The 72,089-nt window shown below is 37.5% G+C and overlaps 1 protein-coding gene across 1 annotated transcript; it reads right to left on the bottom strand.

Annotated features, from left to right (window-relative positions):
• Positions 1-23,552: 23,552 nt before the first annotated feature.
• Positions 23,553-61,428, bottom strand: TRHR (thyrotropin releasing hormone receptor). Its single transcript, XM_002819352.4, has 3 exons — positions 61,130-61,428; positions 59,709-60,585; positions 23,553-26,073 (listed from the first exon to the last, which is right to left on the bottom strand). Exons 2-3 carry the CDS (start codon positions 60,495-60,497, stop codon positions 25,666-25,668), a joined length of 1,197 nt encoding a protein of 398 aa, XP_002819398.2. The 5' UTR covers positions 60,498-60,585; positions 61,130-61,428; the 3' UTR covers positions 23,553-25,665.
• Between the last annotated feature and the right edge of the window lie 10,661 nt (positions 61,429-72,089).

Raw genomic sequence — 72,089 nt, 5'->3', positions numbered from 1 at the left:
TCGAAATAAGTATTTTTTAAATTTAGTCAGAGAGAGGAATCAGGGTGAAACTAGAGAGCTATTGTATTAGTTCATTTCCATGCTGCTGATAAAGACATACCCAGGGCTATGCAATTTATAAAAGAAAGAGGTTTAATTGGACTTACAGTTCCATGTGGCTGGGGAAGCCTCATAGTCATGGTGGAAGGCAAGGAGTAGCAAGTCCCATCTTACATGGATGGCAGCAGGCAAAGAGAGAATGAGGAAGTTGCAAAAGCAGAAACCCCTGATAAAACCATCAGATCTTGTGACGCTTATTCACTACCATGAGAACAGTATGGGGGAAACTGCCTCCATGATTCGATTATCTCCCATCGGGTCCCTCCCACAACATGTGGGAATTATGGGAGTACAACTCAAGATGAGATTTGGGTGGGGACACAGAGCCAAACCATATCAGTTATCCTGGTTGGATATCCATGCTTGGAGTCCCTTTATTTGCCTGGGCAAAGGGAAGGAGCAGAGGGGCGGGACTCTTGGAGGAAGATAGCAAAATGATGCTAAGACAAACATGGCCTCCTTCCTAATTTTGCCTGTCACTAGCTCTGACCATGTGACACACATAGTGTAAAATACAAACATGCATCTCTGAACCATGGTAGACGGGATCAATACTTCTTCCACGTTCACTCTGTGGTTGTGGCACTCCTGGGCCAGGCCAAGAGTAAAAAACCCGTCTAATTTTAGATATGTACCATCTAAAGGAAATAAGTTATGTCTAATAAGTTTACTGGAAGCTCTTTATTCCTCTTCCTTCTGCAGAAGCAGATATTTATTTATTATATATATAATTTACCATCTTTATCATTTTTAAATGTACAATTCATTGGTAATAAATACATATATATACTCCCCCCTTCATCCTCCCTTCTTCCTTTTCCTAGCCTCTTGTAACTGCCAATATACACTCTGTCTTCATGAGATCCACTTTTTATAGCTCCTACATATGAGTAAGAACATGCAAGATTTTATCTTTTTTTCTATTTGGAAATATTTCACTAGCCATTGAACTAGAACCTTTAGGGCTTATTCATGACATACCACATGAATGGTTGAAAAATACTCTCAGATTTCTAGAAAAGGTACAAAGAGGGAGAGAATTGCCATGGAAAATGGAAAAGAAGGAAGGGTCAACATATGTACAAACTAATTGCAAAAAAGCAAAATGAAATGGATTCCAATGAAAATGGATTATTATAGATATCTGTGCTCTGGTTCTGGGCTAATATTTTTAGAAAAAGAAAAATAACTTTTTTTTTCTGATAATGAAGAGAACATATGTTAAAACTTGAAGAAATTAAGATATTATTTAAAGGGAATTTTATCTTGCCTTTTTCCATTAGAATGTCTGTGTAAAATGATTTACTAGGATCACTGGTCCTAAGGGTTCTGATTCTTTGTGTTTGGTTAGAAATTTCTCACATTCACATAAATATCACCTGAAAACTAAAGAATTAAACTTTTGTGCAATAAAAGATATCATAAAGGCTGGGTGTGGTGGCTCACGCCTGTAATCCCAGCACTTTGGGAGGCCGAGGCGGGCAGATCACCTGAAGTCAGGAGTTTGAGACCAGCCTGACCAACATGGAGAAACCCAGTCTCTACTAAAAATACAAAATTAGCCGGGTGTGGTGGCACATGCCTGTAATCTCAGCTACTAGGGAGGCTGAGGCAGGAGAATCGCTTGAACCTGGGAGGCAGAGGTTGTGGTGAGCCGAGATCACGCCATTGCACTCCAGCCTGGGCAACAAAAGCGAAACTCCATCTCAAAAAAAAAAAAAAAAAAAAAAAAGATATAAAAGCACGTTAAAAAACAAACTACCAAATAAAAGAAAATATGCTACAAATATACAAGGGATATTTAAAATATATAAAAAACTTCCATAAAGTTTTAAGAATACTCAAACAATTAAAAAAATGGACAAAGGTCATGAAAAAAAAACTTACAGAAAAATATACAAGTAGAGGAGAGGGAGAAATAAAGAAGCTGCAATTTAAAATAATGTGACTTTTGGCTGGGTGCAGTGGCTCACGCCTGTAATCCTGGCATCTTGGGAGGCTGAGGAGGGCAGATCACTTGAGGTGAGGAGTTTGAAAGCAGCCTGGCCAACATGGTGAAACCCAGTCTCTACTAAACATATTTTTAAAAGTTAGCCAGGTGTGATGGCAGGCACCGGTAATCCCAGCTACTCAGGAGGCTGAGGCACGAGAATTGCTTGAACCCGGGAGGCAGAGATTGTGGTGAGCTGAGATTGCACCATTGCACTCCAGCCTGGGCAACAAGAGGGAAACTCCATCTCAAAAAATAAATAAATAAATAAATAAATAAAGTAATGTGACTTTTGACCTTCCATTTAGAAAAATCTTGAAAGACTGATAATATCTAGCATGGGTGAAAGTATAGAGGAATGATTACTCTCATGTATTCTTGGTTAGGGGTACGAATAGATGTAGTGTTTTTGGAAGTCAATATAGCAATAAAATTAAAAATGCATATGCCGTTTGACTCAGCAATTTCTTTTTTAAGGTTTATATCCTATAGGATTGCTGGAAGAAATGCAAGAAACAAAAAACCCCAACAAACTTCATGATAATGCTTACTGAAGCATTGTTTGTGATAGTAAAATGCTAGGATAACCCATGTGTCATTGATAGACGGATATAAGTAAATCATGGTACATCCACACAATAGAATAATATGCAGTTGACCAATGTTCTTCAACCTGAATGATGTACGGACCTTCTCTAAGAGATTTTTAAAAATTATTTCCAAAGGAAGCATGAGGACTATCTTTAAGTACAGACATTAGATACTATAAGATTAACTTAAGAAAAATCAAGTTACAGATTTGCATGTTTAGTACAACATTCTTTAAGAAAACAAACTCAAGCTATATATCTGTTCTATTTCTCTCTCTGAATATATAGAAAAGGCTAAAAACTACATATCACACTGTTAATAGTAATTACCTTTTTTTACTCTACATGAGTCTGATTTTTAAAAATTTATTTCAATAATATTGTGTTCCTTACCTACTTCTTTAATTAATTAACCAATTTTTAAAATTAGAGATGGGATCTCACTGTGTTGCCAGGGCTGGTCTTGAACTCTTGGCCTCAAGCGATCCTCCTGCCTCAGCCTTTCAAAGTGCTGGGATTATAGGCATAAACTACCATGCCAGGCTGTTATGTAATTTTTAAAAATGAAAACATTTTAGAAAAACAAAAACCCTCTTATCATAGGATTTATTTTAATCTTTAAAAATTTACCTTGGGATGAAATGTGTGGGATTTAAGAAGTAGACCAAGCCATACTTAATCTAAATACATAAATGTAAAATGAATTTTTCATTAGTGATCTCTGAAACCAAGTACAACTCAAATCAATGTGCATAAGAAAGTCAAACATTCTTTGTTAGTTTTTTGAGGTGGTGTCATTCTAGCTTGCTCTAAAATATTTATTCATTCAGTAATTTATCTGCATTACATTTCATGTAGTACTGTGGACAGAAAATGTTCAGCATTTGTTATATTTGTATAGGAAAAATGCTCCATGAGATAGTTTAATAGTAGGAATCAAGGTACCTCAAAATTCAATACGGTTCAGGCCCCAGGAATAATCCAGAGTAGAGGATAGGAAGGGTTAAACTCCATGTGAGCCTTTGATTCTGACATCACAATTAAATTATACAAATTCCTAACGTGTCAGATTTTAGAGTTTGCAAAAACCTACATACACATTGTTCCTATTTGTGCTCCTCGCAGTCCTTTAAGATAAGGGGGCAGGAATTAATATCTCCATTTTATAACTGAAACTGAAAATTAGAGGACTTCAATGAATGAAAAATCTGAGTAGCTTATCCTACCAAGTGGCAGATTAGTTCATGATTTCTTATTAAGTGATAAGACTTGCCAAACACCAGGAATCTGGGGAAGACGTGTACTCAAAGAAGGATGCTTAGACCACTCTGAAAAAAAAAAAAAAAATCAGTTCAAACTGAGTGAGTAACAATTCACAGTAAGAATTAGGTTATATCAAAAATTCAGTCAATTTTTCAAGGCAGACAGAGTTAACACTAGTAGTAGTAGTGATGTTGTGGGCAGCTATCAACTTGTGAAAGGATCAAAGATTTGCCTGCCCAAGGAGATGTCTTCTTTCATAGTTTCTGAAAATTCCCTTGGAGTCACTTCTATTGTCATTGTCCCCAGGTGGATGTGACAAATGAATTAATGGCTTATTGGATGGTATGAAACCTTAATCACCTTTTCTCCTTTTTAAAATGGCATTTAAAACTTACAGAAACATTGCAAGAAGAGAACAGGAAATTACTGTACCCATTTGAGAGTATTTTGAAGACGTCATGCTCCTTTACCCCTAAATACTTCATCATGCATTTCCTAAGAACGTAAATTGTCTTAAATAACCACAGTACATTTGTCAAAATGAAAAAGTTTAACGTTGATACAGTACTATTGACTCCATATTCAAATTTTCTGAAGTGGCCTCAAACCGTCATACAGATTTTTTTTAACCATGTCTAGGATTCCGTCAAGTATTACCTTTACCTATTTTTGTCTTAATAATAAATCAACTATTCCAAAAATGTTCCAGCCTTTGTATCTGTTGAGTATTGGTGCAGAGTATCATAACACATAAATACAGACTAGTGTCCAAATCCCTCCTCACAGTAGATGAAAGGATGGCTGGGATTGGTCCCACCAAGGTACCCTCTTAGGTGCCAGTGTCACAGTTTGGAGAATCAGTATTTGCTAAATCTTAAGGCAAGGGTTCTACCTGCTGCAGCATGGTCAGCAATTATTTTGTGAAACAGTTAAGGTAGATTAACATCCATAATCTACAGTTGAAGAAAGACCTAGATATTAAGTGACAGAATAAAAATTCTAACCCATGTCTGTTGCGGGAAGTCAGGGACCCCAAATGAAGGGACCGGCTGAGGCCATGACAGGAGAACATGGATTGTGAAGATTTTATGGACATTTATTAGTTCCCCAAATTAATACTTTTGTAATTTCTTATGCTTTTCTTTACTGCAATCTCTAAACATAAGTTGTGAAGATTTCATGACACTTATCACTTCCCCAGTCAATACCCTTGTGATTTCCTATGCCTGTCTTTACTTTAATCTCTTAATCCTGTCAGCCGAGGAGGATGTATGTCACCTCAGGACCCTGTAATAATTGCATTAACTGCACAAATTGTACAGCATGTGTGTTTGAGCAATATGAAATCTGAGCACCTTGAAAAAAGACCAGGATAACAGCAATTGTTCAGGGAATAAGAGAGATAACCTTAAACTCTGACCGCTGGTGAGCCGGGCAGAACAGAGCCATATTTCTCTTCTTTCAAAAGCAAATGGGAGAAATATCGCTGAATTCTTTTTCTCAGCATGGAATGTCCCTGAGTTAGAGAATACACGCTTGGAGGTATCAGCTTATAAACAGTCCCCCTGGGCATGGCCTGTCTCTTATGGTTGAGGCTGCAGGGGTGAAATAGACCCCAGTCTCCCATAGCGCTCCCAGGCTTATTAGGAAGAGGAAATTCCCGCCTAATAAATTTTGGTCAGACGGGTTGATCTCAAAACGCTGTCTCCTTATAAGATGTTATCAATGACAAGGGTGCCCGAAACTTCATTAGCAATTTTAATTTCACCTCGGTCTTGTGGTCCTGTGATCTCACCTTGCCTCCACTTCCCTTGTGATATTCTATTACCCTGTTAAGTACTTGATGTCTGTCACCCACACCTATTTGCACACTCCCTCCCCTTTTGAAAATCCCTAATAAAAACTTGCTGGTTTTTGTGGCTTGGGGGGCATCATGGATCCTACCAATGTGTGATGTCTCCCCCGGATGCGCGGCTTTAAAATTTCTCTCTTTTGTACTCTGTCCCTTTATTTCTCAAGCCGGCCGATGCTTAGGAAAAATAGAAAAGAACCTACGTGATTATCGGGGCAGGTGCCCAATACATGTCTTTAGTATCTCAATCCAGTTGCTTACTGATTTCCACGTCACCTATCTATTCCTTTCCTAAAATTATCTTAACAAATTTTCTGCCCATTAACATTCTGTGAAATTGTTATACTTGTTTGAGTTTCATGCTTTTGTCCATGAAATTCCCTTTTCCTGAAAATACTTTCTTTTGGTTCTTTTCTCTTTCTCAAGATTTTACTCATGTTAAAAACCTTTCTTGAATGTTGCTTTCTCTGTAAAGGCTGTCCTGACATCTTCAGAAAGAATGTACCACTTAGTCTGCATGGCTCCAAAGCACTTTGCAGATCTCTATGTTAAAAAAAATTATTTCAGTGTTAACTAAATATATGTCAATTCACAATTGAGAATGGAATGGCCTTGTCCTAGTACAGTGCCTGGCATATCATAGGTGTTTAATAAATTATTACTTAATAAATGAGCTTTCATTATTTATACATTCACTGACTCCAGTTGGCATGGGTCTATGAACTGGAGAATGTGTAATCTAAACTAACCCTCAGAAGCTAATACTCTCAGGCAACTGACGTCTGAAAGATTTATAAACTCAATTAATTGCCTTAAATCACAAAGTCTTATAAAAAACTGGCCTTTAAAGTCCAACATGGCATGCTTTAATTAGATGACATCAATTTGACCATTTGGGAAATGAATTTTAGCTTGAACAATCATTTACAATCATTTAGACTTGGTTATATGCAGTCTATTGAATCATTCAGATTCAATTCCATTTTTAATGTTGGAGGCTGCTAACCTAGTGGGGATCCCAGATGGAAACCAAATCTGTGTACACATGGGGAGTTAAGTTCATGGGCATGCCGCTGTGACAGGGTAGAGTCACCAGCAATTGATTTTCATGAGGGAGAGGCCTAAATGCCTCATTGTAGGCAGCTCACACACAATGAAGGAAAAGTTAAAAGATGAAATCTTTGTGTGAGTGCACTGGGAGTATTTTGAATTTAGCAGGAGTGTAACTTTTGGCTCAACACTACTGACACTGATTCAGTAATCTGTAAACTCAATACAGCCATTTTTTTTTTGGTCTTACTACTTGCATACTGATGACAAATATTTTTATACTTTTAGAAAGTTGCTCTCCCAAGTTGCACCAAATATAACAGTGACTCTGCAATTTTCTAGATATGTAAGCTACTCCCAGGTAATTCTTAGACCACTACTGTTACTGATGTTGGAATGGGCTTCTGACTTTAGTTGGCTCAATCAGACTAATGTGAAAGACATATTCCATTCTTGAACAGTGATTCCTCTCTCTCTCCTCCTCTGGATATTAACAAGAGACCATGTTATTCCAGTGGCTGCTGGTTGCCATCTTATGAGCCAACCACTTCGAACAGCAGACAAGAGGAAGGAATAAAGAGCATCCAAATCAGTAAAGAGGAAGTCAGACTGTCACTGTTCGCCGATGATATGATCACATACCTTAAAAATGCTAAAAACTCATCCAAAAACTCCTAGATCTGACAAATGAATTCAGTAAAGTTTCAGGATACAAAATCAATATACACAAATCAGTAGCACTGCTATACACCAACAACGACCAAGATGAGAATCAAATCAAGAACTCAACCCTTTTTACATTAGCTGCAAAAATAAAATATTTAGAAATATACCTAGCCAAGGAGGTGGAAGACCTCTATAAGGAAAACTACAAAACACTGCTGAAGGAAACCATAGATGATACAAACAAATGGAAGCACATTGCATGCTCATGGATGGGTAGAATCAATATTGTAAAAATGATCATACTGCCAAAAGCAGTCTACAAATTCAATGCAATTCCCATCAAAATACCATTAACATTTTTCACAGAACTGTAAAAACAGGCCTAACATTCAAATGAAACCAAAGAAGAGCCCCCCAGAGCCAAAGCAAGACTAAGCAAAAAGAACAAATCTGGAGGCATCACATTACCCAACTTCAAACTATGCTATAAGGCTATAGTCACCAAAACAGCATGGTACTGACATGAAAATGGGCACATAGATCAATGGAACAGAATAGAGGACCCAGAACTAAATCCAAATAGTTACAGCCAATTGACCTTTGACAAAGCAAACAAAATCATGAAATGAGGAAAGGATACCCTATTCAACAAGTGGTGCTGGGATAATTGGCAAGCCACATGTAGAAGAATGAAACTGGATTCCCTTCTCTAGCCTTATACAAAAGTCAACTCAGGATGGGTCAAAGACTTAAATCTAAGACCTGAAACCATGAAAATTCTAGAAGATAACATTGGAAAAACCCTTCTAGACAATGGCTTAGGCAAAAACTTCATGAGAAAGAACCCCAAAAGCAAATGCAACAGAAACAAAGATAAATAGATGGGACTTAATTAAACTAAAAAGATTCTGCATAGCAAAAGAAATAATCAGCAGATTAAACAGACAATCCACAGAGTGGGAGAGAATCTTCACAAACTATGCATTTGACAAAGGACTAATACCCAGAATCTACAAGAAGTTCAAATAAATCAGCAAGAAAAAAACAAGTAATCCCATCAAAAGGGGGGTAAGGACATGAGTAGACAATTCTCGAAAGGAGATATACAAATGGCCAACAAACATATGAAAAAATGTTCAACATCACTAATTATCAGGGAAATGCAAATCAAAACCACAATGTGATACCACCTTACTCCTGCAAGAATGGCCATAATTAAAAAATGAAAAAATAACAGATTTTAACGTGGATGTGGTGAAAAGGGAACACTTTTACACTGTTGATAGGAATGTAAGCTAGTAAACCACTATGGAAAACAGTGTGGAAATTCCTTAGAAACTAAAAGTAGATGTACCATTTGATCTAGCAATCCCACTACTAGGTATCTACCCAGAGGAAAATAAGTCATTACATGAAAAAGACATTTGCACACGCATGTTTATAGCAGCACAATTCACAATTGCGAAAATACGGAACCAGCCCAAATGCCCATCAATCAATGACTGGATAAAGAAAATGTGGGGTGGTGGGTGTGTGTGTGTGTGTGTGTGTGTGTATGTATATGTATACACCACGGAATTCTACTCAGCCATGAAAAATGAATGAAATAATGGCATTCACTGTAACCTGGATGGGGTTGGAGACCATTAAGTAACTCAGGAATGGAAAACCAAACATTGTATGTTCTCACTTATAAGGGGGAGCTAAACTCTGAGGACACAAAGGCATAAGCATGATACAATGGACTTTGGAGACCTGGGGGGAGTGTGGTAGGCGGATGAGGGATAAAAGTCTACACATTGGGTGCAGTGTACAGTGTACACTGCTTGGATGATGCATGCACCAAAATCTCAGAAATCGTTGCTAAAGAACTTATCCATGTAACCAAATACTACCTGTTCCCCAAAAACTATTGAATTTTTTAAAGCAGTAGCTGTGGAGTCATTCAGAACTGGTTCAATTGGCGCATATGCTGGAGCTGGCCAGTCCTAAATTGAAAGGGCAGATGGCATGCATGTCTTTCATATTTTGCTTCATCTAAATTCTACACTTGGATTCCCAAGGACTATTGTCTTAGCTAAGTCAATGTTTCCGAGTGCACAGCCACTGTATCCCAAAGGGGTGGTTCCAGAGAATTTCCAAAATCAGCTGCATGCAGTGTTAGAACCAGCCTTTCCACATATACTCTTAGGCTGTGTTCTTAAGACTGGGTCAAAAGCCTAGACAGCTACCTTTTTGTCAAGGTAAATTTATTTCAGGTGCCCTGTTCCTAGTCTTGCCAATGAAACCTGACCAGAGCAATTCCAGAAAGCCCCATCAGACCAAGTTCTTCTTTCAGTCAACAGTGTTGAGGCTGTGTTCCTTTGACTTTCAGAAATTCTCTGGGATCCCAAGTAACTTCTGAGATCATGACCTGCTCAAGTTACAAAAGGTTTTGGTTTCCTACACCGCAACAACCAAAAGGGCTACTCAAGTGAGTCTCGGCTTGATAAAAATAAAGGGCTTTAAAAATTTCTATACAAATAATACAAGTTGAAATTACACACATATGCATGTATATAAAATCAGAATATTACACAAATGCTCTTTATATCTTAAGTACTACTACCGTATAATTTTAATGATCCCATAATATTCCATCTATAGAATTATCATAATTTACTTAATCTTCTAATGTTGAATTTTGAAATTATTTCTAATTGCTATCTATTATAAATATTTCCTTGCAATGAACACCAGAGGCATAAGTTTAAATGCTCCTAATTGTATCTTCAAAGACCTCTTTAATCTGAAAGACTGAACTCAAGGAAATCCAGAACATTGCAAAATAAATTTGAAGATTGGTTTGGAATATGTCACCAAGTCTGACAGGGAAATTGTGAGCTAGAACCATGCAACTATTCCTTTTTGTTGCAAACAATACCCAAGTAAGGGGACTTAATTCCTCTTCCTTGGCTGTTCATTTGCCCCTGGTATGTTGGATTCCATTTGCCTCTCAAATCCCCTTTTTCAGCCTTTAGTTCCTCCTCCATGCTTTCCCAAAGGTAACTCTTGACCAAGACCTTCCCCATTTCTGCCAGGTAGGCATGGGCATTTCTGAGAGCCCAGTTCAGTGCCTCTCTGCTTCTTTCTCGGCCTTTTAGAACTTCCAGTTTACACTAGCCCTGATTTCTGGAGAAGCACAAAGAGGTGAACACAGAGAAATTTGTAAATGTTGCTAGTAGGGTAGGAGTTAAGAGCAGGATCAAGTGCAGCGTTGAGGTCAGGGAGCTGACAGTCCACTTTCACAGTATAGATCCCACGCCTTTCCTAGGTACCTTCCGGCTGTGACAGTTTATTTCCTATCTCTGATTCAGGCTATGTTTCAGCACCTGCACCTGTGCTGCACATTTCATTTATTTTTATCTTCTGTTTGCAAGTGTACAGGCTCCTATGTTTTACTGAGATCAATTGGCTTCTGACCCTATTCCTCCTTCTAACCCTTCTCAGATCTCCTGAAGACCCAGGAGCCTCTTCTGTCTCTGGCTGTCTTAGTAATGAAGAGGCTGTGGTGTTGCTCCGTCATTTATTCAGTCATTCATATTCATAGAAGAGCATAAAAACAATTTTCTTAATTACAGTACTTGATGCTGCGATGTGTCTCCCAATTTTCTGTGTGCAGTTTCCTCTGTGTAACAGGCACTCTGCATGAATTTGACACCTTTAATTGCTGGAGAAATTTCTCCAGGAGAGGTAATACACAAAGAGGGAAATAAGCTTCCAGGATTCCATTTAAAGAATGTTTACTTGACTCTGATCTTACTGGGTTCAGGAAGCCTGGCTGAGCTGCTGCTTTTTGATTTGCATGTACAAACCAAGATTAAGCTTCTGGTTTGCATTCTTCATTTGCTTATGAAAGTTCTGTTTATTTACCTGCAGGTGGAGATTTAGACCTTACTCTCTCCTGAGATCACTGTGAAAGGAGGGAATGAATAATTTGATGGTCTCTAAAACATGGAGAGAAAAAGGCTGCAGCCTTTCACCACAAAATTGAATTTTGTGAATCCATCAGTTAACAGCTGTGGAAAGTGGAGTGTGGACTCTGTGGCTTCCCTCCAAATGCACTAAAAAAAAAAAAAAAAAAAAGAAAGAAAAAAGTTAGCAGGTCTAGGTTTGTTGGGTAGAATGCTTTGTAATCTCAGTCCAGTCTACAGGATTTCAAAATAACAGCTGAAGGCAGAATAAAGACCAGTGAATATGTTTGCTTTTAGGATCTTAACAGTTAAATCTCCCTGTTTGATTTCAAAATTCCACCTCAGCTTTATCAGATGTCAGTTGGCCACACTAAGTAGTTTATTTTTCTTTTTAGTCATTTATAGTCTAATGACAGCCAAATATGTTTTGTTTCATTCTGGCTCTGCCCCTCACTCATGTCATCTGAATGCTTGAGGCTGTTGCTGATTGAAAGACATTCTGAAGCCATAAGTGATGATATCTGATGTTAGTTGGTGTTAGTACTTCTTGTTCGGGTAGGGTTGAACTCAGATTTGAAGTAAGCTAGGGATCCCTTGAGTTTTTCTTTCCTTTGACATTTACTCTTCTTCCATGTTCCAAAAAGAAGAAGGAAACTAGCACATCTACTTTGTTTCTCAAACAGCCTGTTTTCAATACAATCGTAATTTTCACTGAACCAATACTGCAATTCAGTCTGCTGTTCTGGCGAGCCAGTGCCTGCCATTATTTACCTTTGTGAGTTGACTTATATTAGGGGGGAAGATATGCTAGAGATGGAAGTTTTTTGTGATTGAGTGTCTGAGAGCAGAGGTGGAGGAGGCAGAGGACAGGGTGGACCCAGACTGGATTTGATCTTCTAGCATTTGCAGGTGGAAGCTGACCGCCTATTTTTCATAGGAGTCATTCTTATGCACAGTGAAAAAGCAGTGACATTAGAACCAAGGTTATGGCAAAAGATGATATGACATAGGACATAGGGGATATTTACGTGGAGCAGGGAAATAAGTGCAGTTCTTTATGACAATGGAAATTTTTGCAACTTTTGAAGTCAGAAGAGATGATTCCTTGGGCAAAGCTGCATTATCATGAGGGGAACCAGAAGCCATGGCAGCAAGAAGGCTATCCTTTTGTGGCTTTGAGTCAAAAAGTAGGCTGAGGTTGAAGAACAAGATAAGCCCTGAGCAGTGTGATACCCACCCTGCAGGAAATATCTGAAGGGGAGGCTGAGGTTCTCTGTTTTAGGTAGGGAGGTTAGCCACCCAGTGAAATTGCATGTTAACCCTAATGTGACTTAGTTTGTGTCCATAGGCTGGTGAAGTCCAGGGAAGTACAAACTACATTTCCTCCTATTTCACACAGTACAAATATGTATTTGGGACTTCAGATTTCAATTCACTTGAAAACACAGGCATTACATTTTGCCTTAGGGCACTTTGCATTAATGCCAAATTATTGGCAGAGATCACTCTTTTCGCTGCATTTCCATTATTTCAGCACATTTGCATCTGATGACTTTTTCTAAAATCTGATGAGATAAAACTTTCTATTTGTTTTGTGTTGTTTCAAAAATGGAAGCTTGCAGAATGTGAAATCCTACTGAGGTAATAAAGAACAAATGCAGAAATTGCTTCTGGCAGATAATAGTGTATGGAATGAGTTAGTTGCCCTTTTTTTTAACAAGGGGTGAGAGTGGAAGATGAGGGATGTCTGAAAGGCAACTTGTGAACTTGTGGAAGTTTCGATGAGACTTCTAGAAAGTGAACTTGTAGTGAGAATAGTAGGAGGAAAAAGTGTGCCAAGAGTAACCCTAAAAGCATTTTTAAAGAGCATTTAAGTCATTGTTTAGCAACTTAAATATTCAAGTAATATCTGCTTATCTCTCTGGCTGGGTTGATCTATTTCTCTATCTCTCTATCTGTTCATCAATCTATCCATTAATCCTCCTTAAATATATAAAGTCAATCTTTAATTGAATAAAGATCTTTACTTCATTCTGCAATAACAGATACAGAGAAAGTATAGCTTTATGTCTATGTGTTTTTAATGTTAAAAATTATAAATTTAAGTTCTGACATAGATTGCTTTTTTTGGTCAAAGCAGTGGTAAATTGAATAAGCTTTTAGAATCTTTTCTGGGAAATATTCCCTAATTAGGAAAATATTGCTTGATTAAAGTATGAAGAATCTCTTATTAATAAGCCCACTTTGTCCCTCCCTGATGTTTTAGTACCATGTTTTAAATAACGCTCTGTGAAGGATCAGAAAGAGAATGAATAGGAAGAAAATAATGGTAGAGAAGAAGGTAGAGAAGAAAGAGAAAGATGATGAGAAAGGTTAGAAGACATTTTAAAGCTGCCTTGAGGCCATCATGGTAAATAAGCTTGTAGCTCCTGTGACATTTTGATACAGCAGCTTGTCCCAGAGGTTTTGGAGCAGGCACTTTTGACTCAATCTAAGAAAAGAAAATTATTAAATGATTGGTATATTTTATTACCAAGAAATGTTTGAAATAAATATTCTCACCCCCATCTTTAAGTTTTACCTCTTTGAGTTGTATATTGGGCATGAGGTAGGGGTTGAGATGGTTTGGAAGAGGAGAATAAAACTCAAGGCTGAGGAGAGGAAGAGAGGGCCATTAGACATCACCTCTATACAAAGCACATAAAACCAAGACAGAAATGCTTACTAATTTTACATTCTCAGAAGGCACAGTCAATTGTTTTAAGCACAGACACTGTTCAGTCTTGGAAAATTCCCTGGAATTATAAATGGTCTCCATCTGACGACCTATTTGTTGCCTTCAGTTGATTATGTGTTTGACGTTTTCCCTGTTGGACTGAATTCTTTCTCTGCTTCCACAGATAGATGACCATCACCTCAAAACCTTCTTCTTAGTGTCTGCTTCATGTAGGTAGCAGTTTTGATGCTAGGTCCCAAACCCTCTAGCTCTTCTATTTGACTATATCATGTCAATCATAATCCATGGCAATATTAAATTTTGATAAAAATCCCAAATATATGCAACTGACATAAGAAATTAAAGAACAGCATTTTATACTAATCATCTTCATTGCCATTTCTGATCAGCAAGCAGAAGGGCATTATGAGATATAGCCTAGATGATCAATAAGTAATGGCAAACTCAGCAACCACCCAATTTGCCCAAGTTGTAGTTTGCCACCTGGCCATGGAAATCAGTGTTTTCACATCCTTCATATCTTGGCATTAAAAAAATGTGTTCAATATTCCAAGCAAAGGGACAGATTCTTTCAATTGTCTCAGATCCTTCTGGTGGCCAATTGCATTCCTCCCCAAGAAAATGACTGATTGTCAATGAAATAATGGTACTCACATGAAATATTTAATATTAAACTCTTAAAAACCATTCCCCCAATAAATCTAACCCAGAATATGCTATTTGGAAGACTTCTCATTGATCTTTTTTAAATTCTATTTTTCTTCTCTTTATCTGTCTGTTGGGGTAATGTCTCAAAATAGTTTTGTACACATCTATCCAACCATGACAAATAGGATTTAGAAGTTAACCGAACAACTATTCTAATTGTTGGTATTATTGTCTATTTTTCACAGTTTTTTCAGCTCAAGAGTTAGTCTTCCTTAAAAGTTAGAAGTTGTTACAACCATGTCACCTGTCATAATAGCCAAGGGCATGAGACATTTAACATTCAAGGTATGGAGTGTGGAGTAAAAGTTGAAATCCATTTAATTATCAGTGATGGAGTTTCTCTGAGGTTAACTTGGCAAAGCCAGAGTCATTAGGAACTGCTAATGAAATGAAATCAGAAACTGCTAATAAGATGGAGTCAAATGGTGTTCATTTCATATTGGAGAAGCATAACCGAAGTCATGAGTGGTAAGTAGGTTATATATTTTAGTTGGTGAGTAAATGTGTGTATGAAGTGAAGAAAGATGTTTGTGTTGACCCTGTGCTTCCTATGATTTATACTTCTGAAAATTCTGTAATTTGGCTGTGTGTGTGTGTGTGTGTGTGTGTGTGTATTTGGAGTTGAGATGGACTTTTCTGGCTTATATTGCTACATAAGAAAACATGAAACTGACTGATTCAAGGGATAGTCATTCAAAAAGATCCTTGCAATAAATGCCCTGCTGCACTCAAATTATGATTTAAGAATTATGAACATTGTTAGTCATTTTGAAAAGAGAATTTAAATAATTTTGCCATTTGGTTAATTAAAAAAAACTTTAGTGCCAAAATAATCTGGGGCCTTATAGTAGAAATATTCTAGATCAAACTACTTTTCTTTTGGACTTCTATTACCAACATTTACTTATTTAGTAAACATATTCTTTTGGAATAATTTTAGATTTACAGAAAAGTTGCCAAGATACTACTACCATTATTCTAAACCAGAAAAAAAGTTAAGCAAAAAAGTGTTATTATTATTATCATGCCTTATATTTTCAGAAAAAATATCTTCATATGAAAGTAAGACATAGTCCAGCTAAATTTCTTTCTTTCTTTCTTAATTTCTTCCCTTCCCCTTCCCCTTCCCCTTCCCTTCCCTTCCCTTCCTGATAAGTTCTCACTTCGTTGCCCAGACTGGAGTGCAGTGGTGCAATTATGGCTCACTGCAGCCTCAACCTCCTGGGATCAAGCTATTCTCCCACCTCAGCCTCCTGAGTAGCTGGGTGTACAGGCACATGCCACCATACCTGGCAACTTTTTAAATTTTCTGTAGAGATGGGATCTCCCTATGTTGCCCAGGTTGGTGTCAATTTTCTGAGCTACAGTGGCCCTCCAGCCTTCGGTTCCCAAAGTGCTGGGATTACAAGAGTAAGCCACTGCATCTGGCCCTAAATTTCCTTTTTTGAATGAGCATTACCTGACTTTAGAGCTATTCCACTCTTGATATTCTATGGTAAACAAGTTTCCAGTTTCTATCTCACTTGTCTGTCTCCACACCATCTTATTCCTTCTCATTACTTTAGCTCAGGCATTTTTTGAATGTCTCTTTTTCTGTCTACTCCACCCCATACCTTCTCTGCCCTTTCATATTTTACTACCATTTAACATTCAGCACATATCTCACTGCCTCCTCAAAGTCTTTTCTTGCTAGCTGCTATGATCTGAAGATTTGTGGCTCCTTACCACCACCAAATTCATATGTTGAAATCTAATTACCAGTGTGCCAGTATTAGGTGGGGCCTTTGGGAGATGATTAAATCTTGAGGATGGAGCCCTCATGAACAGGATTAGTGTACTTATAAAATAGCCCCAAGGGAGCTCCTTTGACTCTTCTGCCATGTGAGGACATAACAGGAAAGCACCATCTGTGAACCTAGGAAGCAGACCTCACCAGACTGCCAATGTACTAGTGACTTGGACTTGAACTTTCCGGACTCCAGAACTGGGAGACATACATTGCTGTTGTTTATAAGCTACCCTGCTCTGATATTTTGTTGTAGCAGGTAACAAAATAAGATACTAGTTTAGACTGGAGTAATTTATCTCTCTCTTCTGAAATTTCATGACCATTATTGTTTATGTTACTGATTGGGGAATTTATCAGGTACTTCTTTTTTTCTTCTCTTGGTGTCTTAGACTGCTAGTTAAACCTTGTACTGTTACCTAAATTTAAAATGTTTGTATTTGGTCTCTTCAGCCAGATTGTAAGATTCTTGAGGAAAATTCTTATTTCCTCTTTTGTCTTATTGTAGCACTAAGGAAGGTGCCTTGTACCCAGCGTTTCTCCATGAGTATTTATGGCTTCAGATGGTTGCAATTCCTTTTATTGAGTCTGATTAATAATGGTTAGGAAATGTTGAGTGCAAACTGTGGGCCTTGTATCTTATAACTACTTTTAAGTGTAATTTAATTTAATTCTCATAATTCATTCATGAATTAGATGTGTTTCTATCTCTATTTTACAGATGCAATTATTATATTCTAAGAGTAAAATACTTATAAATTACACACGGGAGAATTTGAACAAAGTTGAGTTGAAATGACAAGATCATTTATGGTTCAGGAGTATAGAGAAACAACTATTTTTTTCTGCAATTCATGAAATTTTTGCTATATTAGAAGTATTCTAACTGACATACATATGCAATGTTACCTCTTCAATAGTTTAGAAAGCAACTTCTGATTGGAAATGCAAATGTTCCCTGACTTTCCATAGTTTGACTCATAATACTTATGAATTTTTGACTTTACTGTGTTATGAAAGCAATACAGATTCAGTAGAAACTGTACTTTGGTACAGTATCCAATAAATTACATGATATATTCAGCACTCTTTCATAAACAGGCTTTGTGTTAGATGATTTTGCTTAACTATAAGCTACTGTAAGTGTTCTGAGCATAGTTAATGCAGGCTAGGCTAAGCTACAGTGTTCACTAGTTTAGTGTATTAAATACATCTTCAACCTACAATATTTTCAGCTTTGTAAAAGTGAGGAAGTTCAAGCAGTGGGACAAGGAAGGAGGAAAAGTGGTGAAGGGTATGTGAGTTGGTTTCCAGTATGAAGAATAGGGGCTCAGTAATGCTGAGGACCTTTTGAAGAATCATTTTGAAGATGCCTCAGAAATATTCCATTAGAAGGTAAGAGCCTGGAACATTTTTCTATTGGTTTTTATTCCCCACTTTTTGATTGGTGTCCCTAGCGGCATTAACTCCCTTGAAATCCTTGGCTACCTGTGCTTATACTGAGTGATGTAACACAGCCTGGGAGAACTCTGCTACTTTAGTTTGCTGAAGATGGGAGAATGGCAATGTATATGGAATGGTCTACCATAGCTGTCCTGAAATCATGGGACCAAAGAGGAGATGCGGCATGAGGAACCGCAAGTGGCTACTACCCCACTGGTTTATTTGTGTAGATTCGTCTACGTTATCTCACCTTTTAGAATAAATGTATCAGTAGAATGGGAAGTTAAGTGGAGTGGATGGGATGGACACATTCAATTTATTATGAAACTTAAAATGTCTATTTGTGTATTACTTACCATTATTTCGAAAAACCACCAGTGGTACATGTGAGTGGCACTGAATTAAAATGAAGTCTTTGGGGCAAGTGGTTTAAGGTCCAATCACACCAAAAATGAAATAATTTGGAAGAAAAAGAAAGCTAAAGAGCCGGGTCTTTCAGTTTGATGCTTTATTGCTCACCATACAATATTGGAACAGACACACAGTTTCTCACAGTAAAGCACATAATACTGCACTTTCTTAAAAAAGAGTGTTTGCCCCACAAGGACACAATGATTAATTCCCAAATGATGAAGTGAGTCAACATACAACTTTCTAAAGCTGATAGAAGGAAGCCAAAACATTCCAAGACATGTCATAGGCAACATGCAAGTCAACAATGTTATCACAGTAGCCTGAAGCTAATCACTACATGTTTCTCAGTTTCATGTTTAATGTTGAAACTTAGGTTCATGAAGGGCCTAGGTCCCTGAGCTAGCTCTGATCTCTATATGTAGCATAATTGGATAAATCCAGAGTCATTTAGGACCCCTGAATAATATACACATATATAAATATTTTAAATATATGATGACAATATAATATAGAAAAAAGATAAATATATATACATGTATTTTTCACTTGGAAAATTAGGACTATAAGAATACTTATAGAATTACAACATAAGACAAATAGTATACTGTATTTTCTATAGATAATGAAATTCACAAAGTTTAGAAAATAAACATAGCAGATTTATATACATTTCTACTTTATAGTAGAGTATGAGTGAACATTTCCTCACCAAATATAAGTACAGGTTGGTCCCTTCCTTTGTTGGGTTTTTTTTTTTTTTTTGGACTAGCTTCCTTCCTTAATCAATCCCTGATGAATTGGGTTTGCTCTGGATATACATTATTAATATCAAGAGCCTTGCTTTAAGATTTATTTATGTCTCCTTTCCTTTACTCATCTTATTTTTCTCACACGGCTCATCTTTTCTTTAACTATCTAAATCAAATCTATCCTTGAAGGATGTCTTACCTTCTCTACAAAGCCCTCCTTAACGACTCCAAGCCCCATGGAAGCCCCCTTCCCTCTGAAGAACTCAGCTGTTTATAGTCTGAAATCATACAACTTGACTTCCAATTATGTGTTCTTTCTTTTCTGGTATGTTTCTGTGTTAATATGTTATCACTAAATTGTAATCTCCTTGAAAGCAGAAACAATGTTTTAGTCTTCCTTTTTCTCATTATTAAATTGGATGATAGACATGAGAGTACCATTGAAATTGTCATGCATGTTACATACATAAGGGATTGTTCTGACTATCATCTGGCATACTTCATGCAGTGCCTTTCAATGAACCAGGAAAACTATTTAAAAAATAAGCACAATGAGTTATCTGATTGTGAAGATAGATCTATAGGCAAATTGGGTATTATCAAACGTTTAGAATGTATTTCTGAGCTGGGATTGATTTCATTCATTTTACAGATGTTTAGGGATATCATCCAATAGATAATAAATAATTAACTAAATAATAGTTTAGATAATTTGTGGAATACAAAGATGAAGTAGAATTACCCTCAAGGATCTTTCCGTTTAGTTGCTTATTAAGAATTATGTGATAAGAGCCTTGAAGGCTCTATCTGAGGGCCTGAGCTCTGTGATTTTCAAGGTGTGCTCAGAAGACTATAGGCATCAAAATCATCTAAAAAATGAGAATTTCTTAGGGCAAGACCAAAAGAAAGTGCATTTTAAGATAAGCTCCCAGGTAACTCTTATGTATGTGAAAGCAGGAATGTTTTATTATTCTTAGCTAGGAATTCAATATTTGGTCTCCTTACTAGGGCATTTTGTGCCATTTCAGGAATATAATGTTCTTATTGACTTCTGAATTCAGATCTCTGGTGAGATGGAGTCTTACTCTGCTGCCTTGTATTTATTTCTGTTTTTATCAAAAGCCTCCATCTTTATCAATATCAGTCCACAGCATTCTTGAGGAAGTTCATACTCTCTTGTTTCTGGAAGTCAGAGAACAGCCACATGCACAAGAATTAAGTTCATTATTCTGTGAGGAATGAAATAGCCACTTATGGGTGCTGCTTCAGGGCTCAAATACATTGAAAGAGCTCCAGCTGACTCCACTCTTTATCCCACTCTTTCAACTTTAATAATTTATGAAGTACTTTCATTTCCATTATTCCAGTTGAGAACCGGTAGTATGGACTTAACCCAGATGCTTCTTCATGAGGCCAGGCAGGCAATCAGTGTGAATTCACTGTTTATTGGCCATTAAAACTATCCTTTGTTTCCTTGCTGGATCCAGGTTTGAAAATTCTGGACAATGTACTGTCTTAGCTGTACTACTTCATTTAGCTCTTTTATTTTTCCAGATGTCATTTCCAAAATATGAATTAATAACTTTATATTGGCTTTATCATGAATGTGCTTGGTGTAGAAGAATGGAAATAGACGCGACAACATTGTACACACACATTCATGATCCCTCTTGTCAAAAGAGGTTACAATAGTTGCCCCTTATACACAGTTTGGTTTGGTTTTCTGCGGTGTCAGTTAACTGCAGTCAACCTCTACACAAAAATATTACATGGAAAGTTCCAGAAATAAACAATGTATAAGTTTTAAATTGAGAGGCATTCAGAGTGGCATGATAAAATCTTGTGCCATCCGACCCAAAACGTGAAAATCTTGTGCCATCCGACCCAAAACGTGAATCCTCTCTTTGTCCAGTGTATTCATGCTGTGCACTCTGCCTGCCTGCTGCAAGTCATTTAGTAGCCATCTTGGTTATCAGATCTAGAAAACATAGTATATGCAGAGTTTGGTACTAGGTTTCAGGCATTCACTAGGGGTCTTGAAATGGATCGCCAAAGGATATGGAGGAGCACTGTATTTGAATACTGGAAGCAGAACCCTGTAGACTTAGTTTATGTCAGCATTGTCATCATTTGGTGTTAACTATGTCAGTAACAAAATTGTTCTCCGATGTGAAACTTCTGTAAATGAGGTTTGCTGTTGAGTGATGAGATTATACTTATAGACAGAACATATCAGAAAAATAGTACAGGGTCTTATCTGACCTTATTTTCCTGTGTAATCAGTGAAGAATTAAGTTAACAGATACTTCTCATTAGAGTCCATAAAGTAGAATGAGAATATGTAAAATTGATCCTTGTATTAAAAGTCATCTTATGATATTTCAAATGGACCATTAACAATTGCTTCTTTAAATTATATTTCTGACATCTCAGATTTGTATTCTAAATATTTCCAAACAGTTATATCTTCAGGTGATGACATGTTGGTCTTCTTTTTCTCATAGGATTGTGAGCTTCATAAGAAAGGGGAGAGTTTGTCTGCTGAAACAAATTTCTGCAGCAATTTTGCACATATTGAGTGTTCTTTGATTAGTTTCTGACCGAAACCTCTAAAATGCCAACTTCTCAACTCTGTACATGATTCCTACCATGTCAATGAGGACATAAAGAGAACTCTAATTTAAAGCATCAGTTTTTCTATGTTTAAAAGTGATTTCATGAAAATGAAAGTTAGCAAAACAATGACATATTTTTATACATAAATATGTTTGAAAGAACATTTGTATTTTTACTTAAGATATTTCATGTCCAGGTTTAGTCTTGAATGAAGTTAGATGAATCTTCCTGCTATGAGGAAAGTGATGATTGTGGAGTGATGAGAGTTTGGTGGGGAGAGGGAAGAGAGAGAAAAATACTTATGACCACAGAGCTCTGTAAGATTTCTTCATGTGTATTATTCTGAAAGCTTATGTTGACTCAGTCAAATCTTGGTTTTGATGGCTATTTATTGTAGACAGCTAAGGATACATAAGAAATAAATTGCTGGAGATATTCATGTTTGCTTCCCCCTAGGGGAATGAGTGACTTAAAACATTTGAAAACATTTTTTCTTGACTCTTGAACTGACTAGTTCCTCTTAGGTATACTCTCATTCACATCGAGTTTCCCTACTTCATATATAAATATTCCAATCCCTGTTTTAATTGCAATTGAGAAGTAAAGATGATATTAAATATAATATTTATAGAATTTATACATTGATGGGTTAATCACATAAAATCTTTTCCTTCAGAAAGTTAATATTTTCTCTTTATCATGTTTACAGGTTTAACATAGTTTAGAATGATATAAATTCTTTTATTCTTGAAGAGCCAACCAGAACTATGTCGACCCAACTTTTACTAAGACATATTGTTCTTATTATTCCAACATAGTCTTCTGAAAATAAAACACTTCAAATATCCATCAAGACTTAGTTGCACTAAACTAAGTTTTATGGCTGTAGCTTTTCCTTTGACATTGCTAATTGTTTAGCCAAATCAGCCATTTATTTTGGTATATTATCAAGGTGTATTGTTCTGTACATTCAGTTTGTTTAAGAATGACTGTAGAGTTTGGACTTGTCTTATTTTTCTTCAGCATTTAGAATATTTGCCTCATATGTTAAGGTCTAGAAATATACTCACAGCCCTTAGGTCCTAAGAGGGAATTTATGTTTGTTCATTTTATTCATGATCTGTGCCCTTTACTCAATTACCTCAGGTGTGAGATCTAACCAAAGACCCTCAGCAATTAATGAAATTGGAAGTAACAAAAGAACACAGGGAATTTTTATTAAGGAGGGCTCTTAATAACATTACTTCATTTCACCAGCAAATTTTAATCTAGCTCTTTATTTCTCATTTGGTAATATATTAAGTTTTGATTATTTATAGAAATATTTTATGATTGAGTATAGTGTGATAAAGAATATTTTAAAAAGTTATTTCTCTTCTGTGTAAATTCAAATATCTATTGGACATTACATAGGAACATTTAATTTTAAAATGGCATTTGCTTTAGAGTTAAAACACTATGAACTGAGTTCTTACGAATTTCCCATGTGGTCTAAAACTAACAGATTTTTGAGAAATAACTTTTTTAAAAACTAAAGTGGAAGAATTCAGCCCATACATTAAATTTCCAAAGATAAGAGCGTCTTTGTATTCTCTGTATATCATGTTAAACTAATTGTATTTTTTAACACCTGATATAATCATTCTGCAAAATCCATACATTTTTAATAATTAGGACTTAGGTCATAGGAATACTGGTCTAATCATCAGAGAAATCACAGCTATAGTGAAATTGTGATGAAGATAATGTTGATTGACTACTTACCAGCATACCTGGGACATAGTAGATGCCCAATGATATTAGTTCCTTTCTGTAATGAAAAAATCTCATATATTCCAATCCCCTTTTTCACCAGTTTATGAACATGTGGATATGTGTTTATAAACACACATGTGCTTGTGTGATTTGGGGTTGGGTCACTCTGGTGCTCTATTTATATGATGCCAAGATTAATATTTACACCAGAATGAAAAGTCAGTTAACATAGATTGCTTACTGTCATGCAGGTAGGGTTTTAGGGTATTTCCTGCAAATATTTGCTTGCGTTCATTTACTGTTATAGTAACAGGATAAAAATGTCTTGCTGGAGTAGATAAGGCCAATTTTCCAAAAAAAAGCATACTCTAGAATGAGGTTCTGGATAGCATAGTCTCCATGAAACAGCACATAAAAACAAGTTTCAGAAGTAGAATGGTATATTCTTCATTAAGAAGATGGGGAGGTATAATTATCATTAGCAATTAGGTTCTAGAAAAGTCCATAAAATAGGGATATAGGCTGGAGAGGGGAAATGACAGCCTGTGGGCATGTAAAGGTATGGGTACTTTTTGATCTACTCATTAAAAATTAGTGACTACTGAACCATCACCAAGGGCAATGTTTGCCCTTGGAGATTTTGGTTGGCCAGATCTCAGTAGGTAAGAGACTCAGGTAGGAACTGACAAGTGTCCTGGACAGATTCATTCACAAGTCTCCAATAATCACTGGAATAGCAGATGTCAGTCACAAATATAAAGATGACATACTGATAATATGATGAAATCAGTTTTAACTCTGCTGAAAATAAAGCCAATAGAATTTTGCATTGCTTTTAGAATCTGTATACAAAATATCACTAGCATTTGAGAAAAACAAAAAAAGAACCTACAAATGACAAGCAGATAGGAAGGAAAGACAATTGCAGCCGAGGTAAAATCCATAGACTACAATTCTCAGTGGGAGCTCTTCATCTGGAAGAGGGATACAAGGATTTTGGCTGACTTAGAATAACAACGAAGCTTTTAAGAATGTTTCAGACTTTTGAGCTAGATTTTGCTTGGATGATTTGCTTGACATGGCTGAGTAGTTTATAAACAAGAATGTTCAAAAAGATTTTCTTGCTTAAAAGCGTCAGAGAAGAAGCAAAATCTAATTATAAATACTTGCTTTTGTCTTGACTATACTTTTCAAATTTAATTGTATGTTAGTTTGTATCTTCACAGTTACTTAATCTGGGTTTTTACCTTTTTCCACCCAACATGTGGGAGGCTGGAAGAGTTGATAAGAGTTGGATTTATCTTAAAATCTACATTTCTCCTTAATTAATAATTTCAGATATTTTGAGGTTTATTTTACATTAAAGTTGAATGATGATTATCTACCGTCTAAGATATAAAAATCATCTCAGAATTTTATGAACATTATGGCAATTTTTAAAATACAGTTAACATGTATGTCTGAAATCTTATTTTTACTCAATAAATAAAATGTTTCTGGAATATTTTTCCCTTTAATTTCAGATATTCATGAACTAGCTCTGTACTATGTTAAAATGAATACTAAATGCAAACATTTAAAAATCTGCATGTTGTCAAATTATCAAATGTATAAATAAATTAGGGAAGTTGAAAAGTGACATTTGATAAGGTTACTATGAATAATGTAAATTGATGTCTAGATTTTGTTGAAACTCTATAAGTCCAGAAAATGTAGTGAATTTCTTAAGTTAAATGAAAAGGGCTAAACTTTAAGTTTCTATCATTTAGCTATTTCACAGATCTGCTCCATTTTTAGTGATACTAGTTTGTAAGAAGGAAAGTCTGAATCATCCTCATGGGTTAAAGTATCTAGGGCCAGAACTTGTTAGAGCATTGACAAAGACTGATCTGCTGCTCTGTCTTCACATATGACTATTGGCCATGTTCTCCCTTTTGTTGATGACTGCACAGATTCTCATTTTCTTTGTCATCCATTTTCTTCTAATTCATGAATCAACTTTGGCTAAAGGATACCTCAGAAGCCAAGCAGGTGTCATCAAAAGACACTTTTGTGGCAGACAGGTAAGTGTCAGTGACAGTGATATCATCAAGCTCTGTGCTGAAATGGTCTGACTCCTTGACGATGCTGTAATTTAGGGCCACACTGTAGTTAGCAGGTTTCTCTGTTGGCTTCTGCTTGCAGTTGCAGAGCTTTCTGAAGGCTGCACGGAATTTCTGGGACATGAGATTGTAAATCACCGGGTTGATGGCACTGTTGAGATAAATGCAAATTCTGCAAAAGAGCAAAAACCAATTTTCTTGGAAAGGACTGGAGAGAAATGAGTTGACAACCACAAGAGTCCTGTAGGGCATCCATAAAAGGGCAAACAGAATTACAACCACTGCCAGCATCTTGGTGACCTAGGGAGAAATAGAGAGAAATGCTGTACAAACACAAATGAAACAAATGCTGTACAAACACAAATGAAAACAAAACCCCCTTTCTTCTCTCACCCAAACCTTTAGTTCCAAAATGTAGTCTGAGACAAGGAATTAGGTGCAGGTCATTTATTGGGGAGGTGATCCCAGGAAGCAGGATTAAGGGTTATTAATTAGAATGCTATAGACAAGGAAAAGCCAAAGTAGGGTGTGTTATTGAGATAGCTCCCCCTATAGCCAACTCTGGCTCAAGTAATGCAATTGAGAATTATCTGTCAGAAGTAAAAGAATGAATGCCAGTGTCCATTCATTAAAGATATTGTTAAGGACTTTAACTCCTGTGTACTTCCAGGATTCTCTTGCCTGAAAACTCCTAGGGCCTTTAGAGAGACACTTGAGACCAAGAAGAGGAGAGACAAATGGTACAGTGGATGCCTGAAGTGGGATATTTCCCACTGCAGGAACCATCTACTGCAGCTATGGCTGAAATCAGAGTCTTGTTAAGAGGATATTAGCACAGGGCACCAAAAGTGTCTGTGGCAAGCATTAGGAGACTTAGGGTCAAATCCCTTCTTTACTTACCCTATGGGTGGCCTAAGAAATTATCTTAACCTATCTTATAGCTCATCTGTAAAATGGAGCCAACATTGCCCTCCTAAATCAAATGAGGTAACAGTGCATGAAAAGAATAATGCAAAAAACCCAGTGTTTATTGAATGTTTACTGACTGCTATGTGCCAGACACTATCCAAGGTGTTTGTTATTTATCATGTTTAAAAAGTTTTAAACCTCCTAAAATAGGTATTGTACCCACTACTTTTTCAAATTAGAAAACAGGTACAGAGGCTGTTAAGTACTTTGGTGGAAGCTGTAGAGTCTCGGGGCTGGAATTAGTATCCAAGTGAGCTTGAATTCAAAGCTTTTGCACTCTTTCAGTTTAAAGGGAGGTGAAAGGGGGAGAAAGCAAATGCTGGAATTTTACCTAATGCTGAAGCCACTCCTAAGTATAAGCATTGCACAGGAAGTAAGACAATAGGTAGGATGAGGTCAACATCCCAGATTGCTCACTGGTCACTGAGCTTCATTCTGACTCAATGCATGTAGGATATTAAGGCTACATATTTTACCACTAGGAGTAGAAAAATTGTTCAGTGAGAATATGTGATTTCACACTGGTTCATATAAAACCAAGTAAGACATTCCAGAGATTCTGACTTCTTTTAGAGCCAAAGAGGGTCTCCTTAGCAAAGGGGTTAACTGAAACATGATTTTTCCTAAGTAGACTTTAAAAATATATGTGTAAGTCAATAATTGGTCATAGGAAATCAAAGTGATAAATGTTCTAAGCTTTGGAAGGAGATGTAGTGATTATCATCTTCACTGTCATCATCACCATGATCTTCGTCATTATGAACCACATCCCTGCCTTTATTCCCTGCTTGGTACTCCAGGCACTCTGAAATCAGATCACTGCTTCACACTTGTCAACATTCTCCCACTCCCTGTCAGGGGTAAAGCATCCTACATTGAAATACCTAGTTTAATTTACAATTAGAACTATACCATCACATTTTAGTCCTTTAAGATGGCCCAGGTAATCTGAAAAATGCCATATAAACATAATCTTATTTAATGCTTATAGTAATTCCATGAGTAAGCTAGTATTCTTTTCATTTTGCATATGAAGAAATTGAGGTTTAGGTAATTTATATGATTTGTCTACAGACACATGAGTAGTAAGTGACAGAGCTGTGATTCAAATCTGTCTACTTAAGACAAAGGTCATGCTCCTTCCTTTATATTTTGCCCTTTCCATGAACGTTTCTTGCATTTTCGATAACATTTCTACTGTGTTATTTCCATTATGATCACCCAGACACTTAACTTCTTCAATTATAAACCCAACAACACTTACTGCTGCTAAATTTCAGAAGAAAGGTTGAATTTCATCTACCTTTATCTTTCCCTACAACTGTCAGGGAAAATGTTGAATCCACAAGTAACATCTACCTGTCTCTTTTCACTGAATGACAGTGAAGGCAGCAACTTTCATTGTGTTGGAGAAGAGCAACCTGTTTCAAGGTTAGTATCTCTCCTGTGCATTTCCACAGCGCCTCCAGGCATACTTTGACATCATTCCCAAACATTTCATTGCAGCGACCTATACTTGTTCATCTCTCCAATAAATAGTAAACTCCTTCAGGGTATGGGTAAATTTCTTCATTTCCCTACTTTCAGGGATTTAGTGCACTATGTGACATAAAGTGGCCCTAAGAAAAAACTTGAATACATTCAGGCATGGAAGGAATTAATTTAAAATATGTAACCATAGGTCTAAGAAGAAAAGAGAGAAGAATGAAATAGATGCAATAAAAAATGATAAAGGGGATATCACCACTGATCCCACAGAAGTACAAACTACCATCAGAATGTACTATAAACACCTCTACACAAATAAACCAGAAAATCTAGAAGAAATGGATAAATTTCTTCTGGAGACATACACCCTCCCAAGACTAAACCAGGAAGAAGTTGAATCCTTGAATAGACCAATAACAGGCTCTGAAATTGAGGCAATAATTAATAGCCTACCAACCAAAAAAAGTCCAGGACCAGAAGGATTCACAGCCAAACTCTACCAAAGGTACAAGGAGGAACTGGTACCATTCCTTCTGAAACTATTCCAATCAATAGAAAAAGAGGGAATCCTCCCTAACCCGTTTTATGAGGCCAACATCATCCTGATACCAAAGCGTGGCATAGACACAACAAAAAAAGAGAATTTTAAACCAATATCCCTGAGGAACATCGATGCAAAAATCCTCAATAAAATACTGGCAAACCAAATCCAGCAGCACATCAAAAAGCTTATCCCTCATGATCAAGTGGGCTTCATCCCTGGGATGCAAGCCTGGTTCAACATACGCAAATCTATAAACATAATCCAGCTTATAAACAGAACCAAAGACAAAAACCACATGATTATCTCAATAGATGCAGAAAAGGCCTTTGACAAAATTTAACAGCCCTTCATGCTAAAAGCTCTCAATAAATTAGGTATTGATGGGACGTATCTCAATAAGAGCTATTTATGACAAACCCACAGCCAACATCATACTGAATGGGCAAAAACTGGAAGCATTCCCTTTGAAAACTGGCACAAGACAGGGATGCCCTCTCTCACCACTCCTATTCAACATAGTATTGGAAGTTCTGGCCAGGGTAATCAGGCAGGAGAAAGAAATAAAGGGTATTCAATTAGGAAAAGAGGAAGTCAAATTGTCCCTGTTTGCAGATGACATACATGACTGTATATTTAGAAAACCCCATTGTCTCAGCCCAAAATCTCCTTAAGCTGATAGGCAACTTCAGCAAAGTCTCAGGATACAAAATCAATGTGCAAAAATCACAAGCATTCTTATACACCAATAATAGACAAACAGCCAAATCATGAGTGAATTCCCACTCACAATTGCTTCAAAGAGAATAAAATACCTAGGAATCCAACTTACAAGGGATGTGAAGGACCTCTTCAAGGAGAACTACAAACCACTGCTCAATGAAATAAAAGAGGATACAAACAAATGGAAGAACATTCCATGCTCATGGATAGGAAGAATCAATATTGTGAAAATCGCCATACTGCCCAAGGTAATTTTTAGATTCAATGCCATCCCCATCAAGCTACCAATGACTTTCTTCACAGAATTGGAAAAAACTACTTTAAAGTTCACATGGAACCAAAAAAGAGCCCGCATCGCCAAGTCAATCCTAAGCCAAAAGAACAAAGCTGGAGGCATCACGCTACCTGACTTCAAACTATACTACAAGGCTACAGTAACCAAAACAGCATGGTACTGGTACCAAAACAGAGATATAGATCAATGGAACAGAACAGAGCTCTCAGAAATAATGCCGCATATCTACAACTATCTGATCTTTGACAAACCTGACAAAAACAAGCAATGGAGAAAGGATTACCTATTTAATAAATGGTGCTGGGAAAACTGGCTAGCCATATGTAGAAAGCTGAAACTGGATCCCTTCCTTACACCTTATACAAAAATTAATTCAAGTTGGATTAAAGACTTAAATGTTAGACCTAAAACCATAAAAACCCTAGAAGAAAACCTAGGCAATACCATTCAGGACATAGGCATGGGCAAGGACTTCATGTCTAAAACACCAAAAGCAATGGCAACAAAAGCCAAAATTGACAGGTGGGACCTAATTAAACTAAAGAGCTTCTGCACAGCAAAAGAAACTACCATCAGAGTGAACAGGCAACCTACAGAATGGGAGAAAATATTTGCAACCTACTCATCTGACAAAGGGCTAATATCCAGAATCTACAATGAACTCCAACAAATTTACAAGAAAAAAACAACCCCATCAAAAAGTGGGTAAAGGATATGAACAGACACTTCTCAAAAGAAGACATTTATGCAGCCAAAAGACACATGAAAAAATGCTCATCATCACTGGCCATCAGAGAAATGCAAATCAAAACCACAATGAGATACCATCTCACACCAGTTAGAATGGCAATCATTAAAAAGTCAGGAAACAACAGGTGCTGGAGAGGATGTGGAGAAATAGGTACACTTTTACACTGTTTGTGGGACTGTCAACTAGTTCAACCATTGTGGAAGACAGTGTGGTGATTCCTCAAGGATCTAGAACTAGAAATACCATTTGACCCAGCCATCCCATTACTGGGTATATACCCAAAGGAATATAAATCATGCTACCATAAAGACACATGCACATGTATGTTTATTGTGGCACTATTCACAATAGCAAAGACTTGGAACCAACCCAGATGTCCATCAATGATAGACTGGGTTAAGAAAATGTGGCACATATACACCATGGAATACTATGCAGCCATAAAAAAGGATGAGTTCATGTCCTTTGTAGGGACATGGATGAAGCTGGAAACCATCATTCTCAACAAACTATTGCAAGGACAGAAAACCAAACACTGCATGTTCTCACACATAGGTGGGAATTGAACAATGAGAACACTTGGACACAGGAAGGGGAACATCACACACTGGGGCCTGTCATGGGGTAGGGGGAGGGAGGAGGGGTAGCATTAGGACATATACCTAATGTAAATGACGAGTTAATGGGTGCAGCACACCAACATGGCACATGTATACATATGTAACAAACCTGCACGTTGTGCACATGTACCCTAGAACTTAAAGTATAATAATAATACGTAACCATGATCATTTACTGTGCTTTAATACTCTGCTATATTGTTAGAGAGTTTTTGCAAAAACATATTATTTAATAATTTTTAAACTCTCTTAAATGGAGATTAGGTCAATTAATAAAATGAGTCCTTAATACATTTCAAGTTTTTGTTTAAAATGTATTTTTAAAATGTTAAGGAGATGTGAAAACGAACAAATGATGTTTCTAGGGTTTACCCAGAGGAATCTATACCTCCTGTGAGGTGACAGAGAGTATGTTTAATCCTACCCATGCCTTTTTATAGTTAATTTCAAATTTTTTATTTAATCACTTTTTAAAATGTTCACAAGTTTTCACCATATCTATAGCTTGGATTTTAACAGCTCTCATTCAATGTAAGAACAAACACCTAGAAAACAAATATCCTGAAGATTGTCTTTTATACTCATGTAATTTCACTGTGGTTTTTGAAATTTTATTTCCTCTATTATTCCTTATCCTGAGAATGTGACAAAAATGTAGATTTGAAATACATCTTAAGAACCTCATTGTTTTTAAGCATTGACGTTTTTGACAGAGTGGCGCATAGGGTGTATGGTGATATGAAAGACAGCTTCTTTACAGCAGCCTCTGCCCTAAGATTTAAAGGTCCTTGAGAAATAGCATGACACAATCTTTGAGCAAAATGATCTTATACTATACTTTTGATTGGGAAGGAATCTATCCATCCATTCTAAGTTATGCATTTGCATCCCTACTGTGTATCAGTCAATGTTCTGGTTCTTGATAATTTGACAGTGATCCAGAGAGACATGGCAATGCATTCATGTACCTTAAATCTGATGAACAATTATAATACAATATGACAACTGCTAATACAGAGGAATGTTTTGGTTCTAAGAGAACCCTTGATATAAACTTGGGGTTGAGAAGTTATTAGCAGGGGCTTTCTGGTCCAGTTAAAATCTTAAGATAAAGAGAGACGAGAAGACTGTTCTTGCAGAGATTAAGTATGTGTGACAATCTGGAAGTGTAACAGTGGGTATATCATGGGACTAGAAGTAATTTAATGTGCAAATTTCAATTGCAGACCATGTAATGAAGTGGCACTATCTCTTTTTCTAGTAATCTTGTGGAAACCACTACAAAGCCATTACTTTTATATGATAAGGTGATGTCACACTCCATGGAGTGCTTGCCTTCCATTCCTTCTGTCTTCCCTACAGAAAGAGAGATACAGCTGCAAAAAGGGGTACAGGCATGTTGAGTTCTGAAAATGTCGGTTCTGTGGAGCCACTTTAGTCAACATAGAAGCAGGCAGCCATTTTTGTAGAATGTATTGAAGGCAAGCAAAAGAAATTGCAAAAATTAATGGATTAAAATATACTATTTAGAGAGCGAGTTTGCCGGCAGAGATAGTTGAGAAGGGTAGATGAGAACAGGAGGGTCTAGGCTTGATGGCTTGTCCTCGGCCACCCTAGCTAAGTGTTATCTTCTTTGTGAATATCAGCTGGAAATTTTGATACCAAACTCTGCTATATGTCTTTCAGTCTCCACTGTATTTAAATATGTAGAATAAGTGGCATAAACCTCTCACAAAAGTTTGGATTCAGTCCTTCTCAACACACCCTTTTGTCATCTTTATAAAGCCTCTAGATAAGCATCCTATTCAGGGAGTTATCTTTTATAAATGTGAATTGGACAAATTTCTTATTGCTAAAATTAAGATTATAGTTCCTCAAGTGGGCTATATATGCAGTTCAACCCTGCGTATATGTGCTGCATGGAAGAAACAGGCTAATTGGGTTGTCTCTTCTAGCATGGTTATGAATCTTCTATTACTAACTACTATTATTGTAACTACTGCTATGACTCTTACTACAAGTTCAAAAACTATTAGCTAACATCTGTATATTGCCTTTTTGTTTTTAGAATAGTATTAGATTTATAGAAGAGTTGTAAACACAATGCAGACAGTTTCTATATACCCCACACCAAAGTCCTTCTATTATTCACCCCTTGCATTAGTATGGTAGATTAGTCACAATTAATAAATCCATACCAATCATTTTTATATGGCGTTAGTTAGCTCCATGCTTTATTCAGATTTCCTTACATTTTACCCAAAGTCCCGTTTCTGTTCCAGGATCCCATCCAGAATACCACATTATCTTAGGTGTCACAGCTCCTTAGGTTCCTCTGGGCTGGGACAGTTTTTCTAACTTTCCTTGTTTTGATGGTCTTGATAGTTTTGAGGAATACATTAGGTATTGTATAGAATGCACTTTAAGTTGACGTTGGCTGATGTTTTTCTCATGGTTAGACTGGAGTTATGAATTTTTGAGAAGAAGGCCACAGGAGTGACATGCCATTCTCAACATAATGTATCAACCATTCTCTCTTGAACCTGCTCCAAACAGGCTTGCCAAAATGGGAGAAGATGTGAAGTTAGCGATAGTAAATATATCTTTTATTTATTTATTTATTATTATTATTATACTTTAAGTTTTAGGGTACATGTGCACAATGTGCAGGTTAGTTACATATGAATACATGTGCCATGCTGGTGTGCTGCACCCATTAACTTGTCATTTAGCATTAGGTATATCTCCTAATGCTATCCCTCCCCCCTCCTCCCACCCCACAACAGTCCCCAGAGTGTGATGTTCCCCTTCCTGTGTCCATGCATTCTCATTGTTCAATTCCCATCTATGAGTGAGAACATGCGGTGTTTGGTTTTTTGTCCTTGCGATAGTTTACTGAGAATGATGATTTCCAATTTCATCCGTGTCCCTACAAAGGACATGAACTCATCATTTTTTATGGCTGCATAGTATTCCATGGTGTATATGTGCCACATTTTCTTAATCCAGTCTATCATTGTTGGACATTTGGGTTGGTTCCAAGTCTTTGCTATTGTGAATGGTGCCACAATAAACATACGTGTGCATGTGTCTTTACGGCAGCGTGATTTATAGTCCTTTGGGTATATACCCAGTAATGGGATGGCTGGGTCAAATGGTATTTCTAGTTCTAGATCCCTGAGGAATCGCCACACTGACTTCCACAAGGGTTGAACTAGTTTCCAGTCCCACCAACAGTGTAAAAGTGTTCCTATTTCTCCACATCCTCTCCAGCACCTGTTGTTTCCTGACTTTTTAATGACCACCATTCTAACTGGTGTGAGATGGTATCTCATTGTGGTTTTGATTTGCATTTCTCTGATGGCCAGTGATGATGAGCATTTTTTCATGTGTCTTTTGGCTGCATAAATGTCTTCTTTTGAGAAGTGTCTGTTCATATCCTTTGCCCACTTTTTGATGGGGTTGTTTGTTTTTTCCTTGTAAATTTGTTTGAGTTCATTGTAGATTCTGGATATTAGCCCTTTGTCAGATAAGTAGTTTGTGAAAATTTTCTCCCATTTTGTAGGTTGCCTGTTCACTCTGATGGTAGTTTCTTTTGCTGTGCAGAAGCTCTTTAGTTTGATTAATCTTTTGAGAATTTTACTGGAAGAGGACAATTAGGGAAACTGTTCTAGAATAGTGAATAGTCCAGTGCACAGTGTGGGGGTGCCCTCATCTTAAGCATATCCACAAAATCATTTTTAAAACATCTGCCTCTTTTATTTCTTATTCACACATTTAAGAGATCAAGAAAATGCATGAGAAAATGACACCTTTCTCATCAATGCTCCAAATCCTGAGTGGAGTTCTGAAAGCAGTTAATTGTTGAATTCTCTGAAATTAACAAAGTTCTTTTATTGTAATTGAACCATTTTGAGCTCATATTCCTCTGAAATTTGTAGGACAAGTGTTATCATTACCATTTCATTGATGAGAAAGTAAAAACTGAGCTTAGAGAAGCAGAGAAAGAAAGCAATACAGCTTATACATATAAGTATCAAAGCTAGCTACTGAACCAAGGTTTTCTGAGTCTAGCTCTCGTTTTCTTTCCAGATAATCACAAAAAATCAACATAAATAGTGAGTTGAATTTTAATCACTGTAAATATTGCTTATGAACTATTTGAAAGACATAATATTGTTGCCAGAAATCATTGGTAACTATGGAATCGTGGGGGTTTTGCCCCCAAACAGGAGTGCTACTTTCAGAAAGCACTGATTAGGAAGAAGAAAGATTTCATAACAAGGGAGACGGAACTCCTTCATACTCATCTATTTCCTGGGAGGGTAAAAAGGAAAATTAAAAATGCAAAAATAATCAAGTTTTAAAAGTGAAAACTTTTATTTCTTGGGCCACAGCCTAGTTAATAGTATGTCATTTATTAGGTTCTGGTTACATAGTATCTGGGGACATTTTGATTATTTGTCAGAGATTAGCTTATTAGTTTGCCTAGGAAGTCATAAGGATTTGATTCATACCTCAATTCCCTAGAAGTTTTAGTCGAAATTTTTGTACTGATTCAGAAAAAATTCTGAATTTTGAGTCTATATATGATTCAGAAAAAGTTCTGTGCATGCTCATGGGTCTTGCTAGTATCTGGATACTCTTGCTTTGGAAATAAAGGCTGTGGCTTTGTCCTTCTATGTGTTATTGAATGACAATATGTAGTAGGTATAGAAGAAAGAGTTGGAATTTGCACTCAGCGTCTTGGATTCACAGTCCTATTCTGCCTCTGAAGACACTAGGCAGGTCATATGACTTTTGTCTGAATCTTATCTAAATTCCAGGGCAATCTTAAGTTGTGAAAAAGCCCTGTTAGTACTAAAAAGCAAAGTCATATACCAGATGGTGACAACCTTATCATTAAACTTGTATTTGAAGACTATCTCTTTTATAATGAGTGATTTTCGAGAGCATTATAAGCAGATAACTTTAATTTGTGAATAGACTGTTTATCAATTTTGGATCCCACTTTGTATAATGCCAAAACCCTTTTTTGGCTTCATTCACAAAGTAAATCAACAAAAAACCTTCACTTCATCTCTACTGCACAAAAGGTTGGGAGAAGTCTTTAGTACATATGCCTGGCACATAAGTACTCAAAGCACAGTTAAATTATTATTGAGTAAATACTTATTTTTCACAAATGTTAAAACATAATTATGGAGTTATGCATCGATTTAGAATTCTTTCAATTAGCAAAAATATGCTAGTTCTTGTATTTCTTCTGGCTGGAATACTCTCATTTTCAGAAATATACTTTCTGGAAATATTTTCTTGTTAATGAATACAAAACATTTAGTCTTTAATATTCTAATGCCATTCTTCAGAGGGTAACAATACATTCTGTGCTTGGACTCTGCCCATGTTCTCCAGTATTTGTGAATATTAACAAAGTGTCCTGTAACTGGGAATATTTTACTCTCAGATGGCCCTCAGCAAAGTGATCAATGACTATTTAAATTTTGTTACAATAATTGGGCCAGCTGAATGAACTTGACATGATAATTAAACAAATCTGAATTTAGCCAAGCTTCCACACTAATTGGAAGCTCTGGGAATTTCTTCTTGCAGATTATTCTGCTTTGTTTTGACTTATTTCTGGACATTCAGTTTTTTGTTTTTTTGTTTTTTTTTTGTTTTGTTTTTTTGAGATGGAGTTTTACTCTGTCGCTCAGGCTGGAGTGCAGTGGTGTGATCTCGGCTCACTGCAAACTCTGCCTCCTGGATTCAAGAGATTCTCCTGCCTCAACTCCCAAGTAGCGGGGATTCTTTGCATGCACCACCATGTCTGCTAATTTTTGTATTTTTAGTAGAGACGGGGTTTTACCATGTTGGCCAGGCTGGTCTCGAACTCCTGATCTCAAGTGATTCACCCGCCTTGGCCTCCCAAAGTGCTGGGATTACAGGCGTGATCCACCGCACCCAACTGACATTCAGTTTTTAAAAGACAGTTATAATCAATGTGGGGTGCTTCATAGCATGGAGTGAGATCATTGATGGGGCTTAAAAGTTGAATGATGGGGCTACAAAAGGGCTTGACATCAACTTCTCAGTTACTGTGTAATAAAAGTGAATAAAGGCTGAGTGATGATTCATGGTGGGGAGTCCGTGGACTGATATACTCTGTGTTGTGCATTACTTATGGATTTCTTGCCAAGAAGCCACACAAGGATGCTAATGCATAGGTTCTTGACTTCGCTTGTCAAGTACTGAACCTAAATGTTTCATTCAGAATAGCCTTTCTGGCAAGCATTATGGAGTGTTTTCTGGGCTCTATTCTGATTAAAAATGCTCAAGAAAATATTAGCAGGGATTCACAATAGAGAAACTTTGGTTGTATCTGATAAGGCTTGAGGAAATAGAAGAAGGGCTAAAGAAAAAAAAAGTGACATAGGATTTTTATTTTTGTTTTTCTCACAGACAAGGTATCGATGTCACCCAGGCTGGAGTACAGTGGTGTAATCATAGCTGACTGTAAACTTGAACTCCTAGGCTCAAGCAATCTTCCCATCTTGGTCTCCCAAAGTGCTGGGATTATAGGTGACAGTCACTGTACCCAGACAGGATTTTTAAAATATAAGTTTATAATTGTGGCACATCCAGTGAAATGGGAAAAAAAAGTTTTTTATTCACAATTCTAGAGTGTGCTAAGAAAGATAGGTGGGGTTCTTTTACGAGCAAGACATTTGAGGGGACAGGAAACTATACTTTATATCTCGGGGGGGCTGCATGCACCAGTAGGCGCATGAGCTGACGCTGTCATCAGGCGGATATCATAGCACAGATGACAGTAGGAGTTACAGAATGACATAAAGCTATGTGGAACATGACATGACCCTTCCTCTGTGACACCTTCATTTCTCTAGGAAAATAACTTAGCATCACCAAATGCAAATGTGAAGGTACTTCAGTGGAAAATCAACAAAGCTCTGCTTCTCACTCTGATGTGGGATGAACCCTCAAAGCCTTGTACTTTCTTTCAAGAAGAATGTTAGAGAGAGGCACACACACATGAAGAGTGGGAAAAGTGATGGGACTTTGAGCTGTCCTGGTTAGTGGAACTGGGGTTCAATGCTAAGTTGCACCAACATTTCTCAGTGTAAGAGAGGCTCCAAGTGATAGTGAGCCTTGCTTTCTGAGAATCAGTGACAGTCTATGTGAGACAGGAACTATGCAGTGCTTTCTGAACGTATTTTAATTTAGAATGGAAAAAACTAGATGAAAATTGAAGGTATTCTAATCTAAGTAACAGGAATTCACAGATTAAAGGAAGAAATATAATTAAAATATATGAAATACTTAGTATGCACCAGGCAAGGTGCTTGGTATATTCTTCATAACGGCCCTACTTTTTTTTTTTTTATTATACTTAACCTTAACGGCCCTACTTTTTATCTGCATTTTAGAGAGGATAAGACTGATGTCAGAAAGTTTATATGCTGGTGATCAAAAGTCACACTTTTGATGCATTGGTATATCAAAGTGATATATTGGACTCCAACATCATCTTTTTCTCTTTACTATTATGCATTGAATTTTGGGAAGGAATATTTTTCCTGAAATTTGAAAAACCTAAAAACAAAACTTGGGCTTAAAAGTTGGAATTGGTGGAGGTCATATGTGGGAGGGGAGCAGGGACAATGAAAAACTAACTAATTTCTATACAAGAGTTTATGCCTATCGCACCTAACAAAGATATTCCTATTCACACTGTGATACTAAGTCCTTATGGAACATATTTTTTAAATGTTTCTGATTTCAGGGTTCTTCTTCAAAGAATGGAAAACAGCTGTGTGCTAGGTAAGATTTGCATCTAGACTTGAGGATTAGATGTAACACTTTCTGCAATACTAGCAACTATTGTAGTGCTGAGGTTTCAGTATTGCTTGTGGAGTCTGGTAATCATGAATGATGAGAGGTTGGCCTTTCTCCTATTGCTTGGATGTTTTCTTGTTCACAGGAGGTGAATATTTGGAAACATACTGAGAAAGAAAAACTCAACTGGCAGAATTTGGATTCAAATTACAGTAACATCTAAATTTAGAAAATAAAATGTAATTTTGAATTCTTTTATGAGCCATGCTGGAAAAATGCTACCATTGATCTGCCATAGGCCGAGTTTGCTATTTAACCTTTTCTGAGTATTCTTTCTTCTAGGTATATTACTGGTAAATAGCTAAGCCTGTGGAAAAGTCTGCCCTAATATAGCTTGCTTTAATTTTCTTGACTTTGCTCTCTAGGGTATGGTTACCTCTCCTGGTTATATTTTCATTTGGAACTAGTTTTTAGGAGTTTCTAATTGGGCATCTTGGCTGGCTCTGAGCTGCTAGCTGTAACACTTCTCTGAAGACACTGATCTTTCCCAGGAGAGATATTTCACAGCCTCTTTTCTCCGTTGTGCTTCTCTGGCTATACAGCCTGGTAAGGGTGACATTGTAAACAGAGACACAGATAAGTGATTCCTCGGCTGCTTACCCAGTAGGGGCTGGGAAATCAAAGGGGATATTTTAAAATGTAGAATGCAAATGATGGAGAAGGAGAGAGGTGATGGTGATCATTAAATAGAAGTAAAACTCTCAGAGCTGCCAGATTTCTAAGAGGGTGCTTAGTTGTCTTGCTTCTAAAAATCTTGGACAAAGTCCCTCATCTTAGAGCTGGGAGCACCTGGGAGGCATCGGACTCCTTCTCCACCTGTGTCTCTCCCAAGGGAGACAGCCTGTACTATGCTCAGGCCTCGAGTTACAGAGCTAATTTTCTAGCTGTCCTAGAAGAACTCACAGAGTCAGCCAAGGGATAGGCACATTTTCTTTCCTTCAGCAAACCATAAATTCAACCTTTTCCACTGATTTTAGCTTTCTGATCAACTAAACATGATACTCAAAATCAGAAGCCTTGATTTTAAGTTTCAGCTTTACAAACCATTGCTACTCAAAGATTTTTGAGCCTTAATGTCTGCATTTAATGTGTGAAAATATATGCATGAGGATTCATTACAAGGAGAACATAAAAACACATTGTAATATGTACTATACCTTTCTAATATAAGGTGCTGTGATATTCTTTATCTTGTCTTGAAATCTGCATCCTTGATAAGAGGTGCGAGCTTTATCACTCTGTGTTAACCTAGCAGACTGAATGGAGTTTCTTTGCACTTATCTGCTTCTTCACTACTTGACTAAAAACATAATTTGAGCCTACAAACCATGCTGGCCCTGGCTATGAGTTCCAACATTCAACACAGATTATTACTGCCTCAGAGTCTCTTTTGGGTGATATGGTCAGGGTTGGTTTGTAGTATTAGTATAGTAATGAAGGGGACAGGCGATGGAGGCAGACCTCGCTGGAATCTAAATCTAGTTCTGCCACTTACTATCTGTATGGCACTGGATAAGACATTTCAGCCTTGTAAACCTCAGTATATACATCTGTGAAATACAAAGAGGTACGAAGAATAAATGAGGTAGTTTAGGTAATGCACCAGCATAGGGTATGGTTCTCAATAAAAGACAGCTAATTTTCCATAATTTAAGGGGATGAGGTTTCCCATCACTGGGGAAAGGGGTAGTATTTAACCAAATGACAGATGAAGCCTTTGATAATAAATAATAATAACGTCCTATTGAACACTTTATATTTTAAACACAGAACCAGGGACTTTATTGAATTATTTAACTTTTATAGTATTTCTGAGGCAGGTATTCCATTCTCTTTATTATATAATTGAAGAAAAGCAGATTCTGAGACATTAATTCTGGAGAGTGGTAGATATTAATCCTTCTTCAAGTTATTTCCTTCATGTCTCCCTGTTTATTCATTTGTGCTAATAGTCACAACCTGAAGGGATCCTGTTCCTTCATTGGCTTACTTATGTATTGTCTCCCATTATTCCATAGAATGATGCCTTCTTGAGGGTTGCCACTCCTCTACCTGCAAGGGGCAACATGAGGCTCTGGCACCTAGTAGGTGCAATAAACATTCAGGAAATGAATGAATAAACAAATGAGAAAAATAGTTCATGAATGCTAGTCTAAGTCCTGCCTCTGTGGAATTCCACGTTGCCATTTTACATTTCCATTCCTAATCACAAATGTCATTATTATATTGTGTCTGGTTTCTTTCCTGGTATATAAAAGCGCAGGATATGTATTGCATATTTTCATCTCTAACTTCTAAAACAAGTTTGGCATCAAAAATACTTGCATTTAAAAATTAGAATCAATGTGTAAAGATTCCTTCTCAGAAAAGGACATGATTGATAGAGCAGAATGCAATTACGGTGAAGAAAATTTTTTCGGGGAACAGTCTGTTATTCTGTAGAAATAAAGAATTATTGGCTATATTGTTATGAAGAACTTAGGAAAAATAAAGAGCTAAGGGAATGCTAACTCAATATGATTTATGCTAAGTTTATTTCCTATTACTGAATATTGATCAGCATTATGTTAATATATACCAACCTAAAATGGGATTTGCCTCCAAAAGATACAAAGCTCAGTTTGACAGGTATTCTTGCTCTGTCCTATCTGTCAGCTGTCACATTCAGTCTTTTGTTGCTCCTCCTTCACTCATGAAGTTGTAGAAGGCTATTTCTCATGATGCCACTCTGCATCTTTAGATTATAAATTGGTATTTTTAGGGCCTGTTGAAATAAGCAGGCTCCAACATAACACAGAAAGCATTTTCTTTAGGAGATAAAGAGTTAAAATGAAGGCAGGGGATGCACTAGCTGTTAGTTTAGGCTGCCTGTGATAAGCTTGATCTTTCCTGCATTTGGCAATTTTGTGGAATGCAAAGACATTTCTTTAATATGTATTTATAATTTATCTTTTGAGCAATTATCATACACCAGTACATGTACTAAGTATATAATTATTTTCACAAATAAATTCTTTAGGAATGGCTCAGGAGTCAGCAAGCTTTTACTGTAAAGGGCTAGATAGTAAATATTTTAGCCTTTGTGGGCCATACAATCTCTGTCACAACTACTTAGCTCTGCCAGTATAGTGAGAAAGCAGCCATGGTCAGTAAATAAGGGAACAGGCGTGGCTTTTTAAGTTCTACTAAAAATTTAATTAGGAAAACATGGATTCAATACAACAACATGCTCTGAAAATGGGCTGTTTATTTAATATCGCTGACTACACTATTTAAATTAGACCCCTCTCATTTCAGCATTTCATTGTTTCCCTTATTTGCTTGATTTTTCTCCACTGTCTGACAGGTCACAACTTGATAAATATGGGCATTTGTTTTTTATTCCATGTTTCCCCATTTCTCCTTAGAAAGATAGCTCCATGCAACAGGAATGTTTGTCATATTTGTTCATTGCTGTGTTCCCAAGGTCTAAAAGAGTACTCGGGATTCAGAAATGTGCAAGTATTCAACATATTTTTGTGGAATGAATGAATGAATGAATTTAATTGTCACACATGTAAGACAATGTTCCCTTTTTCTTGGGCAGATATAGCCTCTATCTCTGCACCTCATTTCTGAGAGTTCGAACCATTGGCAAGTGTGGGAGAAAGCAGAGAATAGTGTTGCCATCAGACTTTGGATTAGATTCTAGGAATTACACTTTTTGCTCTTCCATTTTTTGAATGGGTGACCATGAGCTTAATATCACTAAATCTTATAGCACTCATCTTTAAAAATCACAGGATAAATTACGCTTATGTCATAGATACAAATGAGATGATGTGTGAAAATCCCTTAGCACTACCATGCCTGGCACATATAACAGCTCAGTAATATTACCTATTATAAAGGTTAATTAGCACATGGACATATATGGAAATGGGACAGATTATTTTCTGGATTATATTGTTAGATAATCAGACATGTAATCTGTTGCATTAAATATATTTATTCAAGAGATGGGGTATTTCTATGTTGCTCAGGCTGCTCTTGAACTCCTGGGCTCAAGCGATCCTCCCACCTCAGCTTTCCGAGTAGCTGGGATTACAGGCATGAGCCCCGGTGCCCAGTTACCAAATGTGATTATTAACTGAAGAATTTAAGCTAGAATATTTAAATAGTGATGCTTGAACTGGGATGGGGAAGTTTTGTGAGGGTTGTAGAAATCACCTGGGGGGATTTTCAAAACTCTCTATGCTCTCTGAAGAGTCTGCAATGTCGCCTCATCTTTAGAATTTGTCTTGGGATGTACCTCTGCTACTGATGGGAAAATGTCCTATTCTTCAGGGGTTTTGGGTGAAATAAATGTTGACAACAACAAATTTGCAATATATAAATTTACAAGGTATTATATTAAAATACAATACATTCAAATCTTCATAATGACTATAAACATGGCAATAAATATAAAATATTGGCCAGGTAGTATACAAGGAAATCACTACTCATTCCAAAGGCTTTTGTGCATAGCATTTCCCCTAGCAGTACTACATAACAGTTTACCAAGATGTTTGACTTCTGAACGTAGACATTTCTATTTCTCTTTGGGAAAAATGGTTTTGTGAATTTTGTCCTTGCTAATCATCATTTTTCAAGTTGTCTTTATGATAAATTTTTGGTGGTTTTGAAAGAATATTTTATATTGCTCAGTGTTACTAAGCAACTTGACTCTCTAGCATTAATTTTTGGAATTGTGTTTGGTCACTTTAGCTGAAGAAGAAAGATGATCTTACTGAATATGTAGAATTCTGACTGTAATAATTTTCCACTGTAACTCTTTAAAGATAGCGGGCTACCTGGCAGTGGGCTTATATTTAGGAATCAGTTTGCAAAAATCTAGTCTACCTTCCTTAAAGTCTACCAAGATCTTTCTAATGAGCACGAAAAATTATTTGAGATGATAATTCATTTCATCACAGCCCAGAAGTTTCTGTTTTTTGACTAACAACGCATATAAGAACATGAATTTTCTTTCTTCTGGTGCCTCAGTGTTCATGTTTTCTAAAAAATCAAGATTGCTTTCTCTACCTGTGGTATATGCATAGGCATTGGTCTGATTTAAAACATGTTAATGATGAGAACAATGAGCCTGGTGTGATTTAATAACCTTTCCCAATTGATTATCCTGAGGAAGTGGATGCAGTTGAGGAGGAGCCAGCAACAGAAACTGTTATTCATTAGCTTAAAAGCCATGGTCAGGCAGTTTTCCACCTGCCTCAATTTTGGGTCTGCATTGGATTTTGAGTGGCTGAAACAGACTTCTTGAGTTGGGAGAGCTCCCCTAAGGAACAACCAAACATTCTGCATGATGCTCTAGTGTGAAGAGTGGTAGATTGATAGAGAAAGGCTTTCTGGCTTTTGCCTTTAGTACTCTTGATGGTTTTGGTGAGGCACAAAAAAGCCACTATACTTGCACATGAACAACAAGAGTCAAGCACCCTTGATCGATCCTGTTTATTAAGAGCATTTGTACCTCACACTATCACATTCCTTTGAGGTCAAGGCAGTAGCAAAATAAAGTCAAGTACTGTGTGCAAAATGGAGTGCACTGCTTTTGTCACAAGGCTAATTGAATTGCTTCTAAATGTGTTTCTAGAATTCTTTAAAGATAAAGTGGAAACAGCCAAGATATTTGAGGGAAAGAAAAAAAATGGACTGTGAACATAAGACATGTCATCAGGGAATGCTGATAAAGGAAAGACCTGGTTTAAGATATGAGGACAGAGTTATTACTCATAAGTTGGCCTTGTTCACATGTTTTTGAGTAAGGGATGTATTGAGGCACTTGGCTTCTATTGATTTGGAATTAGGGCTTCAGATGGAATTTTTTGGCAAATGAAGAAATCCCTGCCTTGTGGATATGCATCCAATATGATTCAGTCTGGCCTCTAATTATAAGATCCTTGCCTCAGTGAAGGGGAATAGAGTGCTAAATATGAAATCGTACCTGTTGTGGGTGTGTCACTGGCTGCAACAGCAAAGGAAACAACCTTGAGGACCATGCCAGCTAACCACTGGCTAATAAAGTGGCTCATCCAAATATGGTTTATTGGGAATGAGTCCCAGAACAGACTTACTAGAAAGTCTTTAGATGTCACAAAGAAATTCAGATCAGCTGTAATTTACTACCACACCAGTTCATTTTTTTTAAAAAAATGAATGGAACTTGTTATCAGTCTACCCATCCCTACTTCTCCCATTTCCCACAATGAACAGCCATGCCTTTTCTCCTTGCCATTACCCTCATTCTCAATCAATGAATTTCCATTCTACCTCACTGAGAAAATGCAGACCAACTTGCTAAACTCACAACTTTCTTCCTCATTACCTAAAATTAATCTGCAACCACGATCATCCTTATTTCTTTTCTTTGCATCTCATTCATTTCTTCTTTACTTCACTCATTTATCTATTTATTTGACAAACATGTATTGGATATGTCCATGTACCAGATACTGTGCTAGGTGCTGCAGACAGATCAGTGAATTAGACACAATCCTTTCTGACAAGAAAAAGAAAGATGAGCCCTATCCTATTCCTTCTTGCCTCCTCAGGAACCACGCGCCATCAATATCAAGTCTTGCTTGTGCATCTACAAATAATTCCTTCCACTCTACTAGCTCTTTCCCATCAAAATTTAAACAGACATAGATTTCTTCTATCTTAAGAAGCAAAGCAAAATAAAGCAGAAAAAAATACCTTGCCTTGTTTCTCCATGTTATTACTGTTCTCTCTCATAATCAAGCTTGTTAAAACAGCAGTATATTCTTACCCTCTTTTTAGTTTTTCCTCCATTCATCATTCACCAACATCATGCAATCTTATTTATTTCCCCAACACCTTATGGAAATTGCATTCAGAAACTGGGTGCTTCTCAGTCCTTATCTTTACATTTATCATTGACCACTACTGAAATAGTCTCCTTCTTTGATTTCTGTGACTCTTTCTCCTGGTTTTCCTTCTCCCTCTCTGAATATTCCTTCTCTGTTTATTTCAAAGTCTCTACATCTCATTCTCCCAGAAGTCTAGCTACACCAGGGTTTCTTTTCTACTTTACAAAATTTCCTCTAGTGATCACATCTACTCTGGTGTCTTCAACAAACCATCTCTATACTAATTAATCCCAAGCTATATCTCCAGTCTATATGTTTCTTCTGAGCCTTAAATCTATATTTCTATTTGTATCCTGGTATTTTATAGACGCTTCAAGTACAACATGGACAAAACTAAACCTGACATGCTTACCCTACTGAAATACGTTTCTTCTCTACTGTTGTCAACATTTACATAAGTTACACTATTCAATTAATAATAACAGTAGCTAACATTTATTATTTCCATGTTCCAGGCACTGTGAGAAGTACTGTATATGAAATTTTGCACTCAACCCTAATAACTACCTTGTGAGATAGGTACTGTTATCATTCTTTTTATAGATATGCAAATGAGGCTCAAGGTTGTAAGTTAACTTGTTCACATCACATAGTCTGCAGCCAACCCTGGCTCTAGCTCCAAGGGGTGAAATTGGAATTCGGGCTCTCAACAGTCACACTGCTTTCTCTCTCCATGGTTCAAGTAAAGTCACTTTGACTCCTTTCTATTCCACTTTCTACACATCTTCTCACACCAACTCTATTGATTCTATTCCAAATGTATCATTTTCTTCCCTATCCTCAATGCTATTTACCTTATTCCGTTAGGCCCTTGCAGATTGATTCATATCTTGCCCATATTGTTCCAGTCCTCTCCTAATGGCTTTGACTTTGGTCCAATTATTTGGCCACATTGGAGACAGAGTGGTCTTCCCCAAACTTAACTCTGGTTATAACACTCTTTGCCTTGTCAGCTCCCAATATCTTTCCATAGCCTTTAGAAGCTTGTCCAAATCCTTCATATATACACTAAATAAAGGCCCTATTTCCCGATCTCTGCTTACCTCACTAGGCTCCTCTTTTGTTGCCCGGACTTAAGGAGCTACTTGCCATTTTCTGGACTGATTGTGTTATTTCTAGATTTCTGGTCTTCACCTGTGTAGGTCCTAGTACATAAACCATCTTCCTTCCCTTCACCTACAAAATGCCTGTGAATCCACAATGCTCAGCTTAAGAGTGCTCCTTTCCAGAAAGCCTATCTGGTTCCCGCCTCTCCCCAAGCCATGTAGATCAGGTGCCACTAATTTGTGTTTTTACTATGATAACATTTGTTTCTTTATGACTTTATCAGCTTACTATTCGGTCTTCTGTATGAGGTTGTGATCGTTTTTGTGAGCATAAGCTTTGTTTTAATCATTTTTGTATCCTAATGGCTAATAAAGTCCCTGACATTTAGTATGTTTTTAATTAAATCATAGGTGAGGAGATGCAAATCTGTCCGAATCTATCTGATCCTTACTTTCACCATTTTCCTGTCCCATATAATATAACATGCTAGAAGGGATTGTAATAATAGAATTACTATTTTGGAATTCAAAAAAAAACCATGCTTAATTCCAGGATAGCACCTCTACTGTGCACTGCAGTTGTTTTATGCCAACGTATTGATTCGATTGCTTTTAACTTATTCAGAGAGATTTCCAATTGATTCCTAAAGAAATCCCTGGAGGTCCATCCTAGCCCCTTATAATCTCTAGTTAAATATTTCTTCTGTAAATTACTCTGAATCGGAGCCTATTCCTATTTTTCCTCATAAAACAGAAAATCTACCAGTGAATTACTTTCTCCTGCCCTCCCCTACTGAATTCTATGTGTGCATAATCTTTCAAATGTTTGTCAAGTAAAATTAGTCACAAAGCCGAACTCCTATCAGAGGAAACGTGGCAGGGTGTCAGTTCTGCACATTGCCAGGGGCTTGAGTCACTTGACTACACAAAAATGATCTTTAAAAATCCATGGGGTGCTCTGCATTCACCCTGCCTCTGTCCTCTCTCACTCTCACAATGGTGCCACCTCTCTCACTGAGCCACTTCCTTATTTTCTAAGCTAAGAGCTGCTGCCCACAGAAAATATGCTGAGTTTCCCCATAGTCATAAATCCTCATAAAACTCAAACAACAAAGGCCCAGAATGGAGAGGCATAGGATGCTTTACTTTCTTGCAGCTACTATATAATTATGTTCAGAGCAATCTATCCAAGGATTATAGCCAAAAGTCACCAGTGTTGTTTATGAAAGGTTGCAGTGTTTTCTTTTTTGAAATGTTATCTATTTTTATTTCAACTGAATATGGCTGTCAAGTGTTTCACATTATGCATCCTAATCCATGTGCATATGTATGTGGCCTTGTTTAATTCTCAGAGCTAATTTAGCTTTAAATTTATTCAAGTTCTTCTCATGTACTTCCATGCAGCTCTCAAGTGTTGTGTTTGACTCCAGTGGCAAGACCATGACTTCTGTTTTAGATAAATCCACTTACTCTTTTAACTTATTCTTTTAACTGCGTCTTCCCTTGCTCCTTGGCTCATTTTTCTTTAATTTTACTCCCAACTGGGAGAATCCACTAAAACGTGTCTTTGGCCCTCTGGCCATGTCCAAGAGGAGAAAATAGGTCCTTTTATTTCTAGTCAAGTCTCCCATCCCATTTTAGCCTCCTATTTGTAAATATTCTTCTAGACCTCAGTGTTTGTCAGTCTGTTCTTCATGCTTTAAATTCAACCCCCACCACACCTTTCCATTATTATATTGATTCACAAATCCAATTTACCTGATCCTGACCACTCACTTCCAATCCCATATTTCTAACTCCTCCATAAAACTCCTCCTCTTGATGTCTCTCTGTTTAATATCTCTCCCTTACCATTTCTTTCAATAATTCTACAATTTTCTGTTTCCTGAAAAACATCTTTAGAGTCATATTTGATTCTTCCACGTTGTTATCCTGTATATCCAGGCTTTACTAGGTTAGTAATTTATCAGTATGTCCCTAGGCACCATGGAGGCACCGTGGACACAACAATAAATAGGATCATGTTTCTGCCATTGTGGGATGCACAATCTGCTGAGAGAAATGGGCATTTGAAAAAATTATTGACAGCAAAATGGTGAACCATACAGATGAATGCACAAAGTGATATAAAGGGAAGGGAGAAACACCAAACCCTGCCAGTGGTGGTCAGGAAAGCCTGCTCTGAGAGGTGACCTACCACAGGGAGGATAGAAAGAAAAAGGTCAAATAAGGGGCTACCGAGTGCTCAAGACTGGAGGAGTCTGCATGCTGGCTGGCAGGCATGAGAGAGTGTAACACTGATGGAAATTGCCTGTATGAGGGTGTGTTGCGGGACAGAGGGCAGATGAGTTTGGGAAAGTAAGCAGGGAGCAGATCATAAATGTCCTAGTATGCCAAGATAGTGACTTGGGATTTCAACATATAGAAAATGTGAAGATTGAAAGATTTCAGGCAGCACAGCGATGGTAGCAAGTTTGCATTTTAGATGATTCCAGCAGCAAGCACCCTGGAAGAAGAACTGGAGGAGGGCAATCAAGAGGCAGGGTGCAGGTTGGGGGATGCAATGGCTGATGGCTGTATTCCTAGCACTTTGGGAGGGCAAGGTAGGAGGATCCCTTGAGCCCAAGAGTTTGAGAGCAGCCTAGGCAACATGGTGAGACCTCGTCTTTATATAAAAATGAACAAAATTAGTCAGGCATGGTGGCACACGCCTGTAGCCCCAGCTATTCAGGAGGCTGACATGGGAGGATTGCTTGAGCCCAGGAAGTTGAGGCTGCGATGAGCCGAGATCAAGCCACTGCACCCCAGCCTGAGTGACAAAGCAAGACTGTCTCAAAAAAAAAGAAAAAAAAAAAAGGCAGGGGGATTGGAAGGAGGCTTCTTTACATGTGGCAAGGCAGGAGATCAGCTTTCTTGCCTACAGTGCAGAGAGGACACAATGGAACTGGAACTGCGGTCATAAAATAGAAGGGAGATACTGGATGTGGGAGGAATTTCAGAGGAAAGAATTGCATGTATAATGACATGAGGACAGTAGGGAATTTTGAAATAGGAATTTAAGGAATAAAAAGAGGAAACTGATTATGCTTCTGCAAATGGATAGACAGAAATCCCTGAGGGCCCATTTGGAATGGAAACTCCAAAGGTGAAGAAACCATTGTCTGTAGAATGTGATATCCACTGACATTGCTCAATAGCCTGAAGAGAAAACTGAGAAGGCAGGTGTTGGTGGTGGTCTTGGGCTTTGTTTTTCTGGCCTCATTGACTACTTCTGCAGATTGGAAGGTCTTCTTGTATTTCACGTTGGCCTAGTGAATGCCTACTCATTTTTCAAACCTGAGAGTGACTTGTATCCCACTGGGGGCTTGCTCTTCAACCTTACGCACAATAAGTACCACTTTCTTGTCTCTTCTGTACACTGCACAGCTTAACCTTGTGTTTTAATGTAGATCTTTCATATTCTACTGAATGTTCCAGAAGAGAGTATTATTGGTTCTTTTTAGACAGTACCTGGCATAAAATTGGTGCTCAATAAATGTTTACTGAATTGAAGAGATAATGGATGAACAAAGACAGAAAAGTGATGAAAGGGTCATATTTTAAAGGGTGTTGAAAGCCCTCAGAGAAGCTTGGAGATATATACATATTTTTAAGAAGATGATGTGTGAAAACTGTTCAGGGAAAATTAGTCACATAGGGGCACTCAGATGGATTTGTTCTCATCTTTATACCTCTGTTCATTTTGTTTCCCTTCCCTGGGCGGTCATTTCTCTGCCTCTCTATGCCTTCTGTCCAAGGTAGCTCCTTTATTGTGGAGGGAATTTAAAGGTTCATGGGAAAGCCAACAGGTTCTTGTACACTGAAGTCAATTATCTGAGTTTGCCGTGTTTCCAAATCAGCCTGTCCTATTTGGAGGGGGAAAATCTTCCTAAAACATCTTCTCCACTAACACAATCACCATCATACTAGCAAGTTGCACTTTTGTTATTTTGGGAATTCAAAAAGGATTTAATAAAAGACAAGGAGATTTTAATTAAAATCAGAGAAGAATATGTCACATGTCAAGGATAATTTTTCAGGAAGCAAAATAGAGTGTTGGACTTCACCGAGCCCCTAAGTCTGTATGAATGTATTCTTTCACACTTTCGTTTACTACATTTGTAAAATTACATGTTTTTTAATATATATACACATATATATTTGTATATATACATACACACAAACACAAAAGTGTGCTGATAAGTATTTAACAATCATCTCTCCCAAAAAAAGAGGGGACCCTGGCTTGTCATATTTGCTGATTTTGTAAAGTAAGTAATTCAACCATGACCAATTTTAAGCCACCAGTGTGATGGCACTGAATGCGGAGTTGGGGAGTGAGACTAATCACCTGCTCTTGCAAAGCCTGTACTCCTTGGCAGCTACACACCACTGAGGGTGTACACTTTGGGGAACCTACTGTATGCCAAATGCAGGGCTGAGGGTACCAGAATACAAGGCCCTAATCTTTGGGATGTTAGTGAGAGTGGGAAGACATGCTACCAATTATGAGGACCAAGAATTACTAAAGCACATGTGTATGCAAAGTACTGTGGAAACATAGGAAGAACACCTAACATATATGTCGTTAGGAATGTAGCTATATAAATCTACCTGAGAAATTCAGTGAAGGCTTGATGAGGTGGCTGGGCATCATTTGATTTATGACTTGAAAGATAATTGGGAGTTTGCCAGATGAAGGGTGTTCCAGCTGAGAGAACGCAGCAAGTTCAGAGAACTACAGATAATTCAGAATTGCTGGAGCGTAATGTGTTAAGTTGGGAGAGCCACGTGAAAGGAAGCCGAAAATGTAGGAAAGGGACAAGCTCTTATTTGTGATGCTAAGGAGTTAAAACTCCAGCGCTCAGGGGACTGTAAAAATTATGCCGATAGTATCTCTGTGTTAGAGAGATCCCTTAGTGAGCAATGTGCAGAATGATTTGGAGGAGAGTGCCATGGGAGCCAGAGAGGTTGGTAAGGTGTGCAGTGAAATAGGGCAGTGAGAGGCGGTGAACCAGGGCAGCAGTGGTGCGAGTGGAGAAGTAGGTCAGCAGGAGAATAATGAGCTGGAATCACTAGGATCTGGCTATTGCTTAGCTATGGGGGGCGGTGGGGGGGTAACAGGAGAAAAAGGCACTTAGAAGGACCCCCAGGTTTCTGGTTTGGGAATCTAACATAGGAAAGAAAGAAAGAGGTAGAGGTTTATAAGGCAAAACAATGTGTTTTGTTTCAGACCTATTCGATTTGATGTAATTATGTGATGTCCAAAAAGCAATTGTATGTATGGGTCGGGAGACGTCTTTTCTGAAGCTATACACTGAAGACTCAGGTGAAAGTTGTAAGCATGGGCATAGAAGAAAGTATGTAGAATGACAAGGCACAGGATGGGGAGGAGAGGCAGGAATTAGGTGTAGCAGGACCACAATCTGGCTCAGACTTCTTTCTCTAGACACTTCCCTTCCATAGCTTCAACAATACCAGATTATTCCCTCCCTGAACATGCCCAGTCTTCTCCCATCTACCTCCCCATTTCTGTTGAACTTTCCTTCTTTTCTCTCTGACTTTATTGCTGCTTGTAGAATTCATCCCACCTTTACAGGTCCAGTTCAAATACCATGTACTCCAAAAGCCTCCGCCCATTTTCCTTCTCCTCTCATTGACGCCACGTTCTCTCTTACAGAACGTAGTGGTATGCTCAGAATTATTTGTGTACATGGCCCATATTAAGCTCCTTGAAGACAGAGTTTGTCTTTATATATCCCTGTAGCCTCTATACCTAGGATAGTGCTAGGAGCTTTTTGGATGTGAATGAATATTTAATTAAATTAGGGAACATATTGAATAAGAATGACCTACTGCAAAATTTTGCTTAACACTGACCCAGCTTGAGCATTATAACTTTTGCTTTTTCCCCCAACTCATTAAAAAAAAAAAACCTAAAGGAGACTAAGAACATACCTACCAACCAGACTTCATCTGTCTGGAACTTGGAGTATCTGTGTGCATGTTGAAGAATTAGTGAGAGGCTATGTAAAGAAGTATAAAGTAGTTTGTCATCTTCAAGTTTAGCTGATTTTATGATGTTTCTCGTGGATCAGATTGAATTCTATAGGAGCATAGGTCTTTCTTTTTTGTAGGCATATAGAATAATTTATTTTTTTCTGCTAGTGAAATTATGGCTCAATTATTCATAAATACACATTGTTTATTCCTAATTTTATATTTGCAGCTTTTATGCAAATATAAAATTAGGAATAAACCATGTGTACTTATCTAAAAGCACACAAAACACACAACTTTAGGAGATTATTAGTCAATTTATAGGATATGTACAAAATCTTATACAGAATGTGAATTAGAAAATAGAAAACTATTTAATAAAAATAAAATGGCACACTTAGCTGTGAGCTGTCACAAAAATTACACATTTTTCTCCTGAACTTAGAGATATTTACACCATTAAGTATATAGTTGAACCCAGACGTTGGAATAAATAACACAATTAAAAATGAAAGATGAGCTGGGTGCAGCGGTGTGCACCTGTAGTCCCAGCTACTTGGGAGACTGAAGCAGGATGATTTCTTGAACTCAGCAGGTAGAGGTTGCAGTGAGCTATGACTGCACCACTGCACACCAGTCTGCATGACAGAGCAAGGCCTCCATCTCTAAAAAAATTTGAGAAATGAAAAAATAAAAAAAGAAAATGAAAGATGAGCCTGTAGCCTCAGTACTCTCAGGAAACCTCTAATTTAGGCCTAATGCTGAAGAGTTTAATATCATTAATTTGCCTTGTGAGCTTAACCATTGATTAAGCTACCTGGAGAGAAGAATGAGTCTGTTGAGTAAAGGTTCTCTTAGATGTAGGTGGAGCTGGCAGCTGCTTACATTTACAATTTATGAGATTTTATGGTCCCAAATGCCAGCCCTACTGCCTGACATTCCAACATTGTGCCTCCTTTCCTATGTGTCTTACAGGTTTTACGTAGCCTCTCATGAATTCTTCAAAATGCAAACTAATACTCCAAGTTCCAGACAGGTGAAGGCTGGTCGGTAACTATCTTCTTAGTCTTTTGTTTTTTTTTTTTTTAAACGAGAACGAGTTGGAGGGAAAGCAAAAGTTCTAAAGCTAGAGCTGGGTCAACATTAAGTAAAATTTTGCAGTAGGTCATTATTGTTCAATATCTTCCCCCAATTTAATTAAACATTCATTAATACCCCAAAACATGTATTCTTTAAAAAGTAAATAGGCCGGGCATGGTGGCTCATGCCTGTAATCCCAGCATTTTGGGAGGCCAATGCGGGTGTATCATGAGGTCAGGAGATTGAGACTATCCTGGCCAACGTGGTGAAACCCCGTCTCTCCCAAAAATACAAAAATTAGCTGGCCATGGTGGCACGTGCCTGTAATCCCAGCTACTCAGGAGGCTGAGACAGGAGAATTCTTGAACCCGGGAGTCGGAGGTTGCAGTGAGCCGAGATCGCGCCACTGCACTCCAGCCTGGTGACAGGGTGAGACTCTGTCTCAAAAAAAAAAAAAAAAAAAAAAAGTAAATAGCACTAGAGGTAGGAGTTGGAGTGAGGCAGGGGAGAAGAGGGAAGACACATGGAAGCCAGTTCTTTATCTGAGTGTCTTCATTCTCCATTAGCATTGTGTGACTGAGGAGTGCTTAAGAGAGGGTCAGGAGGGTGCCCAGTGAGGTGGGGATCACTGAGACACATAGGAGAGAGGGAAGAGTAGGTGGCTGGACAGGTGTGAGGAAAGCAAATCTGAATTTTGTCTGATATATCTCATATGACTTCAGCAACAGCACTATAAGGTCATTGTTTTTCCTATTTTATGGATGAGAAAACTGAGGCTCAGAGAAACAAACTTAATCCTGATCATTTTCTTTTGCTTTGCCTTGTGCTTTCTCTTTGAGAATATTATTTCCAAAATTTTATGTGGAAAACCAGGAAGCCAAAACTACATATACATTTGACTATAATTGTGTTAAAAAAAGATCCAGTGAAAACATAAGAAAAGCAATATAACAAAATGATGATTTTGGTCTTTGAGAGGTGGGGTCAGGAGGTAAGAGATGGCTTTTGCCTGTTCCTAGTTTTCTATATTTTCCATAATACACATGATTGCTTTTATAGCATCATTGTCATTATCACCAATAACAGCAAAAGGTGTGCATTACTTCAAAAAGGAAAGTTGTGCCGGGCGCGGTGGCTCAAGCCTGTAATCCCAGCACTTTGGAAGGCCGAGACTGGTGGATCACCTGAGGTCAGTAGTTCAAGACCAGTCTGGCTAACATGGTGAAACCCTGTCTCCACTAAAAATACAAAAAATTAGCCAGGTGTGTTGGTGCACACCTGTAATCCCAGCTACTCGGGGGCTGAGGCAGAAGAATCTCTAGAACCCTGGGGGCAGAGGTTGCAGTGAGCTGAGATAACGCCACTGCATTCCAGCCTGGGCTACGGAGGGAGACTATATCTCAAAAATAAATAAATAAATAAATAATAAAAAGGAAAGTTGTTTCTGTTTCTTGGGCTACCAATATTCCTTCTAGATGTTTAATAGTTTCATGGAAACAAAGACTGATATTTTAAAGGCTTGATGAGTCAAGTGAATTCCATAGTAAAAATTCTGCCATTACTCTTAGAGCTTCTATTAAGACTATGTTACATGGTTTCTCTACTAGTTATTCTGTAAGAATTAAGAAAGAAATTATTAAAGCAACTCCATTGGAAATAAAACTGGTAGCCTGTTTTATAAATCTATAAAATATTCTGCATATTTCTGCATCCTATAGAAAGTACATATTTGAATTGAATGTATTTATTGATATTACATTTTACTAAGATGTTCAGGTGTTTCTGTGCTTTCAAAATACCAAAAATCCAATTAATTACATAGAAACACACAGTCAATGATAGAGATATTGTATCTACATAATGCTGAACCCCTGAATTGACTGAACTGAGGGACTCTTGAGACACTGTGTAGATAGAGCTGAAATGAGACAAATATGATAATTTAAACAATGCTTCCTTTATATTAAAACAACCAACTATAAAAGCAATATATTTAGTCAGTGAGATAATCCTTTTGGTTTACACAATTCCAAGCCATAAGTTTGGGTAATTTATCTTACTGAATTTACCCAACATTTAGATGGTTTCCTAAAATATAATTGAATCTCTGAATAAAAGAAAACAAAGATTTTGGCCTGGATTTTCTGCATAGAGAATGTAAGTTAAAAACAAGCAAGGAAAAAACTCACATTTGTCCCTTACATGTAAATGCTCTTTTACTCCCTTTTTAAATGTGGCTCTTTTAGGCTATGCACATTTGAATTTAAGAACTTGGTTAGAAAGACCTGACCCAGATGAGTATTTATTAAACTGTAAATTAAACTTTCCTAAAAGAAAAAAATGCAGAGAAAATATTAAAATTAAAGTCCTTTGGCAATAGAAGGTGGAGGTTTGAACCTTTCAAAGGTTTAAGAAAATAACTATTTTGGAAGAAGAAAAAAGCAGGTCACTAATTTTGTACAAAACTGGCTCCCCTTCACTGTTCTCATTCCCACTGATCAGGGGCACCACATTCTTCCAGACTCAGAATCCTGGGGCCATATTGAATTGTCCTTTCTTCATCCTTTATGTCTAATATGTTCACATCACACCCTTTCTTTCTTTGAAACATCTTTCTGGTATACTCTTTACTTTAAATTCTCCTGATAGAGGATCTTACTGCCTCATGCCTGTATCACTACTAACAACTTCCAGAGTGGTCTTTCTTCCACCAATCTCTCTCTCTTCAAATCTGCCTCCCCCACAGCTATCAGATTTCTCATCCCTAAACACCATTTCATCATTGCTGCTCCCTGCTCATCACTCACATTCTTTGTTGCCTCTGCATTAAGTTCAAATTCCTTTCTTTGCCTGATTGTCTGGATCCTCCACAGCCTTCTCTGTCTGTCTGTCTCCTTCTCTTCTTTCACTTTCACACATCAATCCAGTCTTACTTTTTACCACTCCCACAAATACATCATTCATTTCAGACAACTAAGTCGCTCCATCCCATAAGTCCCACTCTATGTGCCCCTTCTTGGCCCCTCTCCAAACCCATGCCATTCTCATCCCAGCCACTACATCTTGTCCTTTATGCATGGAATACCATTCTTCTTGACTTTTATTTTCAAATTATCTTCATCCTTCCAGAGCCATCTCAAATGCCACCTCTTCCATGAAGACTTCTTTGATCCCTGTAGCCCGGTAATTTTCCTGCTTTTCTCTGAACTCCCATCCCATCTATAATCAGGGTTGAATTACAAGACACATTACTTAAATACAATCCTATTGGCTTATATGTCACTCCGTGTTTCTCAATTAGGGTGTTATTGGTAATTGCAACAAGGGAACTTCATTCCTTATTCTTGGAGGCTAACTGACAGTGGTGTTAATGTGACAACCCCAAATGCTCAGAATGTATTTCCAAATGCTCTAATTGTTTAAAAAAACTCCTTAAAGAAGTTACCATGTCATATACACATTTGTTCAACAAGTAATCTTTGTTAAAGCAGTGAATGTGTATTTTTAAGGAAAAACCTGTAGTTCCCTCACAGTTGCCAATATATTTTTAAAAATTAAGAAGGAGCCTAGTTAACACTCAGGCATTAATCACCACTCCACTTTAGGCATCTTTCATGACGTATTTCATGGATCCTCACACTGATCTTGGATATTGCTATTTATCTCATTTAACAGATGACAAAACTAAGGCCCACAGAGTTCTGCTTATCCAAGTTTATAGAGTTTGAATGGAATCCTGGTATTTAAGGCCAAGGTTGTTTGGAGCCAAGTCTTACAGAGGCATACAGCCTCTGTAAGGACAGCTTATCGGTAACAGCTTTGAAATGAGACTGTGGACATGTAACATAATTAGCAAATTAAAGCATATTAATGCTGATAGGTACTAATGACTGTAATGGAAAGAAAGGACATTAGACAAGACAAACAAGTTTTAAAAATTTATAACAGGAATGCAAATTGGAGTCTAATGAATGAATTTACTCCCTGACCTTCCTTGCTGCAGACATTAACCCATGTTTGGTGTCTAATTGAGATGTACATATTCTTTACTTTCTTATTATATTTGTCAACATTTGTCTTGGAAGATAGTCAATAGATCTCTCTAAATTTCCATTAATCAAGTTTTGGGTAATAAATGGCCAAATAAGCCTTATATTAGGTGTCACTGCTAGATCCAAGGCAAAAGAAATCTAAGAGCTGACAATAGTTGTTTAGGTCTTTCTTCTGTCATCTAGTTATCTTTAATAATAAGTATTATATAAACCAAGTATTACAGCACCATTTAAAATGCAGTATATGTTTCCTTTAAGTTGTGGCTCATTATTCACTTCACGCATATCTAAAACACTTCAATTTTTTAGCAGTTTATTTCGCTGTGTCCAGTTACAATGCATATATCAGCTAGAGTTTATGAAGTAACAGTGTGAATGATTCATATGTATACTTTTTTTTACAAAGTACACTCAGTTTCTAGCTATGTACACAGAAAGAACTATATTCCTTGCAAGAAATATGAGAAAATTCAACCATTTAAAAGTATCAGCATGTTGATTTCAAGTTTAGCTTTCTTTTTCAGCTATGAGAATAAATATTTATCATGTGTTCATTATGTTTAACAAAGAAGGAAAAGAAACTTAAAGCTAAGTTTGTAAGTAACCTAGAACAATTGTATAAATATAGATAAATGTGTAAATGAGATAAAAGTATTTTATTCCTATATCATTTCATAAATACTGCAATAAAGTTTTGCACTTGGTTCACTAGTAAAACCACTATTCAACTAATTATATGTGCATTCAGGTGATTTAAAAGTATAAAAGAATTTTTAGGTATGCTTAGCAGGAAAAAAACAATTTTTTAAAAACATTTCAATCGTTCTTTATGAATAATTGAGCTTGATGTTGTCTTTTTTATTAGAACATTTCCTGAGCAAAGTGCATTTTCAGCTTCTGCATGCTGGGACACTGTGTAGGGAGCTGGAGGATAGGGTGATAGAATCTTTCCCCACTAAGACTACCAAAAATAAATCCAGGAACCTTTCTCAGGTATATGTCTCCATTGTGAGTAACTATAGAATGGCAAAGAAAGTTTCATTTTTTTTAAATTAACCTGTTCTCAAACTGTCTTGTCAAATATTTGTTGTGCAATAGAATTTTTAAAGATATAATTCTTTATCATGCAATAGAATTCTTTCCTACAGAAGCCAGAAATTGTCCAAATATTCTGATAACATTTCCAGAGAAGCACAAACATATTAAAGGTGAATTTCTAGAGTTTCTGTTTGTATTTCTTTGTACCTTAATAGCACCTGAACTGATACCTGCTGATGTGCTATCAAATTTTCCCTATCTATTTTTAGATCTTCAGTTGCTTTAGAGATGGATTTAATATGTTAGGCAGAAGCTTACACTGTGAAACATTCGCATGATTGTATTTTGGTTTCACCATCAGCTAAACAGGGCAAAGTTGTTCCCATCTCCAAGGAACTCTATCCCACATTTCCTCTATTGACTTGGAGTTTCAGTTTTGCTTACCTGCTTCCTTGAAGATACTGTGCTGTTGAAACATCTATTAGAGGTATTTACATTCAAATTTGTGTTCTGATGGGTTGAGTCATTTTTCCATGTCTTAGAGTTTTCTTTAGGATCTGAAGGAATGGGATTTAAGAAAAGGATTCTAGCTATGAATCCATAGAGGACGGTAGCCAGGATCATTGGCACAACATAAAAGACACCAAAGTCCATTAGGTAAATAGGTGAGTAGTAATTCCTGGAGATCTTGTAGCCACAGGATATCACAATAGCATCTTTGTAGGTGCTAATATTGAGATCCAACAAGAAGAACCAGAGCATACAGTAAAGAGATGTGAAAGCCCAGACAAAGATGATAATCTTTTTGGCTCTGGAAAAGGTGCAGAGAAACTGGGCTTTGATGGGGTGACAGATTGCTATGTACCTCTCAATGGTAAAGGCTGTTATTGAACAAGAGGATGCATTAATTCCCAAATACTGGAGGTAAGTAATGCAGAGGCATCCAACATAGCCATAGACCCAGGAACCGTAGATACCGTCTGTTATGTTGGGGAGGCCTGCAGCCACCAAAACCATGAGATCAGCTACTGCCAGGCTCACCAGGTAGCAGTTTGTGGGGGTCCTCATATGCTTGGTTCTCATGACAACCAGGACTACCATGATGTTGCCTACAATGCCCAGGCCACAAATAATGAGCACAAGTAAGATGGTGACCACCTGGTATTCTAAGGTCACCACTGCTCGTGGCTGAAGCTGTGTTTGGTTCAGTTCACTGACTGTCTCGTTTTCCATCTTTAGTGGCTTAAAGTTTCTCGGAAACACTGACTTCTCAAAACATCTTCTTTCCAGCGCCCACCTTTATTGCAGCAGTTCCATCCCCCTGTGAAGGGTCATAGTACATATTCATTAACGGTGTTACAATTTCTGATCAAGTCCCAATCACAAATAACCCTCACTTCCACTCCTTTCACTTCCCATTTTTCTGTGGGAATAGGGCTTATGTGTACTTCTTAAAACTTCTTTTATTGCATCTCTAGTGTAGAATGGAGTAGCTGTTTTGACCAGCTCACATTAAGAGGGACCAGTTCCCTCTTAATAGAATAAAATGCTTAAGGAAAGAGAAACAGTATAAACTCCTTGTTTTGAAACAGTGCCCAATTGAAAAAAACTAAACAATATCTGCTAACTGAAAAATAAATATGAATACACCTCTTAGATGCCTGGCAAAAGTATAATAAAGAAGAAAAAGATACCAGAGGAAAAAGCCAAGAAGCTCAATAATCAAGCTTGTTACAAATTTAGCTGTTGCCTCTTTTGCGCTCAGAGGGTGAGATGTCTTTGGTATAAAATAGCAAGCCTTTGAGATGACATTTCCCCATGCCCGCTGCCCCACAGATTCAAGAGAGGACAATTTCTTCTCTTACCTTATCCTCTGTAGCGCTGCCTGATTTTCTGGGTAGATGAAGTGGTAATAGTTCCAAGTTTCTAATCTTGCAGAAAATCTCGTCTACTCTATTTGAGAGGGAGACCACTTAGCAGTGCTCAATCTTTAAAACTGCAGTTTCTCCAAACCCTCACAGCCCTTTCCAACTAATGACAAACCATACAGCCGCAGCAGAAGCAGAAGCAGCAGCAGGAGCAGCAGCAGTGAGGCTGTCAAATCATAGATCGTCCCCTAATGAGAACATACACGCTCGCTCGCTCTCTCACACACAGAGACACACACACACACACACACACACACACACACACACACACTCTCTCTCACAGATGCCAGTCAGTCCTCACTGATTCAGAGTCTTCTGCTCTTGGAGGATTTACTATTAAATGTGCTGATAAGACAGTCTTTAATTTGGAAAGCTGAAATCATAAGCCAGGGGTCTAGAAGCAGCTGGCTTTGTCGTTGCTTATCGTCTAAGTTCTGCAGAAACTCTAGTACCTGAGCTGCTCTGAAATACATTTACACTCCTTGCTTGATAGGACTTTGGGGTTAGCAAATCCTTCTCAGTCTAGACATGGCCCTTGAAGCTTGAAATATCTGTCTGAGCTGAAATCAACTTCTTTCTCTACTATGAAAACCCTTGTACTCTTTCTCAAGTGAATCAGTACAATTGGCTTCCTCCTCTCATATTTTGTGAATGGAAAATTAGTTAAAGTTGATTTCAAACCATTTCAGCTGCAATCTTCTGATGCTTATAACAATTATTTTTAAAAGGCCTCTTTGAGCTAGGAACATCAATTTAAACTGCGTAGGGTCTGTTAAGTTTTTTCAACTCTTATTTCTGGACCACTTTGTAGAATCTCTCTATTGGCCCTGGGTGCTTTTCCCCTTCACCTGTCCTCTGGATTTCCAATCACATGAACCACCTAGCAATGTTTTGTCTCATTTTATTTCTAGGTGGAAAAATCATCTAGTAAAAATCTATACCAGTGCCATTCTGTTACCAAACCTCTGAAATGAAAATTTATAGACACATCTTTTGAAGAAAAGTACACTTCAGCGTTATTATTTCTCTAAAGTAGCCAGTGGGCAAATCTATAGTTTTTTTTGTTTTGTTTTGTTTTTTGTTTTTTTTACTTTGAGACAGGATCTCACTCTGTCACCCAGACTGGAGTGCAGTGGCATGATCACAGCTCACTGCAGCCTCGACCTCCCGGGCTCAAGTGATCCTCCCACCTCAGCCTCTTGTGTAGCGGAGACTACAGGTGCACACCACCATGCTCGGCTAAGTTTTGTATTTTTTTGTAGAGATGCGGTTTTGTTATTTTGCACAGGCTGGTCTTGAACTTCTTGGCTCAAGTGACCCACCCACCTCAGCCTTCCAAAGTGCTGGGATTACAGGTGTGAGGCACTATGCCTGGTCTTAAATCTGTATTTTTTAAATGGAAGCTCAGAAAACATGTATCTTTTCTCAAGATACCAACTGAATACATCAAATGCTGATGCTTCTCCACTTTTATTTTATTAACTGACAATGAAAAATACCCTTAGCTAAATTTCCTGTAAGGTAACTGGTGGATTAAGAATAGATCTCTAGGCTGGGCATGGTGGCTCATGCTTGTGATCCCACCAGCACTTTGGGAGGCCGAGGTGGGCAGATCACCAGAGGTCAGGAGTTTGAGACCAGCCTGGCCAACATGGCAAAACTCCGTCTCTGCTAAAAATACAAAAATTAGCCAGGTATGGTGGCACGCGCCTGTAATCGTAACTACTTGGGAGCCTGAGGCAGGAGAATCTCTTGAATCTGGGAGGCAGAGGTTGCAGTAAGCCGAGATCACGCCATTGTACTCCAGCCTGGGTGACGAGCAAAACTCTGTCTCGAAAAAACAAAAAACAAAAAAACCCAAACAACAACAACAAGCAAACAAAAAACACCAAAACCTCTAGAAGAGGTCAATGGAAGAGTCTATTTTGAGTAGACAGGACCATAGGGATATCAAAGACATGCACAAGGATGGATAACAATGAGATGAAGGTGAAAGTGAAGTTCTGGATGAACTTTCACCCGTTGAACCATTGAGGAATCCTTGAATACCCATTTCTCCTTCCCAATTATTTGTAGTTACAAATTAATGACCTGTGAGCCCACATTCAGCCTTCAGACATGTATTGTTTGGCCTGTACATGGTAAGCCCAAGGGATTTAACACAATTTATTATTTTTTACCTTTCAAAATTGAGAAATTGAATATTAAATTTTAGGGATTGTTATCATAAACACGTGAAAGGTCTGGCAACCAGGGGCTTGCATTTCTTCACAGAAATAATCATTTGTGGCTGAGTGGGTGTTGTGGTCAGGAGTTTGTAGGGGTCCCTGGTGCAGGACGTGCATCCTGTTCCTCACTCCACACTACCTCCAGCACCTCTCAGTCATGCATACCTGCCTTCTGCCACCATTTAAGTTCTGACCCCTACATCAAACCCAAGTTCCTGAGAGAGACAGGGGAGGGCACCAGCCAAATGCACATTCTTTTATCCCAAGCAGGATTTTTGTCTGAGTTTTAGTTTTCTCCTCCACTTGGTTTAGGAGGCTGGACAATGGATATCCCCTGTGCCTTTCTCCCTGGCCTAGAGGACAGAGATTACTCTGAAAAGCTTGTCTCTTGTCTAGCCTCCTGCTTTTCAGAATGAAAAATGCTTTCTAAGATGAAGGTGTTTCCTCCTTACTGCACCCTATCCCCACCACTTCTAAACCAAAATTCCTCTCGAAAAGTCTTACTTCGTAAAGCCCATCTTCCCATCTTGTTCCCCTAAGGAGTTTAGTTGGCCTTTAGGCCTCCTAAAAACAGCTTACTTCAAGTCTTATAGTTGAGTTGTCAAGATGAGAGGAGAGAAGCCATATACTGCTACCTGCTGTCTTAATTCCACCTCCACTCCATTCTTTTCTTATTGCCATTCTTCAACACTTACAGGCAAGGCCATTATTCGGAGCCTCTTTTCTGTGTCTCTGTTTTTTTAACACATTATTAAGCTCCTACTATGTGTCAGGCAGCTAGTACATAAAATTTTGTTTTTACCTCCAAGTAGGTTGTGGTCTATTGGGAGCAGCAGGTTTTTAAACAGTTACAGTGAGATATGCACTAAAAATTGCAATCACAGGGTTTGGACTATGAAGGGAAGGCATTTGTGGGTGGTCAGGGCAGTCAGCTGAGGCACAGAGAGGGCTTCTAAGGCAACGTAACATCTGAGAACATCTGTTCTCAGGAACAGCCTTGAAGAAAAGCACAGCTTTCCTTTGAAAGGTGGGGTAAGTGAAGACATTCTGACTAGAAGTAATAGAATATTACAAGAGTCAGCTGTGTAAAATGGCCAGTGATTTGTGGAGACAGGGGAGTGATTTTATGACTCAGTGACTCAGCTTTGGCCATGACGCATTTGAGCTGGTGATGAGACAACCATCTGATGACCACCAGGCAGGTTTTCTAATAAAGGCGCTCTCCCTTGTGCACTGACTCAGACTCTCCTTGGTCCCGCTTCCTTCTACCCCTAAACTTGTTCTTTCAACTCTGGAGAGGCTGCATTTCTGAGTTTACCACCCCAGACTTGCCTATTCAGTACGGTACTATCAATCAACTTTCATCTTCTCAATAAACTTTCAATCAATTTCATGCTCTTTGCAAAATTATATTTTCAATGATTTCATAAGGTAGGTTTTCTATTTGTAAACTCAGATAATATAAATGCTTCCTATGTGCAAACAACTGCACAAAAATGGGAGAACATTTCTTTTTTTAAAAGGCAGGATCAGTATTATGAATTTTGCCTTTTGCCTCAGACTCAAAGTGCTAATCCCTTACTTACATTTTTGATGTTTTGTTTATTATGGATTATTTTCCGGTGATTTTGATTTTTAAAGGTATTTTAATAGTAAAATGTTATCTTGATAGCTGAGTTGTTTGGAGCTCCCTACACTTTGTGCCGTCACTTACCTCATTCTATTCTCAGGCTTCTCATCCCTGGCTGAATTTCAGAATCAACTGGAGAGTTTTTAAAATTACGGAAACGTGGGTCCCTCTCTCAGACATTCTTAGCTAATTAGTCATAAAGTGAAGCCCAAGCTTTGGTGTGTACAATGATGTTTGAGAACCACTGAGCCATGCCAATAAAATTTGGTGTCTGGAGATGGGAAATTGGTGGTATGGGCTAATCCAGGCTGCGGGAAGGCCAGGCAGCTGAAATAAACTGGGTCTTAAGTAATCACCAACGTTCAGAAAGGTGACAGCTGTAGAAAATTTGGCAACAGAGAGCACTGGCATAAGACTCTGGTTCCTGTGAGAAATAACTATTCAGGTTTCTGAATTTAGAAGTGCTGAATGTGGTGCAGTGTATTGAGTGAGTTAAGATTCAGACATAGAAACCATGGCAAAGATTTGGTCACTGGAATCAGTATGTAAAGTCTTGGCAGCTTCCATGTGATGTTGGGCCTGCAGGTGTGCAGAATGCCAGAATTGAGGTTTGGAAACCTCTACCTGGATTTCAGAGGATGTGTGGAAATGCTTGAATATCCAGGCAGAAGTCTGATGCAGGTGCAGAGGCTTCATGGAGAGCCTCTACTAGAGCAGTGCAGAGGGGAAATGTGGGGTTGGAGCACCCAACAGAGTCCCCCCCGGGGTACTGCCTAGTGGAGCTGTTAGAAGAGGACCATCTTCCTCCAAATCCCGGAATGACAGATCCACTGATAGCTTGCACTGTGCACCTGGAAAAGCCACAGACACTCAATGCCAGCCCATGAAGGCAGCTACGGGGGCTGTACCCTGGAGAGCCACAGGGGTGGATCTGCCCAAGGTCTTGGGAACCCACCTCTTGCCATCAGCATTCCCTGGATGTGAGACATGGAGTCAAAGGAGATTATGTTGGAGCTTTAAGATTTAATGGCTGTCCTTCTGGATTTTGCACTTGCACGGGGACTGTAGCCTCTTTGTTTTGGCCAATTTCTCCCATTTGGAACAAGAGCATTTACCCAGTGCCTGTATCCCCACTGTATCTTGGAAGTAACTAACTTGTTTTTGATTATACAGGCTCATAGGCAGAAGGGGCTTGCCTTATCTCTGATGAGAGTTTGGACTTGGACTTTTGACTTAATGTTGGAATGAGTTAAGACTTTGGGGGACTGTTGGGAAGGGATAGTTGTATTTTGCAATGTGAGAAGGACATGAGATTGGGGAGGGGCCAGGCACAAAATAATATGGTTTGGCTCTGTGTCTCCACCCGAATCTCATGTCGAATTGTAATCCCCATATGTCAGGGGAGGGACCTGGTGGGAGATGATTGGATCATGGGGATGGATTTACCCCATGCTGTTTTCATGATAGTAAGTGAGTTCTCATGAGATCTGATGGTTTAAAAGTGTGGCACTTCCCTCTCACTCTCTCTCTCCTGCCACCTTGTGAAGAAGGTGCATGCTTCCCTTTCACCTTCCTCCATGATTGTAAGTTTCCTGAGGCCTCCCCAGCCATGTGGAACTCTGAGTCAATTAAACTTCTTTTCTTTATAAATTACCCAGTTCACGTAGTTCTTTTCTTATAATGTCTTTGTCTGTTTTTTGTAACAAGTCAACACTGATCTGATAAAATAAGTTGATAAGTCTTCCGACTTCCTATATATTTTGAAATATTTTTACAGGATTAGTATTATTTCCTCTTTAAATATCTGGTAGAGTTCATCACTGAAGTCATATGAGCATGGAGTTTTCTTTGTTGAAAGGGTTTTAATTGGAAATGTGATTTTTATTTGGAGCTATTCATGTTATCTATGTCTTCTTAAGTAGTTTTTATTACTTTGTCTTTCAGTGAATTTATCCTGTTTAGCTAATGTTTTCTATTTTATTTGCATTAAGTTTTCAGAACATTTCCCTCTTTATAATATCTACTCAATGTATGGTGACGTTCACTCTTATTTTTTCCTTTGGCAATTCATGCAATCTCCTTATTTTCATGATAAGTCTAGCTATAGGTTTATTTATTTTATTGACATTTACAAATGATCAACCTTTAGTTTAATTGTTTACTATTTTCTCTATTATCATTATTATTTCTCTTGTTTGGCTTCAATTTGCTTCTTTAAAAAAATAGATACTTATAAAATATTTGGTTCACAAAACACACAATATAAAATGAGGAAGACATGGTTTATTATGCATACATGTAGAAAAGATATGAGAAATAATTATTTTAAAGGGACAGTGTTTTTTTTTTTTTAAACTTTTAAGCTCAGGGTTACAAGTGGAGGTTTGTTGCGTAGGTAAACGGGTTTGTTGTACAGATTATTTCATCACCCAGATATTAAGCCTAGTACCCAATAGTTATCTTTCCTGATCCTCTCCCTCCGCTGACCACCCTCCAATTTGCTTCTTATGGTGAAAGCTTAGATCACTGATTTATAACTCTCTTTTTAAAATGTAAGCATTTAGAACTATACATTTCCCTCCCAATATTACTTTAAGTTCCATTAATTTTGATATGTTGTATTTTTATTTTCATTCAGTTAAATATGTTTTCCAGTTTTCCTTTTATAGTCTTTAGAAGTGTGCTGTTTAACTTTCATATGTTTGCAGATTTTCCATATAGGGTTTTGTTATTGATTTCAACTTTAATTCTATTGTGGACAAAAGATATACTCTGCATGATGTCAGTCCTTTTCCACTTATGAAGATTTATTTTATAGACTATCATATAGTCTACCTTTGTGAATGCTCCATGTGTTCTGCTTTGGTTGAGTAGACCATTCTGTAATGTCGATTAGTTCAAGATGGATTATAGGGCTAAGTATTCTACATCGCTATTGATTTTTCCGTTTTATCAATTACAGAGATATTGTGCAGAGGTATCCAAAGATAACTGTGGAGTTTCCTATTTCTTATTTTCACTTCTGTCACTTCTTGAACTATGTCCTGTGGAACTCTGTTATTCAATGTCTCCTTGATTAATTGTCCCCTTTACTATTATGAAATGTCCCTCTTTATCCCTAATACAACTTCTTTTAAAGTTTATTTATCTGGTATTGGTATAGTCAGTCTATCTTACTTATAATTATTTTCTTCATTTGTATTCCTTTCTATCCTTTTACCTTTCTGTATATTTATTCTAAATGGGTTTCTTGTAATAACATATAGTTGAATATTACTTTTTTACTCAATCTTATAACATGTGACTTTCAATCAAAGTGTTTAAATCATTTTCACTTAATGTAGTTATCAGTGGGGTTAGGTTTGAATCTATCATGTGGCTACTTATCTTATATTTATTTCCTCATATGCTGTATCCTTTCTCACACAAAACGTTCCGTTCTTAAATATATCTTTGTTGAACAGACAAAATAATATTGAAATCAATTTATCTTCACATTTCTTAATGCTTTAGAAATATTTTTATGTGACATATTTGTACATGTTTACCTTTGGAAGCTAGTGTCTTTCTTATTTATTTGTTTGAACTCATTATATAAAAGAATATCCATTAAATTATCTATTAAATGTATCTGTGGTTTTATATCATTGTCTTTTTAAATACGGAGCTTTTTACTATTACATAGTGTAAAATTTTAATCTTTTCTTCTATCACTACAGACCTCAAATCTTATTTCCTAATATTTCAACAATTTCATTTTAAAATTTAATTCTTTAATTCATCTGGCATCTATTTTGATTTAAGATACAGATCTCAACTTATCTTTTACTAATATACACTTGTATTTAAAAAGATAACATTTGCAAAGATGCAATACAGTGTCAACAGAAAGACTGTTATTTTTTAAGATGTTAGCATACTTTGTCAACTCTTTTTCTTTTTGTTCTATTTTTGATTAATATTATCTCTAATAATGATTATGATCAAGAACAGCTGTTGATTATTAAGCACTTATTAAGTCTTAAGCACTGTATATGCATTATACTTTTTTTTTTTTTTTTTTTTTTTTTTTTGAGACAGAGTCTTGCTCTGTCGCCCAGGCTGGAGTGTAGTGGTGCAATCTTGGCTCACTGCAACGTCCATCTCCTGGGTTCAAATGATTCTCCTGCCTCAGCCTCCTGAGTAGCTGGGATTACAGGCCCGTGCCACCATGCCTGGCTAATTTTTTGTATTTTTAGTAGAGACCGGGCTTCACTGTGTTAGCCAGGATGGTCTCGATCTCCTGACCTTGTGATCCGCTCATCTCAGTCTCTCAAAGTGCTGGTTACAGGCATGAGCCACCGCACCCGGCCAGCACTATACTTTTAAGCCTGATAATGACACCACAAAGGAATTATTATTGTCCATATTTCAGATAAGGAAATTGAGACATTAAACTTAAACAATTTCTTCAACACTATATAGCTGATGAGTAGCAGAGCAGGAATTAAAAGCCACCAAAATCTATACACTTAATTTGTTCTACTGTGTCCCAAAGAGTCACTTTGCACCTCTATACATCAGATTGTTTTTTTCACCCAAAAGGCTATCCAGGCCATTTGAAATTATAGTTCAGAAAACTCAAATTTGTTTTCATACAAATCTACATAAGGACTACATATATAGAATTCAAAGCAGAAAGTAACTCTTTGTGTTTAGGGAAAACTTACCTTAATGTATTTTGTGTGTTCTCCAGCATGTAACAGAGCACATCGCTACACAAAGAAAGTGGTTTGTGTATAGTACAAAATGTTGTATAAATGAGTGAATTGGTTTTCCGAAGTGATTGACTTAAAATATAATCCACAGAATAGTTGTGTGTATATGACATACACATCTCAGGTACTTAGTGCAGCACTTGGCACATAATAAAAGCGTAATATATTTATGACTGTATAAACACATTTGGATCATGAAAAATAAAATTAATATGATTAAACTTGCTGGGTTTTTTGGTGGTTTGGGTACGATATATCTTTACGAAGATCCTAGTGCCCCATATTATTGGTGTATACACTTACTCTTCTAAAACTGAGTTAATAAAATATATAACATTAAATGTTCAAACCTCAGTAAATTCATGACTAAAAAGTAATAAAAATGTAAGAATTTGTTCATTCACCCTAATTATGACAAATGAGGGCATTTGTAGAATTGCATTTCTAACTTTTGTTTTGTTTTGTTTTGTTTTGTTTTTGAGATGGAGTCTCACACTGTTGCCTGGGCTAGAGTATAGTAGTGTGATCTCGGCTCACTGCAACCTCTGCTTCCTGGATTCGAGCGATTCTCCTGCCTCAGCCTCCTGAGTAGCTGGGATTACAGGTGCCCGCCACCATGCCTGGCTAATTTTTATATTTTTAGTAGAAACGGGGTTTCACTATGTTGGCCAGGCTGGTCCCGAACTTCTGACCTCATGATCTGCCTGCCTCGGCCTCCCAAAGTGCTGGGATTACAGGCGTGAGCCATTGTGCCCAGCTCCAATGTTTTTGAAATTATAATTGTGATAGAAAATCTTTATAAAATATTTGTTTGAGTTGTTAAGAATTGTTGGCTTAAGTAGTACCTTAAGACAGAAAGGAGAATACTGAATATTGAAGCTGAATATATTTTTTTGAAAGAGAAAAGGACAGTAGTTACAGATAGAAATTTAGTCACTTAATTTTTAGGTTGTTAGTAGTAGTTGAATATTTGGGTTTATCGATGAGATTATTCTAGCACTGATGTGCAGAACAAACCACATCTCCATGAGGAAATGTTTTCTGACAGTCCCAGAAGTGGCTCACACCCTCAGAGAAGGTGGGTGTGGTGGGAACTTGTTGAGAGTGACAATGATAGGAAATGATTATTTATTTGAAGGAGGTAAGCAAGATCTGCCTAAGTCAAAAGTATAACATCTTACAGAATCAGAAGCCACTTTAATACTGGAAATGATTAAAAAATTAAAAAGAGACATTAGTGTGGAAAACACCTCAGTTTATAAAATTGCCACAGTCATTTCCTTTAAAGCAAGACAATTCTGAAATATTTTATTAGCTATTCTCATAAACTTTCCAGTCTGCTGGCAAAGCCTCTGTGAAGAAGAATGGCAGGAAATAAGAATGAGGAGATATTACAGAGTGATTTCTCACCTTCGCTGTGAAGAGTCAACTGTTCGTCCATTCATGCTTGTTCAGTGCTTACTTATTGAGGGCCAATTATTTCAAAGGCTCTATGCCAGACACTGCAGATAAAAATGTGAATATGAACAGCACAGAGGAGTCCCCAGCCTGGCATGGTTGACTTACGCAAAGTGCTAATTATACTGCAGTGTGTCATGTCCCATAATTGAGGTATGTACACATTTTTAAGGGTGTATAGGGTTAAAAGTGACTAATTCCATGTGAAATGGTACAGCGTAATTTTGCAAGACCAGAGAGAAGGTCAACAGGGCCAGGCCCAGGATTTAGAAAAAAATTAACGGGTTGGATAAATAGCCCCTGACCAACCAATTGGGGTAGAGGAAAGGTACCATCAGAGAAAATTCAGAGGACACAGCAGTAGGTGCCTTGTCTTTCTCTGAGAATGTCCCATGCAGGCCCTGAGTCCTCTTTGGGCACAGAGTCCTATTGCAGAGACACATGCTAAGCCCGTGGTTCCTGATTCAGGCTGACTGGCCATTAGTCAGTCCTAGAGCACTTCCTACTGTCTGTGGGACTTCGGTAAGTCATTTAGCTTTTCTGTACCGGAATTTCTTCCATTGTAAAGTAAATAATAATAGTAGCTATCTCATAGGGTTGTGTATTTTTTTCTAGGATTAAGTAGAATAATATGAATTAAAATTATTAGAACTAAGCTCACACAAAGAAGGTACTGAGTAAATGTTAGCAGTTACTATAATTATAGTAGAAGAAAATAACTGTTTTCTAATTCTTCTGGTTTTTGAGGCATAGCCTTCTGAAGTTGTACCCACCTCATAAATGGTTTCAAGAAGTGGCAGGGTATCTACAGGAAGCTACATGCT

Source organism: Pongo abelii, chromosome 7 (assembly GCF_028885655.2).
Source record: "Pongo abelii isolate AG06213 chromosome 7, NHGRI_mPonAbe1-v2.0_pri, whole genome shotgun sequence".
NCBI classification, from domain to species: domain Eukaryota; kingdom Metazoa; phylum Chordata; class Mammalia; order Primates; family Hominidae; genus Pongo; species Pongo abelii.
This window is presented reverse-complemented; position numbering and strand designations above follow the sequence as displayed.

What these genes read in the sequence shown, in the direction of transcription:
- TRHR (XM_002819352.4), bottom strand. Translation starts at nt 60,497, where the DNA reads ATGGAAAACGAGACAGTCAGTGAACTGAACCAAACACAGCTTCAGCCA. An exon ending in CAGTATCTTCAAGGAAGCAG is followed by an intron (nt 26,074 to 59,708) that starts GTAAGCAAAACT and finishes ATTTCTCCCTAG; the next exon opens with GTCACCAAGATGCTGGCAGT.